At 42.1% G+C, this 72,089-nt stretch overlaps 1 protein-coding gene across 1 annotated transcript; it reads left to right on the top strand.

Moving 5' to 3' along the window:
• The first annotated feature begins 37,926 nt into the window (after positions 1–37,926).
• On the top strand, positions 37,927–67,777 carry LOC127452181 (transmembrane protein 235). Its single transcript, XM_051717487.1, has 5 exons — positions 37,927–38,098; positions 41,556–41,633; positions 45,935–46,072; positions 67,483–67,556; positions 67,638–67,777. Exons 1-5 carry the CDS (start codon positions 37,927–37,929, stop codon positions 67,725–67,727), a joined length of 552 nt encoding a protein of 183 aa, XP_051573447.1. The 3' UTR covers positions 67,728–67,777.
• The last annotated feature ends 4,312 nt before the right edge of the window (positions 67,778–72,089 follow it).

The following is a 72,089-nucleotide window of genomic DNA, read 5'->3' as shown; positions in this document are numbered from 1 at the left end:
TTGTTATATTGTGTACTTTGTTCAGATGTATATGTCAGCCTAGATGTCCATGGTTAATATCTGTAATAAATGTGTTAGTTGAATCAGAGTTGGGTGCAGCCATTCTCAGTCTTATTATTTTTCCATTGATTTCTTTTGTAAAGCACTATGTTCAGATATTGTACTGAAAAGCTATTGTGTTTATGTCCAGGACTCTTTTTCCAGACTCACCAAACGAGTGAAAGTAACATGGTTGGGAATCACTGCGATGTGCAACTTCATCACGTTAATGAAACTTATGAGCGGGGTTGAATGTTCACAGCGGAAACCACCTGTCATTCATTGTGAACACCATTTTGTATGATTAAAAATCCGATAAATTCAATCATCACATGTTACAGTAATATTACAGTAAGTGCAGACCACCACTAAAGAGTTTGTATTTCATTTAGTCTATTGAGATATGTATTATAAATCCATGTAAATTCAGCTTTGAGAATGTTTTTGAAGGTGCAGGGACTCTTGTGATTTTTAAATATTAGAGAGAATCAGCTCTGATTCACTTACAAAAGTAAAACCTGATGGTCTGAATTCATTCATTAATGTATAAACCACAGAATATGTCTAATCTAATATTGGAAATGGGGGAAAAAAGTTAACAGGTGTTATATGCAGGCACTGCTAATTTATATGTATATTAATGTGCTTAAATAATACAACATAAACACATCTTTTAAAAATATCTCAACAAGTTCAAGAAGATAATTAACCCGAAACCTAAAACAATTATTTGTGGACATACGATATAGTATGTAAAATTATATTTTATTTATTTTTTCAAATAATAAAAAGTTAAAAGTCTTGTTTCTCATACTAGAATAAAGTCGCTCTGTAATGACCTTGGGAAAAAATCAATCCCAAAATCTTTTTGTTTGGTCCCAGAAGGTTATATCTTTGTGTCTGTTTTATTGAATTGTGTGTATTTAAATAAATAAAATAAAAACAGATCAAGTAAAACCAAAGAATTTCATGTTTACTTTATGGTTTCCTTCAGTGTAATGTATCATTTATGTCCTCTGTGTTTCCACATACAGGCATGAAATCAGTCTCTAAAATAAGCCTCTATGAGGAGAGAGAGGAGGATGGTGCTGTTCAGACTAGGAGAACAGCATCTCCAACATTCAGCTATGTGTCTATGAAGAGCAACATATCCATGAGGCAGCCCCCTTATCTCAGTGATGGAGCCGTGACCTCTGACCCTGAGTGAGTCTGAACATGCAGTTGATTTAACTGCTGTAGGGTGAGACATTTAGCACAGGAACACATAGTGTACACAGAGATTACAGAGAAACTGACATTTGTATTTTATCTGAACAGAGAAATTCATTATTTGCCAGAAAGTATCATTATAACTGTGTGAGAGACCCAGAGTAGGAGTGTAAAAATGCATTGAAACATTGCAATGCATCAATCTTTCAAAGAGATTTCGATGCATCGATTATGGAATTTAAGAATCGATTATCATTATTATATTAATACCCAATGTGTCCGTCTCATATTACACGAATCTTCTCACAACAGAAATGGAGCAAAGCGTGCACGATTGAAGGGAAAGAATGCACACTTTGAATAAAGAACGTTTATTTCCACCTCACAAACTTACATAAGATAAAATGGATGGATAGATGGATGGATGGATGGATGGGTAGAAGGGAGCTGCCGAGTTTGGCTTTCTGTGTCATTATTCAAAACTGTTTTTATCCATTTGACCAAAGTAAGATAATTGTTGTTGCTTCCTTCCCCAGTTATGATACATTATGTTAATATTGCTTTCATATCTCCATAAAATGTGTTATTTCCACTTCCGCCAAATGAATACTTCATTCACTTATAAACAAGAGAAGCAATCTGGCGTTGGGGGGTTATGGTTGTGTTGTATTTATTTTTATATTCTGACAAATCAAATCAAAATCAAATCACTTTATTGTCACACAGCCATATACACAAGTGCAATGGTGTGTGAAATTCTTGGGTGCAGTTCCGATCAACATAGCAGTCGTGACAGTGATGAGACATATAACAATTTACAATAACATCAAATTAACACAACACAATTTAAACATCTGTTATACACATAATTACACACAACAATATACAAATAATAACATACACTGTACAGTATACAATACGCACAATATAGATACACATTATTCAATAAAAATAAAAAATAAAAAAAGTATATATAGTATATATAGAATGTACAGTATTGTACTGTATTGACATTCAGGCTGTTCATTCAGCAGGTCAGTTGTTAAGAGAGAATATAATATAATAATAATATAATTTATGACAGTCTGGTGTGAGATATAAGAGTAAGAGTAATAAAGTGCAGTGCTGATGTATTTTGATCGTGGGAGATCAAGAGTTCAGAAGTCTGATTGCTTGGGGGAAGAAGCTGTCATGAAGTCGGCTGGTGCGGGTCCTGATGCTGCGATACCGCCTGCCTGATGGTAGCAGTGAGAACAGCCCATGGCTCGGGTGGCTGGAGTCTCTGATGATCCTCCGAGCTTTTTTCACACACCGCCTTGTATATATTTCCTGAAGGCAGGGAAGCTCACCTCCGATGATGTGTCTGGCAGTTCGCACCATGCAGTGCTTTGCGGTTGTGGGCGGTGCTATTGCCGTACCAGGCGGAGATGCAGCCAGTCAGGATGCTCTCTACAGTGCAGGTGTAGAACCGTGTGAGGATGTGGCGGTTCATTCCAAACTTCCTCAGCCGTCTCAGGAAGAAGAGGCGCTGATGAGCCTTCTTCACAACGACTTCAGTGTGGATGGACCATGTGAGTTCCTCAGTGATGTGGACACCCAGGAACTTGAAGCTGCTGACTCTCTCCACTGGTGCTCCATTGATAGTGATGGGACTGTGTTCTCTGTCTTTTCTTCTGAAGTCCACCACAAGCTCCTTTGTCTTACTGACGTTGAGGGAGAGGACGTGCTCCTGACACCAGTGTGTCAGAGTGTGCACCTCCTCTCTGTAGGCTGCTTCATCATTGTCAGTGATCAGACCTACCACTGTCGTGTCATCAGCAAACTTAATGATGACATTGGAGCTATGTGTTGCCACACAGTCATGTGTGTACAGGGAATACAGTAGTGGGCTGAAAACACAGCCCTGTGGGGCTCCAGTGTTGAGGGTCAGTGATGAGGAGATGTTGCTGCCTATTCTAACCACCTGGCGTCTGCTTGACAGGAAGTCCAGGATCCAGCTGCACAGCGAGCTGTTTAAGCCCAGAGCCCAGAGTTTCTCATCTAGCTTGGAGGGCACTATGGTGTTAAATGCTGAGCTGTAGACTACAAACAGCATTCTCACATAAGTGTTCTTTTTTTCCAGGTGGGAGAGAGCAGTGTGTATTGTAGATGCAATGGCATCATCAGTGGAGCGGTTGTTGCGTTAAGCAAACTGCAATGGTTCAAGAGAGAGAGGCAGCACAGAGCAGATGTAATCTCTGATTAGTCTCTCAAAGCATTTGCTGATGATGGGGGTCAGAGCAACAGGACGCCAGTCATTTAAGCAAGTTATTTTTGATTGCTTTGGAACAGGCACAATGGTGGATGTTTTAAAGCATGTGGGGACTACAGACAAAGAGAGGGAAAGGTTGAAAATGTCTGTAAAAACATCAGCCAGCTGGTTCGTGCACGCTCTGATGACGCGGCCCGGAATGCCATTTGGGCCCGCGGCTTTGCGGATATTCACCCGTCGGAAGGATTGGATTACATCCGCTACAGAGACGGAGAGTGAACTAACCTCTGTAGCTTCGGCCATGAGAGCTCTCTTCGCGAGGGCGGTGTTATTTCCCTCAAAACGAGCATAAAAAGTATTTAGCTCATCCGGGAGAGAGGCAGCGGTGTTCATGGTGGAGTTTTTATTCCCTGCCACATGCTTCTAGAGTTGGTGGTGTTAAACTGTCCTTCAATCTTGCTCCTGTACTGGCATTTTGCTGTTCTGATAGTTTTTCGGAGGGCACAACTGGCTTGTTTATGCTCCTCCGCGTTCCCGGAATTAAAAGCGGAGGTCCGCACATTAAGTGCCACGCGAACATCGTTATTTATCCATGGTTTCTGGTTCAGATAGATCCGTATTGTTCTGGTCGGAACCATGTCCTCCACGCACTTTTTGATGAAACACATTACGCTATCAGCGTAAAGCTCGATGTCGTCATCAGAGTCGGACAGGAACATCTCCCAGTCCCTGTGATCAAAACAGTCCTGTAGCGTAGAGTCTGATTGGTTCGACCAGCACTGGATCGTTCTGAGGGTGGGTGCTTCCCGTTTCAGTTTCTGCCTGTAAGCGGGCAGAAGCAGAATGGAAGAGTGATCCGATTTGCCAAATGGTGGGTGGGGGAGGGATTTGTAGCCATCCTGGAAGGGAGAGTAGCAATGGTCCAAAACCCGGTCCCCTCGTGTGTTGAAACTAATGTGCTGGTGGTATTTTGGTGCGACTGATTTTAAACTGGCTTTATTAAAATCCCCGGTCACAATGAACAGGGCCTCAGGGTGCACGGTTTCCTGCTCACTTATAATCCCATACAGTTCCTTGAGTGCCCGGTCTGTGTCGGCTGGTGGGGGAATGTACACAGCTGTGATAATGACTGCTGTGAATTCCCTCGGTAGCCAGAATGGTCGACACAGAAGCATGAGAAATTCCAGATCAGGAGAGCAGAAAGACTTGATAGAATGTACGTTCCTCTGATCACACCAGGATTTGTTGATCATAAAACATACACCACAACCTCTGCTTTTACCTGAGAGGTCTTTCGTTCTGTCCGCTCAGTGCACGGAGAACCCCGTGGGTTCAATGGCTGAGTCTGGAATCTCCGCAGATATCCAAGTTTCCGTAAGGCAGATAATGCAGCAGTCCCTCGTCTCTCGTTGGAAAGAGATCCGCGCTTTCAGCTCGCAGAGCTTGTTATCCAGAGACTGAACATTTGCCAGTAGAATAGTGGGTAATGGGGATCGATTTGCACAGCGTCTTACTCTGATGAGAACGCTGGCTCTGTTTCCCCTTTTCCTTTTGCGTTTCTGCGTCCGGACTGCCCAGACAAAGGGCTCCGCTTGCGTGTTTGTAAACATCGGGTCGGCGTTGAGGAATTTAAAGTCCGGTTTATGGTGTGAAATTGCTGAACCAATGTCTAAAAGTGTTTGTCTGTCGTAGACAATAAGGCAGACAACATCCAAGACAAAAAACATAAGAATTGTGAACAAAAAAACACTACTATGTTGTGTCGGAGCTTGCAACGCAGCAGCCATACTCGGCGCCATCTTGAGTCCAAAAAAGTGCTACATGATACAATTGTTCATTTGCAGAACACTTTCTAGAACTTCAAATACTGTATATCAAGTTGGCAATCAAGAACAAGGCAGAATAACACATTGAAGATAGGAATTGGCAAACAACTGTAGTCTTAGAGCACAAAACAACAAGACAGATGTGGAGAAACTAAAGGCAAGCTGCCTTACAGAGGTGAAGCTGGGGATGAAGGAGGGTGTTAAGTGCAGCTTTCATCCATGCAATGGAAAGACAGCTAAGCAATGAATGAACGAATGGAGGACTTAAATAGGACCGCTCTGATAAGCGTCTGAATTGTATTGGTAGACGTCATGATCAGCTGAGCATCAGCTTATTTGCGAGCTTGACTCACGTGACCTGACAGAACTAACGCTACGCTTGATTTCTCCATAAAACAATTAAAACATGAATCAGACTTAGCTTAAATAAAAATGATTCGTGGGCAGACATGTCCCATTTAGCAAATACTCTCGGGCCAGTTCCGGTTAGATCAATCGGGGCATAGGCAGCAGCCGGTGACGTGCCGACGCTGCCCGAATTCAAACATAATCACGCTGTAACTATAGTGGACCACGTGCCAGAGCTGGCCAGTGTTCATTTCTGCATGGAACCATATTTGGTTTATGAATGTTACATTTTAAAATTTATATTCAGCTTAAACATTCTCTTGCATTTTAATTAGTTTATAATACATAAATAATAAATTTTTACAAATCCATATAGCCATCTCATTATAATAAATGAAGAACATTTATTTACAACATTACACAAACAGCAATTGTTTAATAAGGTTTACTTAAGCATTTACAACATTTTAAAAACATTTTAGTGTATAATACATGTGCAGGAAAAAGAATAAAGATGTTACAAACAGCAATTAGGCCTAAATAAATACACATGAAATAACATTTTACAACTCACATTGTTGTAATTAAGTAATCTTTAAATAAAGTACATATTATGAATTCAGAATATACATGAAGTATTTAATTAAACTTCAATGAACTTAAAAAATGTAGCAGGCCTAAACAAAATGAATATCTTTTAAACAATACAGTTTGGTAAAAGGCTATTTTCTTTGGCATTAATTTACCTAATTTTATACATAGCAAACTTAAACATATTTACACAATTAAAACCACTTATTTGAATAAAACTTAGGAATAATTTTAAGTAAAACAGCAGTTATAGTGCATTGGCCTATGCTCGTTGTCTCCTTCCACCATCTCTATTGGGAGGTTTTTATGGTCATTGTGCAATATGATTTTCCACATCTGTATCCTGTGAATTCTTTGTTTGAGAATTTTTCTTTACTGTACCTGTAAAGAGTAAATAATATAGTACAAGAAATTATTAATAAAAGCAACATATTCAAACTGAATGCAGACTTAATAACATACAATATATTTAAATGTTGTCACAGTCTCCCTCATTCTTCTTCAAGGACTCTTATTTTGAAGTCACCGTCCCCCCCCCCCAACGGACTCCTTTCCCAGAATTCACTGCCTAATCACTTCTATCAGTTCTTCATCATTTGCACCTGACTTCTATTCCCTCATTAGTTTCTCAGTGTATAAATACCCTCTAGTTTTGTTAAGTCTTTGTCAGTCTTTGAAGTGTTTTGTTATGAGGTGTTATGTTAAGCTTAGCTTGAATGTTAAGATTTAGTGTTTGTTCCAGCATTTGTTCCACTCCAGTGATTACTATTGTTGAGCCTTTCTTCTGTTTCCACTCCTGAGATTGTTCTACTACAACATTTATAATTAAAAAGACTAAAAGAATCTACTCCTGCCTCTCCCCTCTTCCACTCCAGACACCAACGTTACAGAAGGACTGACCCACAACAAAGAAATACGGATTTACTTATCGGTTCCTCCCAACGTCCTCCTCTACTCCAGCGATCCCTCTAATCCTCTCCCACCCATCCAGACCCAGACAAATAATGGAGTTTACCGGATTATTCATGGACAAGACCTTCCTCTCCTGGAAAACACTGCCAAGTTCAGTCAACTCACCACTTCCTCAATATCTCGGACCCCTACCTCTGTTCCATCTATGGAATGGACTTGAACTTTCACCGCCCAACAGCCCTTCAGCAAGTGGAGAATCTTTCATTTTTAGAATATGTCAGAGCCACACTGTCCCTACATCTCCTCTCACTTCTACTTCCCCATAAGGAAGACCCTCACAAAGTCCCGGTGGTAGATCCCTCGCAGCCTTCCACAGCCCCTATCTCCGCGCCTTCTACGGCCCCTATCTCCGCGCCTTCCATGCCCCTATCTCCATGGTAACTCCTCTCCATCCTATTCCCCTAAATCATTTTTTTTGGGGGGTTCATCCTCTCCTGGTTCCGGTGGTCGATTCCCTGCCGCAGTCAGCGCAGCGACCACGGTTAACAAGCCAGTGCCCAAGCCTGCCACGGTTAACGAGCCAGTGCCCAAGCCTGCCACGGTTAACGAGCCAGTGCCCATGTCCACGACCACGGAGGTCGTTCCCCAGTCTCTGCCAGTGCTCACAACCACGGAGGTCGTTCCCCAGTCTCTGCCCATGTCCACGACCACGGAGGTCATTAAAGCTTTCTGCTTTAGTGTTCACTCGCCCTGGAAATGCAGCCGCAGTGCTTCGCAAAATAGCCTTCATTCTGTCATTACTTACCGGCAGAGCTCTACAATGGGCAGATTCCTTCATGCAGTCGCTGGATTCATTCATCACTAACTTCTGTGAAGTTTTCGGACAACCCGCTGGTGACACCACAGTGAGTGAAAAATGTATTAAACTCCGTCAAGGAAAGGATCATATTCTTGATTACTCCCTCAAGTTCAGAACCCTTGCAGCGGCTAGCGGTTGGAATGAATCGGCATTAATTACCACCTACCATCAAGGGCTGAATCCAGCGCTGCGGCTGCAGCTCGCCACCTACGATAACACCATAGGGCTAGAGCGTTTCATTCAGTTATCCATCCGTGTGGCTCATTGAATGAGGGAATGTCTAGAAGACCAACTAGCCTTGCAGTCCCTCCCCACTACCTGCCGGCCAGTTCCGTCAGCTCCTCCAGAACAGTCTCGGAGCCCATGCAAGTGGATGCGTTTCACCAAGACTTCGCTGGCTGACCCAGCATCTTTGTCTATATTGCGGAGCTGTGAGACACGTGAAGTCCTCGTGTCCTGTCTGACCTCCATTACCAGGGGTGAGTGTTGTTTTTCACCCTCAGTAAATTGTAAACCACTTACTACCACTGTAACGCTTACTGCCTTTGATGTGCCATCCAGTCACCGCCCTCCTCGACTCTGGGTCAGCAGGTAACTTAATCTCGGGAGCGCTCTGCCATAGGCTCCAGCTCAAAAAGGAACACTGCTCATCTGAATACTTCATCCAATCCATAATTGGAAAACCCCTGGGGAGAGGCATCATCAAGCACTATGCCGGACCCCTGCAACTCCAAGTTGGCAGCCAACATGTGGAAACCATCACTCTACTGGTTCTGGAGCACTCAACAGCTGACGTGATCCTACCAGCATTATTACCTCAATCTAGTCATTCCAAGTCAACATCCAGTCTTCCTTTGTCTCCTTGTCTTCTCCCAAGTGTTTGTGTGTGTGCTCTGGAAACCAGTAAGGCAAACCCTCAGTTACTATCATACCATCCTGCATTTCAAGAACCTCTCTAATGATCATCTTACCTGTTTGAACACTGTGTTCCAGCCAATTCACTAATAAATTTATCTGTATTATATGACCCATCTCTCTATCATCATTGAGTCTAAGCCAGTATGTGACAGCCAGGTGATGATCCTTACCATTCTCATCTCCTGATCTCGCTCTCCATTCATAAGCCGGTGCTCAACCACGCTCCCACCACCCCAGTCTGGAAGCGCTTTTCATGTGGAGTTCAAAGCTTGACACTGGCGTTGACACTCTGATGTGAATCGTGAACACGGCTTTATGATTGCTGTAACAAAGTGGATAGCCACACTCTACAGGCAGATTAATATTGTGGAGGATGAGAGTTTAAGAGATTTAATGTCCATTGCAATTAATATGCAACATATGGGGAAACGTCATGGTTACTGGTGTAACCTCCGTTCCCTGATGGAGGGAACGAGACGTTGGTGTCGATGTAGTGACACTAGGGGTCACTCTTGGGAGCCCGAGACACCTCTGGTCTTTGATAAAAGGCCAATGAAAATTGGCGAGTGGTATTTGCATGCCACTCCCCCGAACATACGGGTATAAAAGGAGCTGGTATGCAACCACTCATTCAGGTTTTACGCTGAGGAGCCGATATAAGGTCCGGCCATTTCAGCGGGTAGTCCAGCGTTGTGGCAGGAGGGACCAACGTCTCGTTCCCTCCATCAGGGAACGGAGGTTACACCAGTAACCATGACGTTCCCTATCTGTCACTCACTCGACGTTGGTGTCGATGTAGTGACACTAGGGGTCCCTATACAAAACGCCACAAGGCTGAACTGTGTTACGTGAACTGGCGGTGTGTGGTGGGCAGACTTGCTGTGTGCCTCATAGCCAGCACACCAGGTCGACACGTAACCTCCCCCAACACAGTTATGAGTGTCGAACGGCCCTTTTTGGGGACAAGTCGACTACCCAGAGATAGAGACAGGCTTAACCCAGTCATGGCCTCTTTCCCCTTCTCTTTTTCCACTCCCTAAAAAAGAAGGGGGATTATCCGACTGGGCCGCCAGGTCTAGTCGGGGGGTGTCCCTCCCAAGGGGAGGACACCGCGGAGACCACACCTCGCCCCAAGAGAGGGGGGATATTTAAGTGGAAGAATACATCACATGGTCTTTCCAACCATGTGGAGAGCCTTCAAGGTAGATCCTACCCAATGGGGGAGGAGTTACTACAACATGGAGACTGAGGGGCTCTGCCCAAGGAAGACGCAGTTTGCCAGTAGGGAAACGAACTAGCGGAAGATATAGATCGCATGGGGTTAGCCTTACAGGGAACCGCCACATGCGGAGCACCTACCCCAGAACCGGGCTCTTAGTTAGCGCGTGTACTGGGCCGGCAGCGAGTCTCTCCGAAAACTCGACTGCCACAGGGCTCGGAGGAAGTCAACCAGGGAACAACCTTTGTGAACACTACTGGGAATTAACAGCGCACATCTTCAGCTCAAAAGGAGGTGGAAGGCGCTATGTGCAAGCGATACACCCGGCCGGCTATCCCGGGCTTATCCGCTTGTGTTGCGTGCCACTACCTGGGACGAAACCGGTTCCACCCGGAGGTTGTAAAACCTTGCAAAGGTGTTGGGTGTTGCCCAGCCCGCTGCTCTGCAATGTCTGTTAGAGAGGCACCTCTGGCCAGGGCCCAAGAAGCCGCTACACCACGAGTAGAATGGGCTCGTAGCCCTACCGGGGGCGGCATGTTTTGGGCGAGACATGCCATAGTTATGGCGTCAATGAGCCAGTGGGCGATCCTCTGCTTGGAGACAGCACTTCCTTTCCGCTGTGCACCGAAGCAGACAAAGAGCTGCTCAGAGAGTCTAAAGCTCTGCGTGCGATCCAAATAGATGCGCAAAGCGCGCACCGGACACAGCAACGCCAGGGCTGGGTCTGCCTCCTCCTGGGGCAGCGCTTGCAGGTTCACCACCTGGTCTCTAAAAGGAGTGGTGGGAACCTTGGGCACATAGCCCGGTCGGGGGTCTCAGGATCACGTGAGAATAGCCCGGACCGAACTCCAGGCACATTTCGCTGACAGAGAACGCTTGCAGGTCACCTACCCTCTTGATGGAAGTGAGCGCAGTCAGGAGGGCAGTCTTCAAGGAGAGTGCCTTAAGCCCGGCTGACTGCAAAACTCAAAGGGGTCTCTCTGTAGACCCTGAAAAACTACAGAGGTCCGATGAGGGAACAAGGCGTGGCCTGGAGGGATTCAGCCTCCTGGCGCCTCTTAGGAACCTGATGATCAGATCATGCTTCCCTAAGGACTCACCGTCGACTGCGTCATGGCGTGCTGCTATGGCAGCAACGTACACCTTCAAGGTGGAAGGGGACAGCCTCCCTTCCAACCTCTCTTGCAGGAAGGAAAGCACTGATCTGACTGCGCACCTCTGGGGGTCTTCCTGATGGGAAGAACACCACTTAGCGAACAGACACCACTTAAAGGCATACAGGCGCCTCGTAGAGGGAGCCCTAGCCTGAGTGAATGTGTCTACCACCGCAGGTGGGAGACGGCTTAGGTCTTCCGCGTCCCGTCCAGGGGCCAGACATGGAGATTCCAGAGGTCTGGGCGCGGGTGCCGAATGGTGCCCCTTCCCTGAGAAAGAAGGGCCTTTCTCAGGGGAATTTGCCCGGGGGAGCTGTCACGAGGAGCGTGAGGTCCGCGCACCACGTCTGGGCGGGCCAGTAGGGTGCTTACCAGGACGACCTTCTCCTCGTCCTCCCTGACCTTGCACAGGGTCTGTGCGAGCAGGCTCACTGGGGAAAATGCATATTTGCGAATGCCAGGGGACCAGCTGTGCCAGCGCGTCTATGCCGAGGAAGGCCTCGGTGAGGGCGTACCAGAGCGGGCAGTGGGAGGATTCTTGGGAGGCGAACAGGTGCACCTGTGCCTGACTGAATCGACTCCAAACCAGCTGGACCACCTGAAGGTGGAGTCTCCACTCTCCCCTGCGGGGAACCTGCCGTGACAGCGCGTCCGCTGTAACGTTGAGGTTGCCCGGGATATGAGTGGCTCGCAGCGACTTGAGGTGCTGCTGACTCCGGAGGAGGAGACGGCGGGCGAGTTGTGACATACAGCGGGAGCGCAGACCGCCTTGGCGGTTGACATATGCTACCGCTGCCGTGCTGTCTGTCCGAACTAGCACGTGCTTGCCCTGGATCAACGGCCGGAACCTCCGCAGGGCGAGCAGAATTGCCAGTAACTCGAGGCAGTTGATGTGCCAACGCAGCCGCGGACCCGTCCAGAGGCCGGTGGCTGCGTGCCCGTTGCAAACAGCGCCCCAGCCCGTCTTGGAGGCGTCTGTCGTGACCATGATGCGCCTGGAGACCAATTCTAGAGGAACACCTGCTCGTAGAAACGAGAGGTCGGTCCAAGGGCTGAAAAGACGGTGACAGACCGGTGTAATGGCCACGCGGTGTGTCCCGTGGCGCCATGCCCGTCTCGGGACTCGAGTCTGGAGCCAGTGCTGAAGCGGCCTCATATGCATCAACCCGAGCGGGGTGGCCACCGCCGAGGACGCCATATGCCCCAGGAGCCTCTGAAAATGTTTCAGTGGAACCGCTGTTTTCTGTTTGAACGCCTTCAAACAGGCCAGCACCGACTGGGCGCGCTCGTTCATAAGGTGCGCCGTCAAGGAGACTGAGTCCAACTCCAAACCGAGAAAAGAGATGCTCTGAACCGGGAGGAGCTTGCTCTTTTCCCAGCTGACCCGAAGCCCTAGTCGGCTGAGGTGTGAGAGCACCAGGTCCCTGTGTGCGCATAACCCGTCTCGAGAGTGAGCTAGGATTAGCCAGTCGTCGAGATAGTTGAGAATGCGAATGCCCACCTCCCTTAACGGGGCAAGGGCAGCCTCTGCGATCTTCGTAAAGACGCGAGGAGACAGGGACAGGCCGAAAGGGAGGACTTGTACCGATACGCCTGACCCTCAAACGCAAACCGCAGGAAGGGTCTGTGTCGAGGAAGGATCGAGACGTGAAAGTACGCATCCTTCGGGTCTACCGCCGCGAACCAATCTTGATGCCGGACGCTCGCTAGAATGCGTCTTTGCGTCAGCATCTTGAACGGGAGTCTGTGTAAGGCCCGGTTCAGTACTCGCTGGTCCAAGATTGGCCGCAACCCACCGCCTTTTTTCGGTACAATGAAGTAGGGGCTGTAAAACCCCCTCTTCATCTCGGCTGGAGGGCCAGGTTCTATCGCGTCCTTCCGTAGGAGGGTAGCGATCTCCGCGCAAGGTAGCAGCGTTTCCATCTTTCACCAAGGTGAAGTGGACACCGCTGGACCTGGGCGGATGCCCAGCGAAGTGAATCGTGCAGCCGAGTCGGACGGTCCGGACCAGCCCTCGCGACGGACTGGAAAGCGCAAGCCATGCTTCACACGAGTTCCGCGCAAGGGGGACCAAAGGGACAACGTCATCGGATGTACCGGCGGGTGGGGCCTCGCGGCGGGGCGGAGCCTGAGGTGCCACACCCCATCGTGGCCGTGCTGAGTCAGAGGACATCGAAGCACTTACCTGGCTCCTTGTGACCACCCCCGGAACAGCCTGGGACGGGGGAGGAAGAGGCCTGTCCTCATGACCCGTGGAGACTGTCACATCGGGGGCAGATTTGTGCCACAGCTGGGCGCTCAGGGCGGGAGACCGCCGCTGGAGCGCCAACCTGCCAAATGGAGTGGTGGACGGTGGTCGTGATGCCAGCCGTACACACCGAATATGTGACCCAGGGAACAAGGAAACCACTCTTGCGGAGCTCTTGAGTACTGCAGCCACTTGGGCATGCAGCGCAATTAAATGCAAAAGGTAACAAAAAGAAGATCTGCTTACCAGCTCCAGAGCAGCGGGTTTCGTTGTCCCTGGGTCGCCCGTCTCAGGGGCGCTTCGAAGACCTCCGTGGGTTCTTCGGTGCCGGCTGTGAGACGGGTGGCGTCGGCTTCCTGCGGTGGGCTCCACGCCGGGGCCGGGCCGGAGGGGCGGGCTGCGGCGGAGCCGGTGCAGTCACCGCAGGGGGACGCCCTCGGCGATGAGTAGATGGGGGGATCTTGAGCCACGCCGGGGCAGGACAAGCCGGCTAGCACCCATCTACTGCTCTACCATCGAGAACTGCTGGGCAAAGTCCTCGACAGTGTCGCCGAATAGGCCCGCCTGGAAAATGGGGGCAGCAAGGGATCGTGTCCTGTTGGCCTCACCCATCTTGACCAGGTTGAGCCAAAGGTGGCGCTCCTGGACCACTAGTGTGGCCATCGTCCGCCCGGGAGACCGTGCCGTGACCTCCGTCGCTCGGAGAGCGAGGTCGGTCGTCGAGCGCAGTTCCTGCATCAATCCCGGGGCGGAACTACCCTCGTGCAGTTCCTTTAGCGCCTTGGCAGACTTGCAGGAGAGCCATGGCGTGCAGGGCGGAGGCGGCTTGTCCAGCAGCGCCGTAGGCTTCGACCGTCAGAGACGACGTAAACCTACAGGCCTTGGACGGGGCTTTGGGCACCCACGCCAGGTGGCGGCGCTCTGCGGGCATAGATGCACCACGAGCGCCTTTATCCACCGGGGAATTGCCGAATAACCCTTGGCCGCCCCACCATCGAGGGTAGTGAGAGCGGGGAAGCTGAAAAGATCGGGACCGGGCAGTAAAAGGTGCCTCCCGCGATCTTGTCAGCTCTTCATGCACTTCCGGGAAGAAAGGAACGGGGCGGGGCGTGGCTTTGAGCGGCGCCGCGAGCCCAGGAACCAATCACAGAGCCGCGAGGGTTCAGGGAAGAGCGGTGAAATCCACTCTAACCGACGCTCGTGGCTGTCCGGGAAAGCATGTCGTCATCTCCGCGTCAGCCTGTGACTGGGCGATCGACCCCGAAGGGAGGAGCCCAGCCGAGGCTTCCGACTGGACGAGCCCGCTCTCCGATGCTGCGCTCGAGAGCTCATCACTTTCGCGGGCTCCGAATAAGAGGTCGAACTCGCCGTGAGACGAGCCGGCGGACTCACCCGGAAGCCCGATCGGGGCAGACGAGCGTGCTGGGGGATGGGAGTTCCACGGGGGGATACCCGGCGGAGGCGGTCCCATTGGGGTCCCCAAATCGCCCCCAGTGCTAGCCGCGCTGGCCTCAAACCCGTGGGTAAAAGGACCGAGGCGGGAGTCTCTGGGGTGGCTCGCTTCCTTACGAAGGCGAGCCGCGACCGCAACGTTGCCATGGACACATTCTCGCAATGAGAATGTGACCATCCACGAACGCTGTCTCCGCGTGAGCAGTGCCCAGACACGAAAGACAGTGATCGTGACCGTTAGAAGGCGAGAGATAACGAGCACAACCAGGAATAACACACAATCGGAAAAGCATCTTTAAAAAGACGCGTCTTTAAAAAGACGTTCCGTGTGTGCGCTCTTTTAGAGAAATATATACTCTTTTAGAGGGGAAAAATGCTCTTTCAGAAAATATACTCTCTAGTTTTTCTGCCGAAGCGCCCAGGGGCGTTCTCTGCAGTGCACCAGTGCAGAGGAGGGAGAAGCCGCTGAAATGCGCCGTCAGATCCAGCAGGTGAATGAACAGTAGTATTCAGCTCAATGAGCATGACCGTTCGGCTCCGAAGAGAAAATCTGAATGAGTGGTTGCATACCAGCTCCTTTTATACCCGTATGTTCGGGGGAGTGGCATGCAAATACCACTCGCCAATTTTCATTGGCCTTTTATCAAAGACCAGAGGTGTCTCGGGCTCCCAAGAGTGACCCCTAGTGTCACTACATCGACACCAACGTCGAGTGAGTGACAGATAGGGAACTAGTTCTTTCAATTAGCCATACTCCCACTTTGGGATTTTGGGAAATGTTTACTGTTACTCGAATTGTGCTATCTTACTGCATTTCTTGTGGAAGGCTTTGTTTGTAAAATGTTAATCAACCATTATATTGTTACATTTTCTTTTCTTTCCTAAGATAGAAATAAATGCATTTTGACAAGAAAATAAGTATATACTGTATAATGTAAAATTTCAGCACTTTCAAAATCCGTGATTAATCGCGACTAACTAAAAAAAAAAAATATGATTAATCACAGTTAAAAAATGTGATCAACACAGTCACAAGACAGCACTAATATATATGCAAGAACAAGCAGCTCTACAAAATAATTACAAAGCAAATACATGTAGTTGATTAATATTAATCAGTAATTACCTATGTAATTAGACAGTGGCATGAACACTGTAAAATAAAGTGTGACCAAATAAACAATGTAACTATGTAGCCATATAACATTTCTTCAATAACTACTAATTTTGAAAGGAATACTCCTGGATTCAACACAAATTAGGCTCAATCAACAGCATTTGTTGCATATGGTTGATAACCACAAAAATGTATTTGGCATATTGTTTATGTCTTGTGGCTATACTTTTGAAACAATGAGTATTTTAATGTTTATGGATTGGCCCCATTCACTTCAACTGTAAGTGTCTCTGCTTTAAAAAAAAAAAAAAAAGACAAAAGTCTACATTAATAGCATTACGACATTACTCCACAAATGCAGTTGATTGAGCTTAATCTGTTTTGAACCCGGAATATTCCTGTAAAATAACAGATTGGAGGTAATAAGACATGCCTAATATCAATAATAAAGTCATCTTAATGCAACTTCAGTGAATTCAAAACAAACTTAATGGGGGTTCATTGCTGAACATCAGGTATAGCATGCAAATGTAAATGAGAACAGGCGGAACGTTGGGGGAATGTTGTCACTCTATGACCATGCACTACACGGAGGAGTTTAGCTGTTGCATACCAACTCTGTGTTTACATCAGCACCTCCTGCTGAACATGTTTAAATACACATCCTCCTGCTAGTGTAGATTGGGGAGAATACGGTGGCAGATGCCATGACCGGGCCCCCCCTCCTGGGAGTTCGGGGCCCCCCTGCAGCCGTAGGCCCCAGGGCTTAAGTCCTTGTAAGCCTGTGCGTTAATAATTCCCTGACCATCAGCTGCAAAATATCCACACAAAATCACACATTATTGATTTTATTGAAAACTTTATTTAGTGCAGAAAAGCATAAATGTAGTGCATAGAGTGTGTTTGTGGTTCTTCTATTCTGTTGTGTCCATGGGTTTGAAACCTGACATGTGCATTGCCACAGCCTCCCATCAAACTGTGTGCAAAGGTGTTCTGGAGACAAAAGGTTTAGAGCTGCTAATGACTCATGGTGTTTGTAGCGGTAGAAAGCCTATTCTCGTTGGATATCTACTGTTCGAAAAATTGCAAGGCCACCACATGAAAAGCAGAAATATTCCATATAAGCAGTACACAGATGCTCCCTTTGTATTATATCCTTTGAAAATATAATACAGAGAAGGAAATCATTAAAAGAATTGTTAAAATAAAGAAGAAAAACATTAAAGGAGGCCTGTAAAAAGTACATCAATGTTGAGTGCGTGTGAAATAAGCAAAATAAATAAATAAATAACTGCCAAGCAGACACTTTTTAATACTGTACTTTATACAGCGGGTTTACAGGCACATTCTTACACCGAATATGCTTAATAAGCTGACAACGTGTGTGATCATGTAAATGCAATAAACAGCATTCCTTTATCAGTGTAAGGTCATAAAGGGCCTAAGAATAAACCGGTCGACCCGGGTAGAGGATGAACGGCATGTTTGTGCTGTTTGGACGCAGGTAAAAGAATGGATTATTTACAAAGTTATTAAAAAAAAATGGGCTAATTTAGAAGAAAACTAATTTGGTATGCATCGATGCACATTTACATTTAGTGTATTTATTTAGCAGACGATCTTAAAGAGACAAAAATCACGTGACTGCCGCGACCGATTAGCTTAGCGAATAATTTCTGTACTAACTAGTAACTAGTACAGCCAATAAACAAGATAATTTTCATGTTTAATCTATGAATTGTTGAAAGTGGTTTGTTTTGAACAGTCTACGTGCTGTACTGCACTGAAACTTTGTAAGGAAATCACTTGATGATGACGATGAGGAGGATCAGGATGAAAAAGATCGATGCAGCGTATCAGAAAAAAGCAGCAGGTTTGTTTAGATTTCTATGTTTTAGTTTCTGCCATCTGCACCACAGACAGTCTTTTGTATTAAGAAAAAGTTTTTCCGCCCATTTCTTCAGGCTATAAAAGGCCAGTAAGATTGAAGAGGATTGGTTTGTTCTGTTAAGTATTAGAAAAGAGTCTTGTTTTCAAAATAACCTCAAATTCTCTACTCCGTAAGTTATTTCACTATACATATACAGTACATGTTCGTGTAGTATATGAGACATCAGTTAGTGTAAAGCTAGTTTACTTACATTTCTTCATTTAGCAGACACTTTTATCCAAAGCAAAACAATAAGTGTAAAAAATAAGTGTATTTACTAATTTTACTTGATGTTACACACATTTCAATATTAATCATGTATCATAAGCCATAAAGCACGGCTGCGTGCATCTCTCTCTCTCTAACCGGCATCTCCAACTGCCCCTTATCTCACTCTCACACTGATCAGCTGATTCAGCACCAGCCGTGCTCCATCACGGCCTGGCCACGCCCTCCTCCTCGTCACACTCTTCCCCCGCCCGATTCAGGCCAGGGCGTCACCGGTCTGACAAACTCCCCCCTATCTCTGGAGGGGAGACACTGCCCTTCCGGCTGTTCTGTCAGCCGGTGGTCCACCCTGCCTCCTGCGAACCTGGGGAGAGACGAGGGGAGGCGTGGGGAGAGGGAAAGAGCGAGCGGAGACACACAGGCTGTGTCTCGTTTGGAAGGATGCATCCTCCGGAGGTCGCATTTGTCGGCCGCATACGTCATCGAGGCCGTCTTGTTTCAGAAAAGCGAGTAGGACACTTCGAATGCAGCCTTTGAATGCGACCTTCTATCATGGGAATTCAGAGGATGCTTCAGAGTATCCTTCGTGGGCACTCACAACCCACAAATCTTTGCTTCAACAGAAATGTCAAAAAAAATAAAAAATGACGTCAATTTGCTCGTAAATATGATGTTCAAACTCAAGTAATGTGCATTCCTAAGTTGAAGTACCTCAGTAGATGGGCGCAGAGTATATAATATGTATAATTATATTAATATATAATTAAAATAAAGTATTAGACTAAAAGTACACCTGTAAAATCTATTTTCTTTTCTCTTTACATCTTTTTAACTCTCCTAAAATTTACCTCATACATTCCTTTCGAAAGGGACTTTGTTCCCTTCTCACTCAAAGCGCTTGCGCTTGTTAAAGTGTGGTGTGCTGTCATAGCAACCATGTTATGTTCCGTTTCCGTTTGTCCTACGAAGGCCGTCTCGTTTAAATGAGGCTCGGTATACCGCAGCCTTCAAAGGACACGTCCTACCTAGCATGCAGCCTTCCAAATGAGACACAGCCACAGAGAGAGAGGAGAGAGAGAGAGAAGAACTTGCTCGCCGGCTCCCGGACATGCTGTCGCCCGGTCCTCAACCCTGGCGGACGGAACCGCTCCTCCCCTTCTCGGCAGATGGCCGTGGTTCCTCCGGTATTTGCAAAAAGATGGTGTGTTTTGACCATGTGTTATGAGTGTGCGATAGCTTGAATTGACTAGCCCACTGAAAGGTCCGACCTTGCTGAACAATCCTTTGAACATAGCGCTTGTCATTCGGAAGTGTTTAACCCACAGCTGGTCGATAAAGTGGGTCCAGACAATCTGCCAGAACAGTTATAAAAGCGGGCACCCACAGGTATGCGGAGACTGGGCATCGCAGCTATTTCAGCCCACATTATATCAGATATTACACTTATTCTTCGGTGTCTCATGGATGCATTTAATAAAATGAAATATTTGCTCCATCCTTGCAAATAAAACTGTCCCCAAAGCAGTGAGAGGTCATTCAGCTGCTCCATCATGACGAGGCGGCTCCCTCATGATAATGCGCATTACGTAGCGGATGGAAACGTGCAATGCGAATTCTTTTTTCTTAAGTCGAATTTTTAGAAATGCAAAACATTTTGGATGGAAACCCAGCATATGTTAGACTATTATTTGTGGACTTCGCCTCTGCCTTCTATACAATGCAGCCTACCATTCTTGTAAACAAACTTAACATGCAATTCAACCTTGATCCTGTCTTAATCCAGTGGTTTATGGATCTTTTGACAAAGAGACCCCAAAGTCTTCTTGTTAATGGCATTTTATCAGATACATTGTACACAAGTACGGGTTCCCCTCAAGGGTGTGTTTTGTCCCCATTATTGTTTATTTTGTACACAAATGATTGTCAGTTACTCTTCCTAATTGTCATATTATAAAGTTTGCTGATGATACTGTTCTTTTATCATTGCTCTCAGAGTCAGAGTCTGAGCAAAGGCATTGCCTTGCCCTTCACAAGTTCACTGAGTGGTGTGACAGTGCTCAGTTGTAATTGAACATTTCCATCTCCATTTGAAAAACAAAACAAAACACAGAAGCCATTATTAAGAAAGTTCATCAAAGGCAATATTTCTTAAGGAAATAAAATTTGTTTGGTGTAAATAAATGTATCTTACATTCATTTTATAACTCCTATATAGTGAGTATATTGTGCTTTTCTATTATGTGCTGGTTCACATCATTAACAACAAAAAAGAAACCGCCTCCAATCAACTGTAAATATCTTTTCCAAAATCACGGGTTTAAGTCTTCTCTTTATGAATCGCTGATGAGGAAAAAGGCTCAGAATATTATTATAGACAGCCCATGCTCTACAAATCGGTATAGAACATCTTTTGTTCCGCGGGCTATCCGTTTATCGAAAATGGTAAATCAGGAAGCCTGTACTGAGCAGAATTTAAATTTAACTTTGTAATAGCCATTTGTAATTGAGAACTGTATAATTTTGGAAAGTTCTTGTATTTACAATTTTATTGTGCATATTGACCCATTTATCCATTTTACCCATTATATGGATCCTTAAAATAGATTGTAATTTTCATAATCATGTTACTACATTTTTTAATTATATAGTTGTTATTGTTGTCTTGTCTGTTGTTTTTGTTTTGTGCCCAAACTGAATTGCCCCTCGGGGATTAATAAAGTGTATGAAGTGAAATATTAATAAATATTTTAGAGCTGTCAGAAATAACGCGTTAACGCATGCGATTAATTAAAAAAGTTTAACGTGATAATTTTTCTTATTTGCAATTAACGCATTTAACATTAAAACAGCATTAACCAGCATAAACACTGGTTGGAAGAGTGGAACCTTTTTGATGTGTCCGCCCGGAGTCATTACACTGACACACACTTCATAACACACACACAACAGTGATTCTGTGCCTGTGTCTCGTTTGGAAGGCTGCATGCTAGGTAGGACGCGTCCTTTGAAGGCTCTTTAAACAGGCCTTGTTTAAACGAGACGGCCTTCGTAGGACAAACGGAAACAGAATGTAACATGGTTGCTATGACAGCACACCACTCTTTAGCAAGCGTGAGCGCTTTGAGTGAGAAGGGAACAAAGTCTCTTTAGAAGGGAATGTATGAGGTAAATTTTAGGAGAGATATAATGATATAGAGAGAAAAGAAAATAGATTTTACAGGTGTACTTTTAGTGTAATGCTTTATTTTAATTATATATTAATATAATTATACATATTATATACTCTGCACCCATCTACTGAGGTACTTCAACTTGGGAATTAATATTCCTTGCGTTTAAACATCATATTTACGGGCAAATTGGCGTAATTTTTTTTAGACATTTCCATTGAAGCAAAGAATTGTGGGTTGTGAGTGCCCATGAAGGATACACCTCATGCGTCCTCCGAATTCCCATGAAAGAAGGTCGCATTCGAAGGCTGCATTCAAAGTGTCCTACTCGCTTTTCTGAAAAGAGACAGCCTCGATGACGTATGTGGCCGACAAATGCGGCCTCCGGAGGATGCATCCTTCCAAACGAGACACAGCCTGTGTCAGTTATGAAGTGATGGGGAAAGGAGCTTGTAATGCTATTTGTTGGACAAAACAAGCCTAGATGGAACTTGTGACAGAAGTATATCAAGTATTTTTCAGCCTAAGTAAGGTGCAATTTAATTGCCACAGAAGCATGGCAAGTCTTAACTATCACCAAAACACAGAATGAGATGTTTTGTCTGCAAGCACTTTTCATGTGGAGTTCAAAGCGGCGCTTGACGCTGACTCGAATCAAGAAATTTGTCACACGATTGCTGTCACAAAGCGGATAGCCACAGTCTGCCGGCTGATAAATATTGTACTATTTTAGTACATTTCTAACTGTGGAAGGCTTTGTTTGGAAAATGTTACTAAAGCATTACATTGTTACATATTGTTTTGTGTTCTTTCCTAAGAAGGGAATAAATGCATTTTGACCAGAAAAGAAAGTATACATATAGTGTCAAATTTATACATTTTGAATTGTCGAAATCCCTGTAATTTTAGAAATCCAAAGTCCATACAGGTATGGTCTCTCTTGGTACATAAAGTTACAGTGATATAAAATTACATTTACACTCATTTAGGATTTTGCTCATAAAACCCACCTCTAAGTCATTCATTGAACAGATATCGTTCATTCCCTTTTAGACTTTTTTTACAATTTCTAAATGCACGTCCACGCCCATCTGCGGCTATATTTAAATTCTGTAGACTCACATTTCATTTGTCAACCATAAGATGTCACTGTGACCTCCATCCTTCACTCTGGAGCACTCTGAGCTTGATTGCTATGCCTAAAATAGAAAACAGGCACCCTCATTACCATATGGACAAAGAAATGTATAAATGAATGTGGAAATAAATGAATGTGGAAATAAATAAATGTGAAAATATACTGTATACATATAAATACATGCATAAATAAATAAATGAGAAAATAATACTAATTTCTAATTAATAATAGTTTCTATGTACACTTTTTTCATTTTTACTTTTTTTTTTTTTTTTGCAAATGTGTGTATATATATATATATATATATATATATATATATATATATATATATATATACACTGGCGGCCAAAAGTTTGGAATAATGTAAAAACAAAGTGGTATTCAACTGATCACAATGTATAGTCATGACATTAATAATGTGAAAAATTACTATTACAATTTGAAAAAAATGTTCAGAACTTCTTAAACTACTTCAAAGAGTTCTCATCAAAAAATCCTCCATGTGCAGCAATGACAGCTTTGCAGATCCTTGGCATTCTAGCTGTCAGTTTGTCCAGATACTCAGGTGACATTTCACCCCACACTTCCTGTAGCACTTGCCATAGATGTGTCTGTCTTGTCGGGCACTTCTCACACACCTTACAGTCTAGCTGATCCCACAAAAGCTCAATGGGGTTAAGATCCATAACACTCTTTTCCAATTATCTGTTGTCCAATGTCTGTGTTTCTTTGCCCACTCTAACCTTTTCTTTTTGTTTTTCTGTTTCAAAAGTGGATTCTTCTTTGCAATTCTTCCCATAAGGCCTGCACCACTGAGTCTTCTACAACCCCAATTCTGTAAAAGTTGGGACAGTATGAAAAATGCTAATAAAAACAAAAATGAATGATTTGTAAATTATAATCACCCTTTGCTATATTGAAAGCACTACAACTACACATTATATGATGTTTACCTTGTGAATTTCATTTTTTTTTTTTTTTTTTAAATGTACAGTAATTTCAAATCAGATGATTGCAACACGCTCCAAAAAAGTTGAGACAGTCGAGTGTTTACCACTGTGAAACATCACCATTTCTTCTAATAACACTTATTAAGCATTTGGGCACTGAAGATACAAGTTTGTTAAGTTTAGAAAGTGGAATTTTCCCCCATTCATCCATTATGTAGGTCTTCAACTGCACAGTTGTATGGGGTCTTCGTTGCCGTATGGTGTGCTTCATAATGTGCCACACATTCTCAATTGGAGATGGTCAGGACTGTAGACAGGCCAATCTAGCACCCACACTCTCTGCTTACACAGCCATGCACTTGTTATCCATGCAGTATGTGGTTTGGTGTTGTCCTGCTGGAAAATGCAGGGACGTCCCTGGAAAGGACGTGCTGGATGGCAGTATATGTTGTTCCAAAATTTGTACATATCTGTCTGCATTAATGGTACCCTCACAGATGTGCGAGTTACCCATGCCCTGGCACTGACACACCCCTGGCCCATACAGACACTGGCTTTTAGACCTGACGCTAATAAAATCTTGTATGGCCCTTTTCTTCTTTGGCCTGGAGAACACGACGGCTGTGTTTTTCAAAAACTATTTGAAAAGTGGACTCGTTGGACCAAAAAACACATTCCACTTTTCTACTTTCCATCTAAGATGAGACCGAGCCCAGAAAAGTCAGCAGTGCTTCTGGACAGTGTTTATGTATGGCATCTGCTTTGCATAGTAAAGTCTTAACTTGCATCTGTGTATGCAGCGGCGAGTAGTGTTGACTAACAAAGGTTTACTAAAGTAATCCCAAGCCCATGTACATGATATCCATTACAGATTAATTATGTTTTTTAAGACGGTGACGTCCGAGTGATCGGAGATCACATGCATTCAGAAGTGGTTTTTGTCTTGCCCTTTAGGCACCGAGATTTGACCAGATTCATTGAAACGTTTAACTATATTGTGCACTGAATTGCCCAAAATCTTTCAAATTTGTCCATCAGGAACATTGTTCTCAAAGTGCTGGATTACTTGCTGAAGCATCTGTTGGCAAATTGACAAGTCTTGAACGATCTTTGCTCTTGAAGGACTAGGCTAATTTTGGAGGCTCCTTATATACTACGACATGATTGCCTCACCTGTTTAACATCTCCTGTTTCACATCACCTTGTTATTTTGTCTGAACATTTTTGGAGCATGTTGCAATCATCTGATTTGAAATTTCTGTACATTTTCCAAAAGCTATGAATTTCACAAGGTAAACATCATATAATGTGTAGTTGTTGTGCTTTCAATATAGCAAATCACTCCTTTTTGTTTTTATTAGCATTTTTCATACTGTCCCAACGTTTTTGGAATTGGGGTTATATTTACTGTTGTACATGACACTGGTGTTGAGTGGGTAGAATTCAATGAAGCTGTCAGCTGAGGACATGTGAGGCACCTATTTCTCAAACTAGAGACTCTGATGTACTTATCCTCTTGTTTAGTTGTACATCTGGCCTTCCACATCTCTTTCTGTCCTTGTTAGAGCCAGTTGTCCGTTGTCTTTGAAGACTGTAGTGTACACCGTTAACCAGCTGATTATGAAATCTTGTTTTTTGGCAGTTTCAAGCATTGTATAGCCTTCATTCCTCAAAACAATGATTGACTGATGAGTTTCTAGAGTAAGCTGTTTCTTTTTTGCCATTTTTGACCTAATATTGACCTTAAGACATGCCAGTCTATTGCATACTGTGTCAACTCAAACACAAACACAAAGACAATGTTTAGCTTCATTAAATGAACCAAATAGCTTTCAACTGTGTTTGATATAATGGTAAGTGATTTTCTAGTACCAAATTAGCAATTTAGCATGATTACTCAAGGATAAGGTGTTGGAGTGATGGCTACTGGAAATGGGGCCTGTCTAGATTTGATCAAAAATGACTTTTTTCAAATAGTGATGGTGCTGTTTTTTACATCAGTAATGTCCTAACTATACTTTGTGATCAGTTGAATGCCACTTTGGTGAATTAAAGTACCGATTTCCTTCCGAAACAGCAAAATCTGTACATTATTCTAAACTTTTGGCTGCCAGTATATATATATATATATATATATATATATATATATATATATATATATATATATATATATATATCACATACAGTTGTGCTCAAAAGTTTGCATACCCTTGGAGAATTGGTAATATATGTACCATTTTTAAAGAAAACATGAGTGAGCAGGCAAAAAACATTTATTTCTTATGGGATTCATATTCAACTGTAGGTTATAACAGAATGGCACAATCATAAAACAAAACATAGCAACAATGAAAAAAATGAAATGACCCCTGTTCAAAAGTCTGCATACCCTTAGTTGTTAATACTGTGTATTGCCCCCTTTAGCATCAATGACAGCGTGCAGTCTTTTGTAATAGTTGTCTATGAGGCCCCAAATTCTTGCAGGTGGTATAGCTGCCCATTCGTCTTGGCAAAATGCCTCCAGGTCATGCAAAGTCTTTGGTCATCTTGCATGAACCGCACGTTTGAGATCTCCCCAGAGTGGCTCGATGATATTAATGTCAGGAGACTGTGATGGCCACTCCAGAACCTTGACCTTTTTCTGCTGTAACCACTGGAGGGTCAACTTGGCCTTGTGCTTAGGGTCATTGTCATACTGGAAAGTCCAAGAGCATCCCATGTGCAGCTTTCGTGCAGAAGAATGCAAATTGTCTGCCAGTATTTTCTGATAACATGCTGCATTCATCTTGCCATCAATTTTCACAAGATCACACACCCCCAAAACATCAGTTAGCCACCACCATGCTTCACAGTGGGGATGGTATTCTTTTCACTATAGGCCTTGTTGACCCCTCTCCAAACATAGCTCTTATGGTTGTGACCATAAAGCTCTATTTTGGTCTCATCACTCCAAATTAATGTGCCAGAAGCTGTGAGGCGTGTCAAGGTGTTGTTGGGCATATTGTAACCGGGCTTTTTTGTGGCATTGATGCAGTAAAGGCTTCTTTCTGGCAACTCGACCATGCAGCTCATTTTTGTTCAAGTATCGTCGTATTTTGCTCCTTGAAACAACCACACCGTCTTTTTCCAGAGCAGCCTGTATTTCTTTGTATCCCGAACAATTCTTCTGGCAGTTGTGGCTGAAATCTTTCTTGGTCTACCTGACCTTGGCTTGGTATCAAGAGATCCCTGAATTTTCCACTTCTTAATAAGTGATTGAACAGTACTGACTAGCATTTTCAAGGCTTTGGATTTCTTTTTATATCCTTTTCCATCTTTATAAAGTTTCATTACCTTGTTACACAAGTCTTTTAGCTTCGTCAGGGTACACGGTTACTTTTCAAAACTTGATCCAACACTGAATGCTCAAGCAGCCTAATTTACACTTAGAAAACTCCTGATGTTGCTATAACTATGCAAAAAGCACTTACCAATTTGCTTGAAGTGAACATCTCAGGTTTTTAATTCCATAAGGATCTCTTTCTCAACGGCAATAACAGCAGTGATGACAGCCGACTCGTCAGCAAGATCTTGCACTCTTGGATTTCAAATTACATCACTTTAAGCGTGATTGTGTCACTCAAGGCCAGCTAGAAGGCCTAGACTGGGGCATATCCTAAAGACCACACCCACAAGAACAAAAAAATCAATCTGATTGGCTGATGAATAAGACAATCTGACTTCAGATGCCTATTCACTGCAGTGTTGAGGGATTCTGTGGAAATTCTGAAGGCCTGACGGGGTGGAGCTCAGACTCACATGCTGCTTCGGCTAAGGAGCATGGCTTCGGGCATGTGATTTTTGAAACAGTTGTCAAACTTTGCTTGTAAGCATCGAGGAATAAATTCTGATTGGATAAATGTTTTTTTTTTTTTGTTTGTTTTTTTTGCGATTCGTTTGTAGATGAATTAGGAGTGGAAAGCGATTAAAAATACATAGGCAAAAAGGTCAATGAGAATAAAAGGATGAAAAATATGAGAAATCGCCACTGTAACTAAGGTAAACTTCAAAGTAACTGGTCGTGTAATAATGGACTGAAGGAAGTTAAATATGAATCTTGGCACACAGCAATCATTCCTCTCATTATATTAATACACACATACTGTATATATACACATGGAAAACACAAACTGACTTTAGCAGAGTTGAGATAATAGAATATAAGAAATAACATCATAGAGGAGTGTGTGTGAGAGAGAGACAGAATGAAGAACAGAGAGACAGACAGAAATATTGTGTGTGTGTTTATTTTGTGTTTTTTGTCATGTTTTTCCTATGAAGCACAATGTGACATCACATTCATGTTTGTGTGTGTTTGTGTTTTATAATGTTGATCATGAGGGAGCGTTCACCATTACAGCAGCAGCACACAAATGTAGGTCCACACACACACACACACACACACACACACACACTGCTTCAGTGATTGTTGTGTTGTAAATGTTTTCTTCATGTGTTCAGATGCCTGTGATCTCACACTGGATCCAAACACAGTAAACACTCATCTCGTTCTGTCTGAGGAGTACAGAAAGGTGACACGTGTTGAAGAGCGTCAGTAATATCCTGATCATCCAGAGAGATTTGATGTGTATCCTTGGGTTATGTGTTGAGAGAGTCTGTCTGGACGCTGTTACTGGGAAGTTGAATGCAGTGGGTTCCCTGATATATCAGTGACATATAAAGAAATCAACAGGAAAGGAAGGAGTTGGACTGACTGTCTGTTTGGACACAATAAAAAGTCCTGGAATCTGGTCTGTAGCAATCGTTTCACTGTCAGATACAATGATAAAGAAACTGTCATATCTACTCATTCACGAGGCTCTAATAGAGTAGGAGTGTATCTGGATTGTCCATCCGGCACTCTGTCCTTCTACAGCATCTCTGACACACACACACACACACTCACACACTTACACACATTCACCTCCACATTCACTCAACTACTCCATGCTGGATTTGGACTTCATTGTCCTAACACTTCAGTGTCTCTGTGTCAGATTGAACAACAAACACACACTCAGAGTTAGAGGCATTTAACAACGTTACATATTCAAAATACAAAAAAGTATTTTGCCAACAGTGTGAAATGTTGCCAGGGTTTTATACTATATACAGTATATATACTGTATATAAGGCCCTGATCAAATTTTGTATCAAAATATAGGCCTATTATTCTTTGTCAGTATAATCAAATAATGGGTTAAGAAGAAGATTAAAATGTTGTTAAAATATTAAAAATATTGTAGTTTACCACAAACTGCCTTCTGTTTGTCTTCTACCTTTCATAAAAAAGAAATATTTGTGTAAAACTCCACATCTAATTTAAAGAAACGAGTGTCTCTCTCTAACACACACACCTCCACATTCACTTAACCCCTCTATGCCGAGAATTTGTTGTTCTTGGAGCAAAAGAAAAGACAGATGCTCAAACTTTAAAAATGAATCATGCAACTCTGCTTCAAGTCAACAATGCTCACGCACTCTACTCAGAGTCAGTTCATTTTTGAAAGTCAATTTCTGTTCTGGCACATACCGTACCATAAAGTCTTGGCCTCAATAGCAGGGCATGTTGTCACACTATATGGGGTAAGTTGTCACAGTGGAACCTGCCGTTAACCAGCTGATTATTGTTTTGTTTTGTTTTTTTGTTTTTTGTTTTTTTCAGCAAAATTGAAACTGTAAAGCAATTATAAAGCACAAAACAATTCATTAAACGCCAAGATGTAAAAGTTAACAAATAAATATCAAACTATTGTTTTGGCCAACAAATATTGTAATTAATGAACAGTAAAAAGCTACAACAATTATAACGCATGACAACTTGCCCTGACCTGACATTTTTTAAATCACACTTGATATGCCTCTGTGCTCATGAAACTCCAAGATTGTGCAATAGATGTAACATATATTGTTTCAATACTTATTATCAACAACCTAAAATCAATAGTTTTACATATTTCTGTTGTTTTATATTTGATTATGTAATTCGCAATGCTTCATGGGATTGTAAATCCGTGCCCTCGTGAAAGATGTTAAGTACACTTGTACCTTTGTCATTTTGTCTAATTTTCAAATAATGTTTTGCCTTGAAATCAAGCCTGTAATGTTGTGATTCACCTTGGAGCTGGTTGGTTTGGACCATGCTTTACAACTCTATTGTCAATGGAAGAAATTAATGGGAAAAACTCTTCCGGAAACCAGATGGCTAAAAAAAGTGGGCGGGCACTGTTGCGCTTTACTAAAACGATTGGGGGAGGAGAATTAATACATGCGTCAGATGTTTCGGCCAAAAAGTCTTCCACATAGTATGCTCCGATGTTTCCTCGCTGAGGTGTCCTCAAGAAGCTTCCACCGTCCTCGGTCCTCGCTTCTTCATGGTGCATTTAGTGAATTTTGGAAATCATCCAAACAGATCGTTTTCACGGACTCGAGGACTGAGGAGTGAGAAAACAAGAATGCAAAATTTAACCCTCCTATGGTATTGAAAAAGGGCATCTCCCTTTGGTATTCATGGTCATTTTTGACCGGATGGGTCAGATGTGTAACCCCCTTTTTTTTCTTCTTCTTTTTTTTTTTTTTTTTTTTTTTGATGATGATGATGATAATGATACCATTTCTTCTTTCCTGAAGTACGAACACTAAAATGATGCATTTCTTTTGGAAATTTTTGCTAGTTTGATCTTATTTAAAGATCATTTTCTAAATTTTACCATTATTTTGCATATACAAATAAGCACATTTTTCAAAAAAATATTAATAAATACAGAATCTACACTTCTATAAGTTGAAACATGAAGAAATATGAGAATGTGACATAAATTGGAGACAGATTGCTGCCATCTGGTGAACAAAATATAAATAACATGAATTGAAAACCATGTCATGCCAGTAACCTACTGTGTAGTCTGCTGGCTTGTAACCTAATTTTATATTTTATGTTAAGATATGCATTTTGATATATATTTAGACATTATCAAACTATTATTTGTCAAAGTTTAGCATTTTAAACTGATCTGAAGTCAGTTTTTGCAGGCTCTATTATTGTCTCACCAGTTCATTTTTGTGTGAGTGGGTGTGTATGTTTTGCACTGAGGATGTTTTAGGATAATTTTAGAAATTAGTTTGAGGTCATTTCTGTCTTTTTTTTTTTTTTTTTTTACTTTTTTTTTTATTGTGGATGATTTATTGATTGTATTTGATAGATAATAAAAAAAAATTGCTCAGTTTTTTTGGTCTTTCCCATTCATTTTCAATGGTCTGCCAATTTTGACCAATAATACCATAGGTGTCACTTTTCTTTTTTGACCACTTATGTTACTACCCCAGTCTAGGGTCGAGGTATAACATAAATAAAGATTTCTGAACATAAGTTTTTTGTTGAAGAGTGGTATTCATTGCTAGACTTGTGCTGTTTGTTTACTGTCTTGAACTCGCGTCGCTTATACGAAGGTTGGTGTGTGTGTGTGCTATATATTGTTTTTGACTTGTCCCAGGTTATTCACTGCTAGATTTAGCATTGATTGGCCAGTGTGTGTGTAAAACTATCGTGGTTTTTAGTGTTTATAAACAGTGCTTCACTTGTTTTAGGGTATTATTTATTGCTAAAGTGCAGCATAATTTATTTGTGGTGCACGGAAGTCGCACTTGTCACCTCGCGCGACCCTTAGTTTCTGTTGACCACGTGACTAGCTTTGTTGTGCTAAGTAGCATTAAGGCATGTCCAGCCTTTTTCATTGAACGGCTCATTATCATCACATATATATTTGACTTTCCACGTCAGCGAAAGTGGTAGCCCTCCTGTAAAGCCCTCCTCGTGTGAAGACCTACTTGTGTAAAGACCAGAGAGTCTACCTGTGCGAGTCCACCGAGCAAGGACACCGACAAGTCGCCACTCAACATAACACTTAAGTATCTTGTTATTGTATCTCTTATTATTTTCCTTCTATATACTAACATGTCTACTTCACGAATAACACATGCCTTCAAGCACATCCCTGTTATCTGTTACAGACCGTTTACACGATATCAATGCAAGACCAAACGCAACCCACACAACCTACGGCCACTTTGCACTTCAGCACCTGCTCCGCTCTCTTTCTCAGTGGGACTCTGGAACTGCCAGTCAGCTGTGAACAAAGCTGACTTCATTCCAGCCTTTGCCACGCAGTCCACCCTCAGCATCCTGGCACTGACAGAAACATGGATACGTCCAGAGGATACAGCAACACCTGCTGTTCTCTCCAACAACTTCTCTTTCTCTCACACCCCTCGACACACCGGTAGGGGCGGGGGAACAGGTTTGCTTATTCATAACAACTGGACTTTTTCAACACACTCTTCACTATGTAACAATACTAGTTTTGAATTCCATGCTATTACTACAATGCAACCCACAAAAATACATGTTGTTGTCATCTATCGCCCTCCAGGTCAGCTGACAAACTTTCTTGAGGAGTTGGATGTCCTGCTGTCCTCCTTGCCGGAGGATGGTAGGCCACTTGTGGTTCTTGGTGATTTCAACATACACCAAGACAAGCCCCAGGCCACTGAATTGAATACTCTCCTGGCCTCATTTGACTTGGAAAAACTACACACCACAGCAACTCACAGATCGGGCAACCAGCTGGACCTCATCTTTACACATAACTGTACCAACTCAAATATTCTTGTTACTCTTTTACATATTTCTGATCACTACTTTGTTCAATTCAACATGACACTCCCATCTACATTAAAACAGACTCCACCATTGGTTTCCTTTCGCCGTAACCTCTGTTCCCTCTCACCCTCTCGCCTTTCCACTATTGTCTCTACCTCTCTTCCTACACAAAATGTATTTACCACGCTTAATGTAAACACTGCCACAGACACACTAAGCTCTACTTTAACAACCTGTCTAGACAACATCAGTCCTATCTCCTCTAGGCCAGCACATGCTACACCACCCAGCCCCTGGCTGTCTGACGTCCTTCGTGAACAGGAGATGGCGGAAATCTAAAGATCCAGCAGATCTAGGTAAATATCAGTCTGTAAAGAGGAAGCGAGAAGCAGCTTTCCTGGTTCAGGTAAGGGTTTATTTTCTCTCTGTATTACAATTGCAGTCTCAGAGTCTTCACTTTATTCACTAAGTTAATCCATAGTCTCACACTGCTTCATAAAAATAAACACTCATCATGTATACTATGAAAACTTCTTTGCTTCTTAATCGGGTCTGTGGTGCCCAGGCTCTCCCTCTTTTACTTGCGGTGTGGCTCTATTTATGCCGCTCTCCCCGTGCTCACTGAAATTAGAGACAGGTGTTAGACATAATTTAGCTCAGGTGTAAGCGCCCTTACCACTTTCTCTCTCTCCGGAGAGATGCTTGACCACGCCCCCGCTGCCACACAGTCCCTGCTTGCAACTTTCTCAGATAATGTTAAATCTGCAAAAACCTCCTATTACCAGAACAAGATCAACAGCACCACAGACACTCGCAGCTTGTTTAGAACATTCAGCACACTTCTGGGTGCAACTACAGTAACACCTTCCAAATCGGTCAGAAATCTAGGGGTAACCATCGACAACAGATTAAATTTCACAGACCACATCTCAAAGACCGCAAGATCATGTAGATTTACACTCTACAATATCAGGAAGATAAGACCCTTCCTCTCTGAACATGCCACACAACTGCTTGTCCAGTCACTAGTCATAACTTGACTGGACTACTGTAATACTCTCATTGCAGGCCTCCCTGCATGTGCAACTAGACCCCTCCAAATGATCCAGAATGCAGAATCACATCTGGTCTTTAATGAACCAAAGAGAGCACATGTAACACCACTCCTTGTCTCTCTCCACTGGCTACCGGTTGATGCACGTATCAAATTCAAGGCTCTGATGCTGGGATACAGAACAGTTACTGGGTCTGCTCCAGCATACCTAAAATCATTTATGCAGAGCTACGCGCCCACTAGAAGTCTGCGGTCGGCTAATGAACGTTGCCTTGTTGTACCAACACAAAGAGACACCAAAACACTTTCCCGGACTTTCAGCTTCATCATACCACGTTGCTGGAATGACCTTCCCAACTCCATCCGTGAAGCTGACTCACTCTCTGTCTTCAAAAAACGACTAAAAACACATATTTTCAATGAGCACTTAACCAGTCAAAAAAAATAAAAAAATTAAAAAAAAAAACATTTCTGTTGCACTTTATTCTGTTTTGAACACTATTATGATGCTAGTAATACAGCACTTTTCATACCACTGTCTCCTTAAGATGATTCGCTGATGTTTTCCTCTTTGTAAGTCGCTTTGGATAAAAGCGTCTGCCAAATGAATAAATGTAAATGTAAATGTTCAGTATTGACAATTGCACATAGAAAACCGGGGTAAGTGTCCTGAAGGGCATGCGAGTTGAAACATGAGCCGAAAGACAAGTCATTTTTATTTGTATAACGATTTTCACAACACACACCGTTTCAAAGCAGCTTTATAGAAAATCATGCTGTAACAAAAATTATGCTGTAATGTCTGTAATGTCTTAAAGTCCTCATTGAGCAGTTTAAATGAAAACATGATTGAAAATCATGCTTTTAAAATTATTTGTCTTTAGGCCCTCATGAAAGTGTCATAGAAGCACCACAAAATTATCCTTTATCTAAGCAGTGCAAGACTCGGTGACTTTAAAAAAAAAAATAAAAAAAATCAACCATAATGCCAAACACACACTCAGAAAAGAAGGGATGTGATGATAACGCACTCACAATGCAGAACACACACACACACATTCATACACATTCATACTTACATACACACCAAGGCATCAATATGTGGAGCTCTACAGCTATTTTTTGGTCATTTTTGGCATTACAAGTCATCTGTCGTTTTCCAGCTGATGACAGCAATTTGAAACACACACACACACACACACACACACATTTGCAAAATAAATTTTTACTATTGAATGTTTGAAATACTGAACTAAAATCACGCAGGACGTAAAAAGCTGTGAAATGACACAGAAGGCATGAATAAAGCATGATCTTGCTTCAGTGTATAATTAAACATTATATATAACTTGGGACTGTGTGACATTGTTCACGTTTTTCACCATAATAATTATTAGAAAACGGTTTCCAAACTTCTAACTTAAAGTGAAGCATCCTTAAAGTGATAGTTCAGCCTTAAATTAATATTATATCATCATTTCCCTGCCCTCATGTTCTTACAACCCAGTGAATCTTTTTGTATTCTGTGTACCCAAAAGATGTTAGACAGAATGTTAGGGAGTGGCAGTCTCAGTCACCATTACCTTTCAAAATATTGAGTGGGGAAAAAAAACATGCAGTTTAAGTAAATGATGATTAACATTAGCATTCTGTCTAACAACTCCTTATAGGAATAATTTTTCCAAAATTGAAAATTCTCGCATCATTTACTCACCCTCATGACATCCCAGATGTGTGTGGGGTTTTTTTCTTCAGCTGAACACAAAGATTTTTAGAAGAATATCTAAGCTCTCTTAGTTTATACTAGAATGCAAGTGAATAGTGAACGAAACTTTGACGCACAGAAAGCACATAAAGGCAGCATTAAAGGAATTCAAATGACACTGGTTCAATCTATGTCTTCAGAAGAAATATGATAAGTGTGGGTGAGAAACTGATCAACACTGAAATCATTTTTTACTAATACATTTTTACTTTCACATTCTTCTTCTTGTGTATGGTGATTCAATTCTTTGTGCATATCACCACCTACTGGGCAGGGAATTAATAGTAAAAAAAAAAGAACTTTATATATTATAAAGTTATATATATTTATCTGTTTCTCACCCACACCTATCATATGAATTACTTTTATGCTGCCTCTATGTGCTTTTTGGAGCTTCAAAGTTCAAACCATTCACGTGCATTGTATGGACCAACAGAGCTGAGATATTCTTCTAAATATCTTCATTTGTGTTCTGCAGAAGAAAGAAAGTCATACACATCTGAGATGGCATGAGGGTGAGAAAATGAGAGCATTTACAATTTTTGGTGAACTTTCCCTTTAATTTGATGCATGGAAGAAAGAAGTCATGGGTTTGGAACAACATGATGGTGAATGATGACAATTTCCATTATGAACAATAAAATTCATAATAGTTTTATTATTATTAATAATAATAATAATAATTCTGTAATGCATGTTAAATGTGTATCATGTACTTGAAAATAGGAGAGTAAAAATCCATTATGTTATATGTGAAAGTAACTAGTTACTCACTACTTGAGTATTTGTTTTATTGTTTACTTTCTTACTCTTACTCGAGTAATTTTTAACATTATTACTTTTACTTCTACTTGAGTAATTTTTTATTTTTTTTAAGTAATTGTACTTTTACTTGAGTAAAGTTTTTGGCTACTCTACCCACCTCTCGACATCTCCATTGGATTTAGATACTGGTCTTATTTCCATAGAACTGGAAAACGCATTTGAGCAGGTTGAGCACGGTTATCTACGGCATATGTTAGAGGAGTGTGAGTTCAGCTCTGGTTTTACTGCCATGATCAGGGTTCTGTACCAGGACATTGAGAGGGTCCTCTTTGGGTACCGATCGCCACCCCGGCTGGTGGCACTGTTGGCTTGGAAAAAAATTATGAACTGGGACTGTTTTGGATTTAAATGGGTTCTGATTGATTTCAGGTTGACTAAGGACTTTTATACAGTAAAAGCTTTTTATTGCAGTGGGGCTATGAGAGAGTTATTTGTGCTGTGATGGATGAAACAGTTTTCTAACTTCTGTTCAAATACATTTTTGTGTATGTGTTTAGTATATATTCAATACAGTACATGTTTTTCTGTGAATGGACTGGCACAATATGCTGTGATCTGATCACTGTTGATAAAACTACCTCTTGTGTCCTGTAGGGGGAAGTATTGGATATAAATCATGTGAGAATATAAGTGAAGGAAAGACATGAAGAGTTGAAACTTGACGTTTTTACATGCTTAGTACCTTCAAATGTTGCAATTTAACAACACACACACACACACACACACACACACACACACATACACACACATGTTGGTGCAGCTATCTTTATGAGGACTCTCCATAGACATAATAATTTTTATACTGTATGAACTATAGATTCTATCCCCTAACCCTACCCCTAAACCTAACCCTTTTACATTTTTAAAAACATCGTTTAGTATGTTTAAGTGATTTGAATTATGGGGACACTAAAAATGTCCTCGTAAACAGCTTTTATAAGGTCTTCATTTTAATGTGAGTGCTCATGATTTCATACATATATTGCAAAATTACAATTCATGTCTTTAGGAGTTCAACTTTTTTAATGAGGTATTAGTGTAAACAATACAATATTGCCAAAGCTAAGAATGCATGTAAACATAAGAAACATATACACAATATAATGTGTTTGCTTTAAAAGGGCGAAGTCAGCTAAAATGGGCCAGTTTTTGGTTAATCGTCTAAAAACCTATCAAATTAAGTGGGCATAAAATCAAATCATGTTTCTTTTTGTTATTTCAGGGTCTCCTTTATAATTCTATATACATTTATGTGTTATAAAAAATTATGTTTTTGTTCCACAGCAATTAATTTGTCAAAAGTCACCCAAAAAGACAACCACACCATTATCATGTAAAATGGGCCGCTTTATCAGGGTGATACACATATTATTCTAGTTCTGAGATATTTCTGTTGTATTTTGCTGTTGTATATTGTTGTCTGTTTGAGTAAACTGCTGTGTCTCTTAATGTCGTTTGTCTTGCTTTAATTATGTATTAATAAAAAAAATTAATGAATAATTGGTTACTCTAACTGACAAGTTTCTCTTATGAACTATAATTTACTACCACAAAAAGAAGAGAAAATGAAGCATACTAATTCGATGGTAATTAGACACGTAACCAAACTCTGTTTTTAAGAACTTTTGTGTTCATGAAATTAGAGGGGTAGCATTCAGGGGCATAGATTCCAGGGGGGGGCTGGGGGAAGATTACCCCCATATAAAATGCCTAATGCTGCAACCATAACCCCCCCACCACACACACACACCTTGGTAGCATTACAGTGTGTCGTGTACACCATACACAAAGTAGCCTAATGTATCAAGAATAAAGGAAAATAAATCCTGTGAGAAAATGCAACAATTGAGTCAGAAGAGGACTGAGGTGAGAGAAATAATGTAGATTGAGTGTTCTCTTGCTGCAGCTGCAGTGCTGGAGAGATGAGGAGAGAAATCCTTCATTCATCAAGCATGTTTTTTTGACGCTGGGAGAGCTGATTCTTCCTCACGGACTCAAACCCTGGATTTTTCTGCGTTATTGAAAATGAACTTTGGGACAGTTGTCATTACTGCTGGTCTGTGCGGGTTGCTCAGTTTTATTCTCCTTGCTGTGTCGATCGGGACTGAATATTGGTACATTATAGATGTTGATGAAGAAAAGAACTCCAGTCTGGAATACAGCAGCTCTCACTCCGGACTCTGGAGGATATATGAAGGTAAAATGATCATTACAAACTAGTTATTTTCACCCGGAGGTCCTCTGTGATTTTAGACCTGTTGCTCATAATAGTTTTGCATTAGCATTGAACTGTCCCATAATTAACTGTTCATTTCTTTTTAATAAGAGAATTTAACCCTTTTTAGTAACACGGGACCTCATTACACCTTCTACTCATCCATTTTTATGGAGTTATGCCCACACCTAGTATTCCTCAACCTTTCATTGTAGTAAAAAAAAAAAAGAGCATTTAACTCTTTATGCATACCTCGGGTCTTAAGTGACCCGGGACCTCATTCCAACCCCTGTACCTCATCCATTTTTTGGAATTATGCCCACATCTCTTTAGTATTCCTCAATCTTTCATTTGTGAATACTGTTTTAAAAAAAACCAAAAAAAAAAAAAAAACCAAAAGGCTAAATTGCAAAAAATATGGTTTATAACTGCTTAATTACCAAAAGTGTATAGGGTCATTAAAGACCAGAGATACAGTACTGTTCAAAAGTTTTAGGCTCTTGTGAAAAATGTTGCATAGTGAGGATTTCTTCAAAAAAAAAAAAAAAAAAAAAATTTCAATTAACATCATCCAAATTCTAGTAAACATAAAAAAAAAAGCTAAATCAATATTGGGTGTGACCAACTTTGCCTTCAAAACAGCGCCAATTCTCCTTGGGACACCTGGACACAGTTTTTCTTGGTTTTTGGCAGATAGGATGTTCCAAGCTGCTTAATGAATTCGCCACAGTCTATTTCAGCTGTCTCAATTGCTTCTGTCTCTTCATGTAATCTCAGACTGACTCAGTATTCAGTGGGGGTCTCTGTGGGGCCATGCCATCTGTTGCAGGGCTCCCTGATCTTCTATTCTATTCTTTTTGCAGAAGGAATGTTTGGGAGTCTAAAATGTATATTTCCTATTGACACAAAAAAGCTGAAGATATAAATAACCATCTTAAGACAAATGTTTTTGTTAAACATCTTATGTGCCTAAGACTTTTGCACAGTACTTTATCTAATAGTGTTGTTGTTTTTTTTATTTTTTATTTTTTATTTTTTTGCTTCCATAAAATGAGTACTATATTCATCCAAACGACTACTATATCATGTTGATTTTCTTTGTGACAATGGAGAATTATCAGTATCCTATATGTATTATTATTATTATTACATTTCTATGGCTAGACGACTGGGTCAGAGCATCTCTGAAACAGCAAGGCCTGTGAGTGCTCCCAGTCAGCAACCGACAGTGGTCCGAGGAGGGACAAACCACAAATCGGCGACAGGGTGTTCGATATGCAAGGGCAACAAAGGCTATCCTGTCTGGTCTGAACTGACAGAAGGTCTAGTGTGGCACAAGTCACAGAAAATTTTAATGATGATTATGGGAGGAATGTGTAACAGCACACAGTGCATCGCAGCCTGCTGCGTATGGGGCTGCATTGCCATAGACCAGTCAGTTTGCCCATGATGACCTTTGTCCACTGTCAAAAGGGAATATAATGGGCACACAAGCATTGTAACTGGACCTTGGAGCAGTGGAAGAAGGTTGCCTGGTCTGATTAGTCCTGTTTTCTTTTACATACGTGGACAGCTGTGTACGTGTGTGCCGTTTACTTGGGGAAGTGACGGCACCAGGATGCACTGTGGGAAGATGACAAGCCGGTGAAGGGAGTGTGATGCTCTGGGAAATGTTCTGCTGGGCAACCCTGGGTCTGGCCATTCATGTGGACGTTAATGTGACACGTGCCATCTACCTAAACATCATTGCAGGCCAGGTACACCCCTTCATGGCAATGGTATTCCCTGATGGCAGTGGCCTCTTTCAGCAGGATAATGCGCCCTGCCACACTGCACACATTGTTTGGGAATGGTTTGATATACATGATGAAAAGTCAAAGGTGTTGCCCTGGCCTCAAAATTCCCCAGATCTCAATCCAACTGAGCATCTGTGGGATGTGCTGGATCAACAAGTCAGATCCACGGCAGCTCCACCTCGCAACTTACAGGACTAGAAAGATCTGCTGCTAATGTCCTGGTGCCAAATAACACAGGACACCTTGTGTCTTGTAGAGTCCATGCCTCGGCGGGTTGCAGAGTCTTGTAGAGTCCATGCCAACAGCATATTGTTTTGGCTTGTCAGTGTAAATGGATTTTTTTTTTTCAAACTTGATACACTTTGCAACCAGAAAAAAGCACATTTTCCTTAAGGGGAGCCTTTAGCCCCATTGTAATCCAATGTGTATTAACATTTACATAAAGTACAGAGTAATAATGTTACATAGCTATAAAATTATTTTGTGGAGCTGCTTGTAATTGCACACTGTTTTTTTGCTTACCAGTACTATAGTAATTAATAATAGTTGGCTGTTAATAAAACAGCCTTATTGATAGGATATTGGTCTTAGTTGGGGGATTAGATCTGCAATGCTGCTGCTGCTGCTGGAGAACAAGTACGGAGACTTTCTACTGCTAGAACATAAACAGACATACTGAGTTAAGCATGTGGGCATGCTGCTGCTGCACAATTACAAAAAATGCAAGACATGCTGCATCGAGCATGTATGAACATGCTGCAGCACAAATAGACATAAATACAGTCCCCATGTAGCAGATCAAGACCAGTGAAGCTGGGGTGGAGGTGGGTTTCAGAGAAAAAACTTGCAGCATGCTGCAGTGAAACCAGCTTGTCTGCAAAACTGGGACAGTTAAATGTTACACAAAGAGATAGACGCAAGATGATTGGCTTCCCGAATACGTGTCAAAGGACCAATCAGCTTACGTCATGCATGCGAGCCAATTTTTCATTTTCATGAAAGATGACATGAACACTTTACATTAAAGTGTTACCTCACCATTTCGTCTTATATTGTATACCTTATTAGATGGATTGGTATTTTTAATCTCAGTCCTTTTGCAGTGCATGAACTGCTGGCAAATGTTGAGGCCATTTACAGTGAAAGTTATTTCTCAAATGTTCACACATTTACACCTAAACATTGGCTGAGGCTCCATTATGTGGTTGTATTTCAATGCCACTTACATAATTAATTTATCCTATAATACTGTGTAGTTGTTTTACACTGGCCATAGAGAAGTCAAAAGAAGTTAATCACAGAGCTGTAAATGTTGAATCTATACCATATTTTGTGCACAATTGATACTAAATGTGTCATACTGTTTTTCGTTTTAGTGAATCATAATTGCTGAACTGTGAGCATAGTAAAGATTATTTATTTCCAAAATAATAAACATGCTGCATTTCTATCTCTACAATAATAATATTAATACAAAATGTAATGCTTTAGGTACAGTATGTTGTGTAGTGAACTATGCGAGTTGTAATAGCTGGTTAGACAGCAGTTCGACATCATCATGAAAATTGATTTGCAGGTGACTGTGTGACCCATAATGTGTGTTTCCAGCTTGTACTTGACTGGTGTGTCAATGTCATCCACAGGACCAAATGGCAGTTTTCATGACATCTCTTTCTACTCGGACACCTCCAACCACACTGAGCAGGAGAAGCATCTTTTAAGTGAGTCTCTGAAAGCCATCTACACATGAACTAAAATCAGGGAATTACACAGGAAATTGGCTTGTTATGTATGATTAGTGTATTTCCAGTTTTTTTAAGTGCTGTATTTCCAGTACACCACTGCACAATCCACCACTGGTCCTCTTTATTATGTTGTTTGGTGTTTATTGCCATATCAGCTACAATGGGTATTTCATGGCAAATAAAGGTGGCAATAAAAACAATTCATAAATACAACACACCTTGCCAACACACCAAAAACAATACATAGAAAAAAGGAAGACTATTCAATCCAGTACAGTAAATCAATTCTATAAAAGGTCCTTTAGTTGCACTTTTGATAAAAATTCCAAGAGCTATCCTGGGCACATCTTACAAAACAAGTCTTTCAAGTTTTTTCCAGATAAAAAGCGTTGTCTCATGACGTTAAAAATAGGGCAGATCAGGAGCACATGCTTCACAGTCAAAGGGGTGTTACAGTACTGGCATTTTGGTGGTTCTTCACCTTTCAATAAATACCCATGGGTCAGTCTAGTGTGACCTATATGACACCTTGTGTACACCACTTGGTGTATCTTATTCCAACCACAGGGTTTGTTTCAAATAGTTTGTTATTAAGACATCCTTCCCATTCCGTTTGCTATTTATTTAAAATATAGTGGTTGAATAGGGGCTTGAGGTCCACAGGATTCAGTGAGTACAATAAAGTTCCGCTCTTTTGCATTTTCAATATACTGTATTCCAGAGCCAGAAGCAGAGCACGGGCCTCTGCTGTAAAAATGGAATTTGGTCTGGGATGCAAATGCCATAGTGTAGGTGACCGATCACTGCTGCTGTGGAAACCTGGGTCTATTTTTGACCCATCTGTGTATATAGGTCTATGGTAGGGGTGAAGGTTTCTTACGTCAAGAACATGCTGTTGATATAGTGCATCTGGAAAGTATTCACAGCGCTTCACTTTTTCCATATTTTGTTATGTTACAGCCTTATTCCAAAATGGATTCAATTCATTATTTTCCTCAAAATTCTACAAACAATACCCCATAATGACAACGTGAAAGAAGTTTGTTTGATCTCTTTGCAAATTTATTAAAAATAAAAAACGGAAAAAAATCACATGTACATAAATATTCACAGCCTTTGCTCAATACTTTGTTGAAGCACCTTTGGCACCAATTACAGCCTCAAGTCTTTTTGAGTATGATGCTACAAGCTTGGCACACCTATTTTTGGGCAGTTTCTCACATTCTTCTTTGCAGGACCTCTCAAGCTCCATCAGGTTGGATGGGGAGCATCGGTGCACAGCCATTTTCAGATCTCTCCAGAGATGTTCAATCGGGTTCAAGTCTGGGCTCTGGCTGGGCCACTCAAGGACATTTACAGAGTTGTCCCGGAGCCACTCCTTTGTTATCTTGGCTGCGTGCTTAGGGTCGTTGTCCTGTTGGAAGATGAACCTTCGCCCCAGTCTGAGGTCCAGAGCGCTCTGGAGCAGGTTTTCATCAAGGATGTCTCTGTACATTGCTGCATTCATCTTTCCCTCGATCTTGACTAGCCTCCTAGTTCCTGCCGCTGAAAAACATCCCCACAGCATGATGCTGCCACCACCATGTTTCACTGTAGGGATGGTATTGGCCAGGTGATGAGCGATGCCTGGTTTCCTCCAGACATGACGCTTGCCATTCAGGCCAAAGAGTTCAATCTTTGTTTCATCAGACCAGAGAATTTTGTTTCTCATGGTCTGAGAGTCCTCCAGGCGGGCTGTCATGTGCCTTTTACTGAGGAGTGGCTTCCGTCTGGCCACTCTACCATACAGGCCTGATTGGTGGAGTGCTGCAGAGATGGTTGTTCTTCTGGAAGGTTCTCCTCTCTCCACAGAGAAATGCTGGAGCTCTTTCAGAGTGGGTTCTTGGTCACCTCCCTGACTAAAGCCCTTCTCCCCCGATCGCTCAGTTTGGCCTGGCGGCCAGCTCTAGGAAGAGTCCTGGTGGTTCCAAACTTCATCCATTTACGGATGATGGAGGCCACTGTGCTCATTGGGACCTTCAATGCTGCAGACATTTTTCTGTACCCTTCCCCAGATCTGTGCCTCGATGCAATCCTGTCTCGGAGGTCTACAGACAATTCCTTGGACTTCATGGCTTGGTTTGTGCTCTGACATGCACTGTTAACTGTGGGACCTTATATAGACAGGTGTGTGCCTTTCCAAATCATGTCAAATCAACTGAATTTACCACAGGTGGACTCCAATCAAGTTGTAGAAACATCTCAAGGGTGATCAGTGGAAACAGGATGCACTTGAGCTCAATTTTGAGTGTCATGGCAAAGGCTGTGAATACTTATGTACATGTGATTTTTTTTTCATTTTTTATTTTTAATAAATTTGCAAAGATTTCAAACAAACTTCTTTCACGTTGTCATTATGTGGTATTGTTTGTAGAATTTTGAGGAAAATAATGAATTTAATCCATTTTGGAAAAAGGCTGTAACAAAAATGTGGAAAAAGTGAAGCGCTGTGAATACTTTCCGGATGCACTGTATATATGTGGGAGGGTTTCAGCCTTCTTATTGCAAGTCAATTCCAGTTTGATGCATAATTTATTTAAACTCCAAGGGGGAATTGGGCAGAAGGTAGTCTGGCTTAGAATATCAAGATTTATGTCCAAGTTTTCTATATGTGGTCTGATGCGCATTCCAAACAGTCTGATATAGCTGGGTCTGGTCTCACACAAATGCAAATACTGTGGATGGAAGATTGGCATGTAAGCTGGGATGTTTTGATTTGTCTTTATCTTAACTGCGTATTGAAGAGCCAATTTCAGGCGTCTAATTTGAAGAGATGGTTCATTTGCTTCCGTGTATAAACATTGTATAGGAGAAGTCCTGAAGGCTCACAAAGCAAGGCTCAATCCTTGATTATGTACAGTATCCAGCATTTGTAGGTACAATTTTCTGGCCGAACTGTAAACTATACTCCCATAATCCAGTCGAGAGCAGATCAACTGTCTGTATAGCCGCAAAAGGACAGTGCAATCTGTACCCCATTTTATTTTTGCCAGTACTTTAAGAATTTCCAAAGCTTTTAAGCATTGGTTCCTTAGTGATTTTATATGTGGGTTGAAAGTCAATTTGATATCCAAGAGTAATCCTAGGAATTTAGCTTCTTTAACAACTCTGATTGGCTCTCCTTCAATACATAGTTCCGGGCCATGATTCAAAGATCACATAAGGCAGAAGTGGACACATACAGTTTTAGTTTTGGAAAATGTAAAACCATTTTCAACAGACCATGTATTCACCTTGTTTACAAATAATTGAAATTATCTCTCAATAATATTTATGTTTTTCCCTCTATAACATATACAAACATCATCAACAACATTTGCAATACTATTAATTTTAGTCATAAAAAGGGTGACAGAAAGAATGCTGCCTTGAGGAACTCCTTGTTGTTGTAAATGAAGATTTGACACAGAGGTACCTATTTGAACTTGAAAACATCTGCTAAGATAGGCAGATTTCCCCTGAACCCCATTTTATGTAGATCTCTTATAATGCCATATTTCCAGGTAGTGTCATATGCTTTTTCCTGGTCAAAGAAAACTGCTACCACATGTTCTTTTTTGATGAAACCATCACGGATATATGACTCTAAACTAATAAGATGATCTAAAGTGCTCCTTCCTCTTCTAAAACCACATTGGAGGTCACTTATCTGGTGATCAGGCTCCAACTTCCAGACTAGATGATTATTTATTATTATACTATTATTATTTGGAGTGGTGGTGGTGTAGTGGACTAAAGCACTGAACTGGTAAGCAGAAGGTTGGTGGTTCAATTCCCACAGCCACCACCATTGTGTCCTTGAGCAAGGCACTTAACTCCAGGTTGCTTCAGGGGGATTGTCCCTGTAATCAGGGCACTTTAAGTCGCTTTGGATGAAAGCATCTGCCAAATGCATAAATGTAAATTTACCATCCTTTTCATGGTTTTACACAGACAGCTTGTCAAAGCTATTGGACAGTAGTTGTTGGGGTCAGTATGATCCTTGCCTGATTTGAGTATAGGTATGATTGTTGCTTCTTGCCAAGATGATGGAATATTTCCTGACTTCCAGACATCCTCTTTATTATAAAGAAGAGTATCCAATTATCAAACATGATTGCCACGAATTCCTACTCACTGAAATGTAATAGAAATGTAACAGTACCCCTGTAATGTGGCTCTAGTTCTGTTTGAACTCTTGGAATTGTGCTGGCAGGATCCACTGAGTGTTTAATAAAGGCTTGTATGTGTCTCTGCAGATTTGCACAGGGTCATAGTCATCCTGTTGCCCCTCAGTCTGGTGCTGCTGGTGTTTGGGGGAATCTTCGGTCTGGTGGCATCTTTGGCTCAGAGCTGCACTCTCCTCTCCTGCATCGCCGCATACTTCCTGATCTGCAGTGAGTGCCATTATCTGCCCTGATCATCAGCTACACACATTCATGTGCATCTCATTTGTGGACATCACAGACTCTGACATCAGTCATGCACAGATATGAGCTGAAATGAAATGAGAAATACACCAGCACTGATATAAGTGAAGTTTATAGTGAAGTGTTCTTTTGTAGGTGACAGATGTGTTTACAGACTCAGTCAATGTCACTTGTGGATTATAAAACACAACAAGAAAGGAAGCAAAGTGTCAGATGGCTAGCTGAGGGCAGTTGTTAAGTGAACTGGACACACAATGATGGTTTAAAAAGATTTGGAGGTAATAAATATTCACAAAGCCTGCAACAGTCCTTTAAAGGATTTATTTGATGTGGTTCATTTGTTCAGTGCTTTCAGAGGATGTATGGGCTGAATTAATTTAACTTAATTCATTAAATATCCATGCAATAATCACTTAATTTTACAGTATAGATTCTAAGTTTAAGTTTGTCGTTTGGTCTGTTGAAGGTGTTAGCCTCATTATAAGAACTGCAGGATGTAAATCCATCTTGAATGACCCATCATTTAAGCATCATTAAACTTTTCATAATTTCTCATCACAATAACTGAAATCAAGAAAGGTGTGTGTTAAAATCTACATCTGCATTTACATTACATTTATTCTTTTAGCGGACTCTTTTATCCCAAGGAAGCAATTAATTCAGTGCAGAACACAATACAAGTACTGCAACGTATGAAATTTCCACTAAATACTAGAATAGTATAGTATTGGTTTATAAAATGGATAGTTCCGGTCCTTGATGCTGATTGGTCAACAGCCATGTTTTAGTCAGATATGACCTCTTCACTGAGCTTCTGTTTTAGTTGCATCCCCAATTGTACACTTCTGTACTATTCTACATCATTTTGTAGTGTAAGTACTGTGAATAGTATATTTACACCTAAAGATGGAGCAAAAAAAAAAAAAAAAAAAAAAAATTATTGCGAGTACCCGGATAATGTACTTCTTCAACCGAAATAACAGAGTGTATAATGTTGGACATTTCATGCACTCAAAACTTTGCCTGATGTAGCGCAAGTGACGGAGTTACGTGGCTGCATTGTTGGTCTAGTGAAGACAGCACCTTATAAATGTGAGTTGAATTCTTTACCATCACCACACACTGTGTGAATATTTACGTTATTTGAGAAACAAGTGTTGAATTGAGGTTGGCTAAAGCGCTAAACCTAGTGGCAACACATGACATGCGTTTGAAATGAAATTACGTCAGCTGTTAAACGGTGAATGCTTCCGTGTAATAAAAATTTTTATGTGTTCTATTTAGGACGATACTACACTTAGGCCAAGTACACACTACAAAGTTTCGGGAGTGTAGTAAAAATGTGTGTGTAGAAAACAGGAGTTAATCCCTCAATTGCGATTATTGACAAGTGATAACCATAGCAACACTGCAGTGTCTCGCGCCGGTAAACAAGAAACATGAATGCCACAAGCTTAGCATTTTGAGTTCACTGTTATTGAGTAAAGAGTTATCCACCAAATATTTGTTATCATCTGGCAGTGTTTAGTTAGCTGCTGTCGACAAAAGTGCAGTGTTTTATTTATGTCTATGCGGCTGCTGTTAAACAGCGTGCACGCTTTCTCTGGACTGTTTTGAATGGACTACCCGGCGATCACTGGGCTGATGAGATAAAATACAGATGAGATACTGAAATATATGAACGAGTGAACACATACCTCTGTTTGTGTGATTTACATCAGGATAAGATGGACACATCTCACATGCGCCATTAATCACATCATTAGCCACTAGTTGCTCAGTTCATTTCTCTGCACACTAGGAGGAATTTATGAAAATGCGGTTGTCACTACCTTAATACTTTGGGAGTTAACTCGGTTGTAGAATGCAGTTTATTTAGCAGCAATGTGGCCTTTGAAAATGCATACACAACATGGCTGAGTTCATAGTGTATATTGTAAGCTTTTACAAAAAAAATCTAAACTAACCGCAGACTTGCCGCAAATTTGTAGCAAATTCCACATGCATATGAGCTTTTGATTCACCACAAATGTTTGTCAGAAGTTTGCAGCTCTTTGCCGGTAGTGGTGAACCTCCGGCAAACCTTTGGAAACAATGGACAATTTGCCGCAAGATTGCCACAAAGCTCATTTGCATGTGAAAATTATCAGTGGGGAATTTGCGGTAAGTTTGCAGCAAATTTGCCATAAACTCTCACGTTTCGTAAGAGTGTGCATAGTGTAAAGTGCGTCATTTAGGACACAGCTTATACTGTATCTTCTAGCAGAAGGATGGCATTGTGGTGATGAGGGTGTGGTCATGTATCTGTCTGTGGGAGAGAGCGGTAAGGCTCATCACCTGGGTTGTCATTATCTCTAACACCTGTTTCTTGTTGTAGTGATGGCAGAGGGAGACATAAAAAGGCACACAAGGTGTCAGAGTGGCAGAGACCAGAGAGAGAGACTGTACCTGTGTGTGTTTGATAGAAGCCTTTACTCGTTTGTGTGTGTGACTACTTGGCCACTGAGTGCCTTTTTATTTATGTTTTATGAACGACGCTAAAGAGTAATAAACATACTCACACTGACAGTTCGCTGCGTCCTGACTCCTTCATTACCCAGACAACAAACCTTCTACAGTGGTGCCGAAAGCCAGGAATTCTTGGAGGACAATGTCGTCATGGAGTCACCACTGGTCAAAGTCATAAAGTCCCTCGCAAACACAAAGTCAAACCCTCATGGAGTTACACCTTGAGCAGGAGCGGCGTTTCCAACTCCTGCTCCAGGCTCATGCGGAGGACTGACAGGTGTTCCGGAGCCTGATGGACCGAGAGGAGGCTGCAGCTGCAACCTGAGAGCCCACATCATCGGTGACCCCCGTCAAAATGGGGCCAGGTGATGATTCCAAGGCCTTCCTCGACCTCTTTGAAAAGACTGCTGAAGTGTGGAAGTCGCCTCCCGACCAGTGGACGGCCCGCCTGTTACCACAACTCTCTGGGGAAGCACAGTTAGCGGCCCAGCAACTTCCTGCCACCAGCCTCCTCGAGTATAAAGACCTGTCTGTTGGGGCTGCGGGGAAGCCAGGCACTTTCAGGATCAGTGCTTGGTGATGGAGGTGGCGACACTGGTCCGGATCCCTGACACTCTGCGGGCCACCCCGATCAGGCAGGGATGTATTGTATACAGGTGAGTTTAAAAGGGGATACATATCAAGCTTTGGTGGATTCAGGCTATTCTCAAACCTCTGTTCACCAATGATTGGTGCAAGGCAGGGTTTAGAGCATGGATAAACAGGTGAGGGTGCGGTATATGCATGGGGATATTCACATGTATCCGGTGGTTACCATTGAGATACTATTCAGGGGAAAAAAGCATAGAGTAGAGGCCGTGATTAATTCCCGCCTCACCCATCTACTGATTTTAGGAACAAATTGGCCTGATTTTAAGAATTTATTAAGAGAAATATGTGTGGATGGGTCCTGTAAAATGTTATCTTGATATGTGATGTGCGATGCTATGGCTGGAGAGGGGGTACAGGGCCGTCTATGTCTGCTCTGTGTCAAGATGACGCAAGAGAGGGAATTCCCATCCTCAGGGGGTTCCCTGGGGGGATTTCCCTCTGGAGCAGTCACGTGATGAGTCCCTCAAACACACGTTTGACCAAGTGAGACTCATTGATGGTCAACAGCTCCAGCCTGGTGTCACACTCACATACCCATATTTAAAAATCAGTTGCATCAAGTGATGCAGGACGCTCAAACAAAAGAAAATACAACCCAGTTATTAGTACCGAAGAGCCGTTGGGAAACACTCTTCCAGGCGGCACACTATAATCCAATGGCTGGCCATTTAGGTCACGAGAAAACGCTGAACCGTATAATGGCCTGTTTTTTTGGCCAGGCATTCACGGTGATGTACGCAAATGGTGTGTGGCTTGCCGTGAACGTCAGTTGGTGGATCCACCCGCCATCTCAAAAGCGCCTTTACGACTTCTGCCACTGATCGAGGTCCCCTTCGAGAGAATTGGCACGGACCTTGTTGGGCCATTAGAATGGGCCATCACTATGTATTAGTTCTGGTGGACTAAACAGTGCCCCTGCACAACATCTCAGCACGTAGTGACGCGGAGGCACTCTTCAGAATAATCTTCCGAGTGGGGATTCCAAAAGAAATCCTCACTGATCAAGGCACTACCTTTAAGTCATGACCCGAACTATATGAATTGTTAGGTATTAAATTGATTCACACCAGTGTTTATCACCCACAAACAGATGGGTTGGGAGAACGATTTAATAAAACCTTAAAAAATATGAATTGTAAGTTTGTGCACAAGGATTCTAGGAATTGGGATAAGTGGCTCAAACTCCTGTTATTTGCAGTGCGAGAGGTCTCACAAGCCTCCACAGGGTTTTCCCCATTCGAGCTGCTATATGGGCATCTGCCACGTGGCGTGCTTGACGTCATACAGGAAGCTTGGGAGGGAACTTCAAACAGTAAAAATGAAATTCAGTACGTTTTCAGACGTGGCCAAGTTGCAATCGGAATTTGCGGACGTGTTCTCGCCTCTCCCCGGTCGCATGAACCTCATAGAGTACCACATTGCCTTCCTGAACATAAAAAAGGAAAAGAAAAAAATAGAAGAGTTGTACATCGATTGGGCCAGCCTAGTGGTTCTGGTACCTAAGAGCAACGGGACGGTCCGGTTCTGTGTAGACTATCACAAAGTGAACATGGTATCCAAATTTAATGCATACCCAATGGCTCGGATTGAAAAATTGCTTGATCAGTTCGGCGTGGCTAAATTTGATTTGATACTGGATTTAACACAGGGTTATTGGCAGATCCCTTTAACTCCAATCTCCTGAGAAAAAAATTGCTTTTTCCACACCGTTCAGCTTACACCAATTTGTGACCCTTCTGTTAGGTTTGTTCAGGGCCCCGGCCACATTTCAGCATCTCATGGACAAAAATCTCAGACCCCATACAGTATATGCAACATCTGAGAGCTGTCCTGAGGTCGCTGCGACAGGTGGTGCTCACGGCCAACCTGAAGAAGTGCGTAATTGGGTGGGTGGAAGTTTGGTATCTGGGGTTCCACTTGAGCCATGGGCAGGTGCATCCCCAGGTTAACAAAACCGCAGTGATCGCAGCCTGTCTGAGGCCCAATACCAAAAAGGAGGTGTGACAGTTTCTGGGACTGGCTGGCTACTACCGAAGGTTTGTGCCTAGTCACTCTGATGTCACCAGCCCGCTGACTGATCTTAATAGAAAGGGAGCCCCCAATCCAGTCCAGTGGACGGAGTCATACCAACAGGCTTTCCTAAAAAGAAAATCCACGCTTTGTGGGGGGCCACTTTTACATGCTCCTTATTGCTCTCTCTCCTTTATTTTGCAGATAGATGCATCTGACAGAGGGCTGGGGGCAGTGCCCCCGCAGGAAGTGGAGGGGGAGGAGTGACCAGTGCTGTACATTAGTCGTAAGCTCTTGCTGAGAGAGACTAAGTACAGCACCATGGAGAAGGAGTGTCTGGTGATTCAGTGGGCCATCCCACATCACTCTCCACTATTACCTGCTGGGACGGGCCTTCACCCTCTGTTCAGATCACACCCCACTCCATGGCTCCACCGCATGAAGGACACCAATGTGCAGATCACCCGCTGGTACTTGGCATTTCATCCGTTAAAATTTGAGGTGATCCACAGACCAGGAGCGCAGATGGCTGTGGCTGACTTTCTCTCCAAAAACGGGGGGTAGGGGGTTGGGGGGGGAGTTGGCAGGCCGGATGTTGCCCTGGCCTGAGTCGGGCGGTGGGGATATGTGGTGATGGGGGCGTGGTCGTGTCTGCCTGTGGGAGAGGGAGAGCGGTAAGGCTCATCACCTGTTTCTTGTTGTAGTGATGACGGAGGGAGACATAAAAAGGCACAAGGCATCAGAGTGACAGAGAGAGACCAGAGAGAGAGTGTACCCTGTGTGTGCTCGATAGAAGCCTTTACTCATTTGTGTACTACTTGGCCACTGAGTGCCTTTTTGTTTATGTTTTATAAACGACGTTGAAGAGTAATAAACATACTCATGTTGACAGTTCGCTGCCTCCTGACTCCTTCATTACCCAGACAACGAACCTTCTACAGGCATTTAATGATTTTACTTTAAAAAAAATAATATTTGAATGAACATTTGTATCCTGAATATTTGTATTATGTGGTAACCGTTTTATAAAAGCAATATGGCTCTCGAGATTGTGCCATATTGCAAATATAGTCATGGCTGAAGGGGTTACTTCACATCATGCCTCACAACGGCTTTCAGCCGAGACTATATTCACAATATAGCATGGCCTCTCGTACCTTGTTGCTTACCTATACTGTAGCTAGAGCAGAAGTGTGTGAAACAGTAGGAGTAAGGTACAGTAGATAATGTTATATAGTAGATAATTTCTTTTTAATGCAATTAAATATAAAGGATACGTATCAGCCGAATTAAGCCTGTTTTTTGTATTGTCTCTGAATGTATGGAACCCCCGAACCGCAAGGTGAAGGAAAAAAAAAAAGTATTTATTTTCTGGATTTTTTTATTTAATTTTTTATTTTTGTGTCTGATGAGTTATTGTAGCACATTTCAAAAATAAGTAGTAATATAATTGCAGGATATTCTGCAGGATAATATTAGTATTATTTATCAGATTTGATAATTGTTATTATGGCACATCATGCTAGAGTTTGTAGTTTGTGTTTTGCTGCACTGTATCATCAGGTGCTTGTGTTATGTTTACAACAGAACAACTGAAGTGCAGCTGAATTCAGAGAGGGATGGGCCAGAGAAATCGCTGGGGTTTGAAGAGGTTGGAACATTGAGGTCACTGAGACCATCACAATTTTTTATTTGTGGTCTGTTTTCCAGCCTGTTGGATGATGATATTGCTATCCTGCCACAGAACAGTTTTACAAAAGCTTTTACATGATGTATAAGGTGTCTCCATAAATGTGAACTTTGATGAGAAATGAGATTTCTATTCTTTTCATATTGTACTAGTTAGAAGGCTTATCTAATAGGTTGTTAATACTGCTGGGGTGCATCATTACTGTTCTTGCTCAAACAAGTCTTTGGAATCTTTAATAAGGACTGATTGATGGATGAAGGTGAAACAAGAGATAACATGAGTGATTTCATCTGTAAACATAACGCTCTTCAGACATGAGCATTTCTCTGGAATATGAGCTCATGACAGGAAAGGAAGATTCTTATGTTGGTCTCACAGCAGAAGCATCTGAATAACACAGTCATGACAATTCGTAATAATTCATACGAGATCGGAATAGCTCATACAATTTCATAAGATTTTACCATCTCATACTATTATTATGACTTCTCATAAGATCGGGTTGCTCTCACCTCACCAACATTTGCTTTCCTCCAACTTAATTTCAACACAATTCCACAATCACAGCTGCACTTCTGCTTTCCTGACACTGATGAATTGAGCTGCAACAGTAGCAGTAACGCAGTCAGCAACTCTAATAAATCTAATAAATCTCACCCTCAAAGCTCTCTCGAATGCTTCTGATTCATGCATTTGCTTAAGAACTGTCAATAAATGAATTTAAAGCAGAAGTGCATCATAAGAAATGAAAGTGATTAACTGCATTTAAGATCAATTGAAGGATTCTTCATGCAGCTGTGTAGTTTAGTCTCTCTGTTTAATTTTCCCCTGCGACAGCTGGTAATTTAGTAACACTGTGAGTGTTTCTCTGTTTTGGAAAGCACGAGCGGCTCATGACTGCACACCACTCAAGCGGGTCTAGACTTTTGAGAGCTGGACAGGAATGTGTGCACTTTTGTGTTTAGTATTATTTTGGGCCTCTGATACTCTTAACTATGGGGCTCTATTTTAAGCGTGCAAGCGTTAAGCGCAGCACAATGGCTTAAGTCATAAGAACAAAGTCAATGGGCATGGCTATGAAGTTTTGGTATTTTTGTGCAAGTGTAGCTGCAAATGGGTTTGGCGAAATCGAACGTGCAAGGCGCTAATCGGGTCAATGGAGGTTCTTCTCCAGCACCGTCTCCGCTTTGCGCCACTTAATTTACATACAATTCCCTGACAAGCACCAGCGATATTAACAAAAACAGTACATTCATAAGAAGTTGGTTGTGTAAATGGACTGTATGCAATGAATTAGAAGAATAAAATATGGATTTACATTATTTTGTGCATCCTTGTTAAATGGGACATGTTCCTTTTATACACATCGAAAATGTGGTTCAGGATATGGATACAGGCTCCGTTAAATTACAGAGAATGTAAGTATTATTAATAATTTTCATCTACTGACACATAAAAGTGGTAAAAAAAAACAAAAAACAAATCCAAACATTTTACTCTCTCCTTCTTCCACCTGCCCCTTTTTCAGTGACATAAACTTAACAATAAAAATAATAATAATAACTGAAAAAATAAACCATGACCTCTAGAAAATGTAACACAAATCCCTTAATTTTTTGTTTCAACAAACGGTTTCAATAGCGATCTTCAAGGACATTATTTGATGCTCTGTACTTTCAGAATTTGGACATGAACTTTATTACCACCTGCTGGTGAAATCTCCAAACTGCAAATTTGGACTTTGCGCTGAGTTAAGAGGTGGTATTGAAACATCTTAGAGCAATGACATATTTATCAGGAAAATAGCAAATTGCGCTTTGCGCCACTTCATTTACATACAATATACCCACAGTTTGCCTGCCTACACCCACAGTAACACAAATGCTACCACCCATGCCCTTTTGCACTTTGCTCTGACAAGAATATTGTACTTAGATTTAGCGCTCTCACAAAAATTGGACAAGACATTGCACACGGTTGTAATAGAAAATAGAAAATAGAGCCCATCGTATTTTGAGAGTGTTAAAAGTTAACATGAAATCTAAATTTATCCTAATGACCTTCAATACACCTTCCTGGGTTTATTGTGAACAGTAAAAAAAAAAATTTGAATAACTTTTTTTACAGCTGACTTCACCAAGCCCTTTATATTGTTTTTGACTCCTCCAGTCCAAACAAATGTGCTGGTCCATTCTTAAAATAATAAAAGAAATCAAGTCTTTCCCCACATGTTTTTCTCATTGAATGTCCAGTTTCACTAAGAAATATGTAACGTTATTGAAGTAAAATTGTTTGCTGTTTAATGCTGACTCTACACACTGTGCTAGCCTGTAAATGTAATTTGAGATCGTGTTACTCAAATTATATTAAAGAAAGCACCAGATTTCAGAAAAAGTCTGGAGGTCTGTACTAGTGTTGCGTGCATTGTTTGGCATGTGTAGTTTTTTGTTAAGTCCTTTGGCTTGGTTCAGTTCCAGGAGGCCTTTGTTTGGCTCAATGGATGGGTGATCGAATGACCAGGTAGAGCCCCGGAAGCGAAGTCTCCCGCAAGGGAGACTCTGGACTTCCCAGGACAAAATGCGTGTAAGCCGTAGAGCAGAGAAGTGTGAAAGAGGAGTTGTCCAGGCTGGTCTTTTAGCCATTTATGTTTGGCTCTAAGCCAATCAGAGGTGGCTTTTCAAAGGACCTGTGTTCAAAGTGTCCTTCCCTCAAGATAATTAATCTGACCCTTTGTTCTAAATTTCCTCAGTTTTCCCGCTCAGAAAAAGAGCATACTTTTATCCTTACTTTTATATAATGAAATCGGGGCAAGAGACATGACATTTGTTAACATCAACATTCGCTACGTAAACAGACAAGCATTTACATATGAAACATGACATACTTTCTCTTTGAGGTTACTTCACTACACATTAAAATTTGAATATACATGATTATGCATTGTATAAGTGTGCATCATGTTTGCACAAAATCAGAATAATGCATTCTATTATTATAACCACAGTTAGGCATCATGTGATGCATGTTAGCATATAAAACTTGGTTGTGTGCACTGTGAATTGTAAAGTCAGATTTGAGTGTGTCCAGCAATTGTGTCAAAGTTCATAGATCCTTTTTAGCTGCTGTTTGCAGAATAACGATCAGAGAGAATGTCTCATGATTCCTCTTAGTTTAATTTTAAACATAGACATTGGTTATGAAACAGAACAAAGGAGTCGTAGTGTTGGAATTATGTGTCCATTGCAATTAAGGGGGTTTCTTGAGTGAGTCTACGTTAGCTCTGTGTCTTTGTAATTAGTTTTTAGCAACTGATGATTATAATGACTATCACTTCTGCCCTTGTGGGTGAGGGTCTCCTTGCTGAGATTGCCGAATCAGTCATGTGATGACCATTAACATGAGGTACAGAATTGTTTTCAATAGACCTTTTAAAATACATCATAATCTGCAGCAAAATTACAAATTTGTCCTGATTGATCAGGATTTGAACCCAGGTTGCTATATTTACTGCCAGGATGACTTACCATTGAACCAGTGTTCCATCTATAATTATTCATTCACTTTGTTATATTTAATGGTCGGAGAAAGTTACTCAAACTATTTTAGTTAATCAATTATTATTATTATTTTATTTTATTTATTTATTTTTTTCCCTACTTTTTATCCCAATTTGGAATGCCCAATTCCCAATGTGCTCCAAGTCCTCATGGTAGCGTAGTAACTTGCCTCAATCCGGGTGACGGAGGATGAATCTCAGCTGCCATGTGGCTTGTTGAGCGCGTTACCGCGGCGATATAGCACATGTGGAGGCTTAAAGCCATCCACTGCAGCATCCACACACAACTCACCATGTGCCCTACCGAGAGCGAACCACATTATAGCAATCACGAGGAGGTTACCCCGTGTGACTCTACCCTCCCTAGCAACCGGGCCAATTTGGTTGCTTAGGAGACCCGGCTGGAGTCACTCAGCATGCCCTGGGATTCGAACTAGCGAACTCCAGGGGTGGTAGCCAGCGTCATTACCACTGAGCTACCCAGGCCCCAATCATGCCATTATTAATTATAAAGAAATAAAACTAATTGAAATGTAAGTGCAGCATAGTTGTAGTGGGAAGACTCACAGCTGTACATCATCGCACCATTAGCTAGGTTACTCCTAGCCAGTCATGTGTCAGCCATCGCATTATAAGCCTACTCACAATCTAGCACATTGCTGTTTCAGTGTGCCAACATGGTAACATCATTCCATAGCTCACTATGTCTGACGCCGAGTCAGATTCGCTCCCCGACGAGCTAACATCCAGCTCTGGACATGTATTAGTTACTGCTCCTTAACTTTTATCTAGGATCAGCAGCTCCTCACCGCAACACGTGCCTGCAATTTCTGGATTGTCAGTGGGATCGTGGCCCTCATGGAATGATAATAGACATGTTAACGGCATCTCCATCAACTACGATCTCTCTAGGCCACAGGTGAACCAGTTCACATAACATCTTGGAAAGCCTGCCTTCCCTCCCCAACAATGCCGCCGCTTCATCTCAACTTTCTGCCCCATATAAAACCTATGTGGCATAAACGATCAGCAAACCTGGTTCTTCATCCATATCTCAGTCATGCAGGAGACCTCCCTCAGTCTAGCCACCACATCTACCACAATCGGAATGCACGACCCGGTGTGGAAGGAGGGTGCTCCTCGCCAAGTCCATCAAAATCATCGCCTCATGGCAGCAGCTGATTCCCATCAGAAATAAGCTAAGGTCTCAATCATATCCATCAAATGTATTCAGAGGATGGTTTTTGGGTCTAGGCTTTCTGTTGCCTATGTTGTCTGTTCATCATAACTCTCATCTGCATCAATATCAAAATCAAGAGCCAATATTTCATTTCAATACAGCCTTCGGCTCTCATAGTTAATGGTTGTTGATCATGCAATCACAGCGTGATCGTCATGAGGGTAACTCAGTTAAGGTTCACAATGCATATTCATTCAACGTGTTGCATGCCCAACTGTACCCCTGTCAGGGAATCAAGATCTATTATTCATGCATGTCATGATGCACAATGCTTATTGTACGGGGTCTCATCACTCCATTCAGATAAGGAAGCACCACTGTTGTTGTGCGCCTCTGACACCTAGCGGTAGGCTCCACCATTACATTCCTTATTTCATCAGATAATTTCAGTGTAATGCATTTTGCTGCCTTATTTGATCAAGTCATACAGGGGCGTGATTCCTATTTCACAGTATATTGCATTTTATTACTCATTCAGGCATCATTACAGTGCAGAAATTTGTATTATATGTCTCTCCATAAATCATTTATTCTTTTATCACTGTTTGGACCATGTTTCAATCAATGGGGACATTCAAGCATTGGGGCTTTATCAATGTTCCAAATTTCAAAGCTCATCATGTGTTTAACAACTATGTCAGCCTAACTACATTACATTTTAATTGAAGCATCAATGCATTTCAGTTCTTGCTCCATTCACTTTTAATGCACTCGTGGTTGGGGCTGTTACATTTAGTAGCAGGTAAGTAAGGTTTTGTTTATTCATTGGATAAAACCTGTGCCTGATTAGTTTTCACAGCATTCAAAATTTCAAAAGCTCATTTTCTTCTTCGCTACTGTTAATTTTCTGTTCCTGCTGGCAAGTCATAAGCTCCATCTTAATGCTTTCTACGTTATTTCTACAACCATGTTTGCCTAAACACATTATAAAGTTACCAGTGTTTTTGCTTTTCGCTCTGTTTACTGTATATATATTTGCAATCAGGGCAGCTTACATTTAGCAGCAGGTAAGTAAAATTCGTTCTTGGATAAAACTGTGCCAGATTAGCGTTCTTGCGAAGCAGGTACTGAATATTCAGTCGACTGAAGCTTTACATGTCATGGACCATGCGTCGTGCTGCTGGATTTATGTGCTTTATCAGGAGCTTAAGCTTTAATCATCACATCTTTCACATCTACATACTTCAACCCCATTCAAGGCTAGGCACAGCGCCCTCCTCTCCAAAAGTCATACCCATTCACCCCGCTGTTAATTTCGGCATCATATAGTAAATTGTACTTCACTGTCTGGCTCAAAAATGACTGTAGTAGAAGTCACATTTAAATATCTGTCAGAAGGCTCATGCCAGATCATTCCAATATTTTAAGCTACCACCCATACGCACCCACTCCTATTCTCAGCTCCTCTATTCCTGTGCCGTTCTCAGCTCCACCTGGATGTTTAAACACATTTTCTCACAAACTGGGATACAGATCATTAGTTCACATTTCCTCCCTCCCGTGCAGTTTCAGTTTCTATTTTCAATCTCCTGTCCCTTTGGGTCACCTCATTTCGCCATGTGCATCATTCATCAAGGCCGCTCCATCTCTCGCCTCTTCATGCTAGCCATTTTGTCGATAACACTCTGACAACATATCTATTGACGACCGCTGCCAATCGGACCTCAAATTTGGTCCCCATTGCTAATCACTGGAACTGATTTTCCCTTTTCCATAACAAAAGCCCAAAACCTCCTTTTTCACGGAGGCATGCCCTCTGAAGGTCTTGATGCTACTGTATAGGAACAGTAAATGGCCAGACTAATTTTTCATTCGTGCCAGCACCCCTTCATCCGCATCTTTGAAATTCACCCCATCGTCATTGCTAGCATATTATGCCCAGCACGCTAACGTATTATCGAATATCTTTCAACAAAGGGTATTGCATGACAACGTTGCCATTATCGTATGGCTTTATGCATGTTGTTCACCTTTTGGCAAAGATGACCATCAAACAATGGCCGCCCTCATTTGAGGGCTCGAGCCTCATGGGATATCTTTCAACGAAGGGTATTGCATGCAACGTCGCCATTATCATATGGCTTTCGCTACGTTGTTCTTCTTTTATCAAAGATAACCATCAAACAATGTCCACCCTCTTCGGAGGGTTCATTATCAAATGTTGTTTGGGGGCTGCAGCTGCGACCCCGGAGCCCACTACCCCTATTACCCTCATCAAGATGGGGCCGAGCGATGATCTCAAGGCCTACCTTGACTTATTTGAAAAGACAGCCGAGGTGTGGAGATGCCCATCCAACCAATGGGCGGCCGCCTGTTATCTTTGCTCTCTGGGGAAGAGCAGCTAGCGGCCCAGCAACTTCCTGCCGCCGTCCTCCTCAACTACAGAGACCTGAAGAAGGTGATCGTGCAATGGGTTTGCCGTAGTCCTGAGCAGAAAAAACAGCACTTCAGGACCCTGAAGTTTGGGAAGCACTGCCACACATTTGCTTTCACACAACAGCTCCGGGATGCCTGTCAGAGGTGGCTGCTGGCTGAGTGGATGTCATCGACCTGGTGACACTGGAGCAGTTCATCTCTCAACTCCCTCGGGGTATGGCCAAGTGGGTCCAGTGCCATCACCCAGCATCACTGGAAGAGATCGGCCAGCTGGCAGAAGACTACATGATGGCGTTTCCAGGAGGTAGTGAACCAGAGGCTCTTCTCTCTCTTCTCTCTCTTTCTCTCTTATCTCACAAAAACCCCCTCCCACCCCTCCCGTTTTCTTCCTGTTCCGGCTCCCCAGAAGTGGGAAGGAGCCCCGCCCCAACCCCTCCCCTTGTCTGTGTCTCATCCTTCCCCTGTCTCCCTCTGCTCTTCCCCCCAGGTTGTCGAGACCGCCCCCATGGGCACGGTAGGGAAGCCTGGGCTGGTCTGTTTGAGCGGTGGGGAAGCCAGGCACTGCCAGGATTGGTGTCCAGTGATGGAGGTGGGGACACTGATCCGGATCCCTGATGCTCCACAGGCCGCCCCGATCAGGAAGGGATGTATCGGATGAGTTTAAAAGGGGATACATATCAAGCTTTGGTGGATTCGGGTTGCACCCAAACCTCTATTCACCAATGCTTGGTGCAAGGCAGGGCATTGGGTACAAATAAATGGGTGAGTGTGTGGTGTGTGCACAGGGATATTCACAGGTATCTGGTGGTTACCATTAAGATAGTATTTAGGGGAAAGAAGCATAGAGCAGAGGCCATGGTTAATTCCTGCCTCACCCATCCACTGATTTTGGGAACTAATTGGCTTGATTTTAGGAATATATTAAGGGAAATATGTGTGGATGGGTCCTGCAAAATGTTGTCTCGGTCTGTGACGTGCAATGCTATGGCTGTGGAGGCGGTGCCAGGGCTGTCTACGTCTGCTCCTCGTCAAGATGATGCAAGAGAGGGAATTGCTGTACTCAGGGTGTTCCCCGAGGGGGATTTCCCTCTAGAGCAGTCACGTGATGAGTCCCTCAAACACGCGTTTGACCAAGTGAGAGTCATCGATGGTCAACAGCTCCAGCGTGACGTCGCACTCACATACCCATATTTTTAAATTATTAAAGATCGGTTGTATCGAGTGATGCAGGACACTCAAACAAAAGAAAATACATCCCAATTATTAATACCAAAGCTGTTGGGAAACCCTCTTCCAGGCAGCTCACCATAATCCAATGGCTGTCCATTTAGGTCACAAGAAAATGCTTAACCGAATAATGGCCCTTTTTTTGATCAGGCATTCACGGGGACATTCGCAAGTGGTGTGCAGCATGCCGTGAATGTCAGTTGGTAAATCCACCGGCCACCCCAAAAGCGCCATTGCGCCCTCTACCGCTAATCGAGGTCCCCTTTGAAAGAACTGGCATGGACCTCGTCGTGCCATTAGAACAGGCCACATGTGGCATTGCTTTGTATTAGTTATGGTGGACTATGCAACGCGATATCCGGAAGCAGTGCCCCTATGCAACATCTCAAGAAAAAAATGCTTTTTCCACACCGTTCGGCTTACACCAATTTGTGACTCTTCTGTTCGGTTTGATCGGGGCCCCTGCCATGTCTTAGCATCTCATGGACAAAATTCTCAGACCACATGCATCATATGCTGCCATATATTTAGATGATATTATTATTTATAGTAATAACTGGCGGCGACACATGCAACATCTGAGAGCTGTGCTGAGGTCGCTGCAATGGGTGGGACTCACGACCAACCCAAAGAAGTGCGCAATTGGGTGGGTGGATGTTTGGTATCTGGGGTTCCATTTGGGTCACGAGCAGGTGCGACCCCAGGTTAACAAAATCGCAGCGATCACGGCCTGCCTGAGGCCCAAGACCAAAAAGGAGGTAAGACAGTTTCTGGGGCTGGCTGGCTACTAACAAAGGTTTGTGCCTAGTTACTCTGACGTACCCAGCCCGTTGACTGATCTTACTAGAAAGGGGGCCCCCAATCCGGTCCAGTGGATGGAGTCGTGCCAACAGGCTTTCCTAAAATTCAAGTCTGCGCTTTGTGGGGGGCCGCTTTTACATGCTCCTAATTTCTCTCTCCCCTTTACTTTGCAGACGGATGCTTCTGACAGGGGGCTGGGGGTGGTGTTCTTGCAGGAGTTGGGGGGGAGGAATGGCCGGTACTGTTGATAAGTCGCAAGCTCTCCTTGAGGGAGACAAAGTACAGTACCATCGGGAAGGAGTGTCTGGGATCAAATAGGCTGTCCTCACCCTCTGCTACTACCTGCTGGGCTGGGCCTTCACACTCTGTTCAGATCATGCCCCACTCCAATGGCTCCACCGCATGAAAGATACCAATGCACGGTTCATCCGTTGGTACCTGGCACTTCAGCCGTTTAATTTGAGGTGATCCACAGACCAGGGGCACAGATGGCTGTGGCTGACTTTCTCTCCAGAAATGGGGGGGGGGGGAGTTGGCAGGCCAGATTTTTGCCACGGCCTGAGTTGGGCGATGGGGGTATGTGGGGATGGTGTGGTCGTGTATCTGTCTGCAGGACAGGGAGAGCAGTAAGGCTCATCACCTGGGCGATCATTATCATTAACACCTGTTTCTCATTATAGTGACGGTGGAGGGAGACCTGAAAAGGCCAACAGACGCATCAGTCGGCAGAAAGAGAAAGCAGAGAGAGAGTTGGCTGTATGTGTGAACAAGAATATTGATGTGAACTCTCATTTGACTTGCCTGTGTGTTTATTTGGCCACAAAGAGCGTTTTTTGTTTATGTTGTGTCTGACGCTAAAGGAGTAATAAAAATACTCAGGTTGACTGTTTCCACTGCCTCCTGACTCCTCCATTTGCCCTGAAAATCCGAACTCTGTTACAATATTGTTGACACATATCAGCCTATGATGATTTAGTCTTGCAAATAAAAGAATTCAACATGTGATTTACTGCTCTGACAAATGTAATTACCAGTTCCCCTTCAAACCAATTTCCCACATTAACATGGGCAACCATGTTACCCTGTGAAACAGTTAAAATCACTCTTAAACTGTGTCAAATTCATTAGAACAGACATCAATGACAAAAATTGGTTTAATAATGATACCGACATTTTTTATGATGTGCAAAATATTTTCTTTGCTCCTTGATAATTCACATTAAATTAATCTGCTGAAAGGCAAGTAAAATTATTCACGTGCACACATATCCCCAGTTAACATGATCCCCAGTTGATCCATAACACCAGCAGAGAGCTTCTGATTGAGTCTCGGCTGCACAGTAACAGTCCAGCATGCAACAAACAATTTTTGGGATTAAAACCAAGAATGTCCATAATAGGGATGTGTGTAGTATGAGACGGAGACAAGCACAGACTAAAAATAACAAAACAGAAGATAATCAAACATATTTGGTGTAAAGCAGTAGCGGTTAAAACAAAATTCCAGTATCTCAGTAGACAGAGATCAAAAGGGATCAAAAGCACAGGCGATTTTTGGGGTGTTAACATGTTGCTTGGTGCTGCTTTGGGTCCAACTTTGGGTGGTAAAACTTAGTGAACTAACACGATGACTTCCCATGTGATCATGTTGGGTGTGGATGCATAGAAGTTGTTTTTCGGGCTGCAGTTCTACTATGTGCAATTTATTATTGTACTACAGTTAATATATATATATATATATATATATATATATATATATATATATATATATATATATATATATATTATTATTTTTATTTTTTTGTAAGGGTCTCAGTTCACAAGCACTGAATAAAACCCAGCATCTTTCAGTTGTTTCAATTAAGGTGTTTCAATTAATGTGCCGGCGGGTCCATATATCGCGAAAAAAGTTTACGCTTAAAATGTTACAGTCTCTGTATACATAAATCAGGCATATGAGGTATCATTTTAAAGCTTAGAATGTAACCTTTTCAGAGATAACCATCACTTCTGCATTCATGTTACTTAAAATAACAAAATAAGGCCTCAAAATATTCGCTTTGAAAATTAGCACCCTCTAGAGGTAATAAGGTAGAAATATTTACATAAAGTTCTTCACATAGCACATAAGTGGACGAGTCACATATCAAATGATAGCTCTCACTCTCAGGAATGTAACTTTAAAGTTTATTTTGTTTCCCTAATACCATAGTTCGAAAGATTTTCAAAAGAATCACAAAGTGAAATATGATTTTTGTAAGTCATCAAACACAAACGTCTCATTTATGCTCTGATAACTGCTGCTGTAAGCCTCAAATAGCTAAAAACTTTATGTCTGCCATTGTTTAGTCTTTGAGCTTGCTTGGCTGAATAATCCAATGTTATGTCTTAGATCTCTAGAACAGAATATGCCATCCAAAAGGAAAAGCATGCAAAACAAATCAGCAGAAAATATGTTTTCGACTATTGATGTTATAATGTTCTCAGCTTTCTAATGACACCTAGATTGAGCTTCTAGTCCACTTCATCGAGATATTTAATAAAACAACAAGGGTGGTGCTTGAACTGAAAATTAGACTATATGTCTATGTACGAACACATCTGTGAGGGCTAAAATGCATTAGAGCGCCACCTACATTTCAGATCTGTATATTGTGATGGAATGTGATAGAGAAAAAAATATTTTTCCTAGTGCTTTTTGCCACTTAGTGGAATAAAATGAGACTTTTCAAAGTGAGCTAGAGTGAACAGAACCAGAATTGCATGTTTACATACACATACATAACAAAAAACAAAACAAAACAAAAAATCTGTTTATCATAAGATTATAAACACATACAATATTATTTATGAATAACTGGAGTCTTTTTTTAATTATTATTATTTGGGTGGTTCTTGAAAAATGAGACCAATTTTTTGCAGTTAGTCCACAGTGTGTGTGAATGGTGAGCTTTTCAATTTGAGTGTAAAAAATTGTGGGTGGCAGCCCATAAATGCACCAGAGTTTAAATGGCCATTTTTGCCATCATCTGTCTGGACTGTTTTGGAATTTTCTATGTAAACATGTGCTAGCTAGATGGACATCTTTAACCACTGCAATGCGTCTCGCTGCTTTTTCAGCATCTTGTGCCATGAATGCAGTGTTTTTAAGATGGCATGTCAATTTAAAGGAACTTTTAAAAACATTTAAAACACCTTCATTCTGTTGAACTGTTTCTAGATTTTTTAATGCTTTCTGTGTACAGAAAGCATTTATGTACACAGAATATTTTGAATTTTCATATTCATATGATGAATGTTTTTTATGGAGCAGCAGAGTGATAGTGAAAGGTCAGGGCTCCTCTGACAGTGAGTTAATTACTCTAATAATAAATGAATTCATGTCGGTTCAAGCATGTTCAAGCACTAGTCTTCTCTCATCAGCATCATGATTATGATCTGTGATCTTTCCTAATACTCATCTTCTCCACTAACCTGTGCTACTGTGACATTCTGTGCTTGTGTTCAGCACTGCTATGTTTTATCCCTAATTTGAAACTTATTTACTCGTCTTGAGCATTATTCAGATGGTTATGTGGTTTCTTAGTTAAAAAAAAAAAAGATTTGCAAAGCTCCTCTGTGATAAAAAAATAAATAAATAAACTTTGCATTCGGATAGCAATAATTTCATGGGAAAGAGTGATTTTTGTTGTTTTACATGATGTCAGTCACGTGATCACATACCAACATGATATATGTGTGGCCTGCCTGTTGCTGCCATAATGACAGTTATTGCCTGTTATTACTAATTGTGACCAGTTATTACCTTTTGCTGCAATTTACTATAATTGCTCATTTTAACAGTTTACTCATTTGGAGTCTTAAATTTCTTTTTATTCTTGTTTTGAGCTCTCAGTCTCTTTGGTGGAGCAGTGACATAATTTTGTACATGTTTTTAATTTCAAACTGCTCTCCATTGCAGATTCTCATTTCTGTCCAAAGAGTCAAATTTTAGCATTGCAGCACAAGATTTACAAAACAATTTTTCAGTCTATTTCCTTCTTGAGATGTTGATTAAGACAGGAAATAAATAACCACACGACCCTGGTGTTTGTCAACAGTAAATAATTCAGCCTGAATTTTTTTCCCGGGTGGTGAGAGGAAAACACTGACATTTCAAATTCAGACAGCAATAACTTGCTGAATAGTGTCTGTATATCCTGATGAGCCAAAATATTATGACCACTCACAGGTGAAGTGAATAACGTTGATCATCTCCTAACAAGGCAACATGTCAAGGTATGGGTAGATTAAATGGTAAGCGAACAATCAGTTCTCATATTCAACGTGTTGAATGCAGGAAAAATGGGCAGGAGTAAAGACCTGAGCGACTTTGACAAGGGCCAAATTGTTATGGTCAGACGACTGGGTCAGAGCATCTCTGAAATGGCAAGGCTTGTGGGGTGCTCCCGGTCAGCAGTGGTGAGTACCTACTGACAGCGGTCTGAGAAGGGGCCACTGTCCACCGACGGAAAAGCCTACAATAGACACGTGAGCGACAAGCCGGTGGAGGGAGTCTGATGCTCTGGGCAATGTTCAGCTGGAGAAACCCTGGGTGAACATGTCAATTTGACACGTGCCACCTACCTAAACATAGTTGCTGGCCAGGAACACCCCTTCATGGCAAGGGTATTCCCTGATGGTAGTAGCCTCTTTCAGCAGGATAATACCCCCTGCCAGACTGCACACATTGTTTCGGGAATGGTTTGAGGAACATGATGAAGAGTTCAAGGTGTTGTCCTGGCCTCCAAATTCCCCAGATCTCAATCCAATTGAGCATCTGTGGGATGTGCTGGACCAACAAGTCCGATCCACGGCTGCTGAACCTTGCAACTTACAGGACTTGAGGGATCTGCTGCTAATATCAAGGTGCCAGATATCACAGGACACCTTCAGGGGTCTTACAGAGTCCATGCCTCGGTGGGTCAGCGCTGTTTTGGCGGCACGCAGAGGACCAACAGCATATTAGGCATGTGGTCATAATGTTTTGGCTCATCAGTGTATACCTCAGACAGCCATATTAAACAATTGCAATGACAAACAATAGTGTTCTTCTGTTTTGCCCTTCTGTTTTTTGTTATTTTTTCTAGCTGAGTTCTAAACGGAGTAATTTTATTATTTGCTATCAGCTCTGCTAATTGACCATCAACAATATTTGTAATTTCTTATAAGGTGTAGAAGCCAGTTGATTAGTGGCCAGCGAATGTCCTGCTCAGTGTTTGTTGTGTGTTGTAAGTTGAAATATGTTGTGAATGGAGTGTTTTGTGTTTTGTCCACAGGTGTGTTGACGGTGTCTGGTGTGAGTATTTATATCAGTTACTCTCAGCAGGCTTTGGAAGAACTGCAGCACATGGTGAGTGTGGAGTCACTGGCTCATGTGCATATGTCCTTCGGATGGTCTTTGCTCATGGCCTGTCTGTCCTTCTCTCTGGAGCTGCTCACGGGGATCCTGCTCATGCTAGCAGCCAATCTCACCCAGCGTCAGTGCCAGCATGAGCCTGCTGCAGTGTTTTCCATGAGCTAGAGTTCAGCATTCATTTTCACACTGCAATGATTCATGTGCATTTTATCCACAGCCTGATCATGACATGAGATTATAATGGAGAAATACAGCTGCATCATTTATTGAAGAGGAGTGCAGATTACTCGAGCATTTCAGTGCATTCACATTTTCATCAAAACTTCTAGAAACATGTTTTCACCTACAGATGTCTTCTGCTCATCACTGTGATTATATGTTTTGCACTGACTGTATATCACATAATGAATCAAACATCTTTTTATATAGAACCTCTAAACACACAGCATAGTTTCTTTTGTTACTTCAAGTCAAACAACAAAACTATATCCATGTGTGCACTTTATGTTCAACATTGTTTCCTCTGAGTTATTTTTGTAATTGTGAAGCCAATATAGAAGACTTTCTATTTCAAGAAAATACCAGTTACACTTTGTAATGTAACATTAATATACAGTGGCAAGAAAAAGTATGTGTACCCTTTGAAATTACCTGCATTTATGTACAAATTTGTCTTAAAATCTGGTTTGATATTCATCTAAGTTTCAATAATGAAAAAAACAAAACACACACAATCTGTTTTAACTAATAACATACAAATTATTGTATTGTCCTTGTACATATTGAATACATCATTCAAACATTCACAGTGTAGGTTGGAAAAAGTATGTGAATCCCTAGGCTAATGACATCAACAAAAGCTAATTAGAGTCAGGAGTTGGCGAACCTGGCATCCGGTTAATGAAATGAGGTGTGGGTTAGAGCTAGATTGATTATAAAAAGCATCCAAAAATTTTGAGTTTGCTATTCACAAGAAACATCTGCTGACGTGGACCATGCCTCGCAAAAAAGTGATCTAAGAAGACCTACGATCAAGAATTGTTGCTTTGCATAAAACTGGAAAGGGCTACAAAGTTATCTCGAAGATCTTAGATATTCATCTGTCTACAGTTAGACAAATTGTCTATAAATGGAGATGATTTAGTACTATGGGTACTCTCCCTAGAAGTGGCCGTCCAGCCAAGACTCAAAGGTTAGCATCTCTATTCATGAGTCTACTTTTCGGAAGGCATTATATAGGCATGGTGTCCATGGCAGGATACCACAAAGGAAGCCACTGCTTTCCAACAAAAACATTGCTGTGCACCTGAAGTTTGCCTAAGACCACCTTGACACTCCACAATGCTACTGGGAAAATGTTTTGTGGACTGATGAATATAAGGTTGAATTGTTTGGGAAGAACACACAGCACTACGTATAGCATAAAAAGGGCACCGCATACCAACATAGAAAACATCATCCCAACGGTGGAGGGAGCATCATGATTTGGGGCTGCTTTGCTGCTTCGGAGCCTGGAACGCTCGTGACCATTGAGGGAAACATTAATTACTAGTTTATTAGTTTATCAAAACATCCTACAGGACAATGTCAAGGTGGCTGTGCACCAGCTGAGACTCAGTAGAAGTTATGTTGATGCAGCAGGACATCAAAGTAAATCCACTACAGAAGCTTCAAAAAAAGAAAATCCACGTTTTGGAGTGACCCAGTCAGAGCCCAGACCATAACCCAATTAAGATGCTGTGCAATGACCTCAAGAGAGCCATTCACATCAGACATCCTAAGAATATGGCTGAGCTGAAGCAGTTCTGTAAGGACGAATGGTCCAAAATTCCTTCTGAACGTTGTGCAGGTCTAATCTGCAGCTACTGGAAATGGTTGAGGTTATTGCTGCCAAAGGGGTTGACCAGTTATTAAATCCAAGGGTTCACTTACTTTTTCCACAGCACTGTGAATGTTTAATGGGATGTCTTCAATAAAGACAGAAAAGATTATAATTGTTTGTGTGATGTGTTTGTCTATAATTGTAAATTTGATGAAGATGACACCAATGTATGACCAATTAATTCAGAAAACCAGCTAATTCCAAAGGTTCACATACTTTTTCTTGCCACTGTATAATACATATTACATCATATACAGTAGATCTTAACAGTTCATGTGTATTCAGATATGAAATCATTTGAAGCAAAGTTTCATGACATACTGTGTCTGAATGTATCCGTTTATAATTGAGGGACTGTTTAGAGAGACAAACATGCATTACTAACATTACAGTAAATCTGTAGTCACTGAACATTTCCAACCAAGCACTGACTTCAAACCTGTTTTAAAGGACAGTATAAAAATCTTTGTGTTTTCATAATTGTCTGTTTAGCCACAACAACACATTTACTTTGTGTAGGAGCTGACAGTTACCGCTTAAACAAAATAAAAATAAAAAAAACGTTCTCCCCATTTCTGTGTATGCAGACTGACATTTTCTCCATTACTTTAAATTGCAGGTGTATTATTTGTTTTAACAATGCCTAAATTCTCCAGTGGTGGGTTTCAGTGCGAAAACTGTTCTGTACTGTTGTAAAACTGTGATAAAACTACCTTTCTAGGAAACCAGTATTTCATGCGCCATCAGGTAAAAGCTATTTTAATGTCCCATAATAAACATTACTGGTGCCCAGCAGATTTTTCCTGTATGCTGTATATTATTTTCATTTTAGCCTTTACACATGCTTGCAATCCATTGTAACAGAATATCATTGGGGTATGACAAAACTCTGTCAACTTCAGATAAGGATACTTTGCAAGGCACCTGCCAATTTTAAATGAAGCAAATTATAATTATGTTTGTGGTAATTACATTTCACTCCCCAAGGCCTGAATTTGTTTATTCATAAAATATGTTCTAAATGCACAATGTGGCTCAATTCAAAAATCAATTTGTCAACAATTAACCGGTGTGTCATAGGAAGGAACAGTATGGACTGTGTTTTTCAGAAACAATGTAGATGTGTCAATATTCTAAAGAAAGCAGGATATTATTTAGTCCAGAGCATAATATGCTGTTTTATTTGCAGGGAAATATGGCTGTGTATTCATATTAAATTGCACACCTCATTTAGCAAATAGAGAGTGGCTGTAAGGCAGTGATTGCTGCTTTGAAGGACAAAATTGCTGCAATCAAGACCCAGGAACCCAGGAGTCTGGTGATCAGGAACTGGTGATAAATTGAGTGAGAAGTCTAGCTGAATATACTCTTAAAGTTTATCTTTCACTTACAAAATAAAACTCAATAGACAAAATATGCAAACTTCTATGAGCAAAACATCACAAAATGTTATACAGTTCTTATAAGGGTGGTTGTAAAATGGTTGCTTACTGGCCCAAGTGAAAAGAGTCCATGCCCAAGTCTTTATGATATGTTGGTCCCTAGATAGCTCTGGTCTCTCAAATAATTTTATGAGATTTTTTCTACATTTTCATCCATCAAATCTCTGACTGCTCTGGTTACTCTGGCTGCTCTGACTACTCCGTGGCTGCTCTGATTGCCCTGACTGTTCTAGCTGCTCTTGCCAGTCTGGCTACTATGCCTGCTCTGGTCACTCTGGCTGCTCTGATTTCTCTGGATGCTCCAGCTGCTCTGATCACTCCTACTGCTCCAGTTGCTCTGACTGCTCTCTGACTGCTCTGGCCACTCTGATTGCTCTGGTATCTTTGAATGCTCTGCCTGCTCTATGGCCTCCCTAGCTGCTATGGTCACTCTAGCTGCTCTAGTCACTCTGGCTGCTCTGATTCCTCTGGTTGCTCTCTTGCCGACCTGGCTGCTCTAGTCACTCTGGTTTCTCTGATAGCTCTAACTACTCTGTCTACTCTGGTCACTCTGCCTGCTCTGATTGCTCTGGTCACTTTGACTGCTCTAGTTGCTCTCTGGTCACCCTTGCTGCTTTGGTCACTCCAGCTGCTCTAGTCATTTTTGGCTGCTCTGGCTGCTCTCTGGTAGCCCTGGCTACTGTGGTCACTCTGGCTGCTCTAGTCATTTTGGCTGCTCTGATTGCTCTGACTGCTCTCTGCTTGCTGTGGCTGCTCTGATCACTCTGGTTGCTATGATTTCTCTGGCCTCTCAGACTGCTCTACCTGCTCTGGCTGCTCTCTGGCTGCTCTGGCTCCTCTCTGGCCGCCCTGGATGCTGTGGTCACTCTAGCTGCTCTAGTCACTCTTGCTGCTCTGGGTGCTCTCTGGCTGCCCTGGCTGCTGTGGTCACTCTGGGTGCTCTCTGGCTGCCCTGGCTGCTGTGGTCACTCTGGCTGCTCTGATTGCTTTGGCCACTCTGGTCACTCTGACTGCTCTGGCCACCCTCTGGCCACCCTGCCTTCTATGGTCACTCTGGCTGCTGTATTTACTCTGTCTGCTCTGATTGTTCTGACTTCTCTGGCCACTCTGTTCACTCTGGCTGCTCTGGCCACTGTGGCTGCTCTGATTGATCTGTCCACTCTGACTTCTCTGCCTGTTCTAGTCACTCTGGCAGCTTAGATT

The sequence above is a fragment of the Myxocyprinus asiaticus genome, chromosome 14, assembly GCF_019703515.2.
Source record: "Myxocyprinus asiaticus isolate MX2 ecotype Aquarium Trade chromosome 14, UBuf_Myxa_2, whole genome shotgun sequence".
In the NCBI taxonomy this organism is placed as follows: domain Eukaryota; kingdom Metazoa; phylum Chordata; class Actinopteri; order Cypriniformes; family Catostomidae; genus Myxocyprinus; species Myxocyprinus asiaticus.
This window is presented reverse-complemented; position numbering and strand designations above follow the sequence as displayed.

Excerpts from the sequence above, each read along its gene's own strand:
- LOC127452181 (XM_051717487.1), top strand. The coding sequence starts at position 37,927 with ATGAACTTTGGGACAGTTGTCATTACTGCTGGTCTGTGCGGGTTGCTC. Across the intron at positions 38,099-41,555 it reads ACTCTGGAGGATATATGAAG|GACCAAATGGCAGTTTTCAT; the intron begins GTAAAATGATCA and ends TGTCATCCACAG. Across the intron at positions 46,073-67,482 it reads CGCATACTTCCTGATCTGCA|GTGTGTTGACGGTGTCTGGT; the intron begins GTGAGTGCCATT and ends TTTTGTCCACAG.